Source organism: Hylobates moloch, unplaced genomic scaffold, assembly GCF_009828535.3.
Source record: "Hylobates moloch isolate HMO894 unplaced genomic scaffold, HMol_V3 SCAFFOLD_15, whole genome shotgun sequence".
NCBI lineage: Eukaryota > Metazoa > Chordata > Mammalia > Primates > Hylobatidae > Hylobates > Hylobates moloch.
In genome coordinates, this window is record NW_026652290.1 from 30091923 (window position 1) to 30154645 (window position 62723).

Here is a 62723-nt window from a genome sequence, read left to right on the forward strand (position 1 = left end):
ACCTGGAGGGAGGGATGTGCCTGTGCCACGCCCTGCTCCTCCCACCACCCCGCCTGCCTGTCACATCTGTGGCTCTGTTCCTTGGGAGCAGGGCTTTGACAGCCTCAGCATTGTCTCGGTGCATGTGGCTGGCTGCGCACACTAAGCACACACTGCCGGGAAATTGGAGAAGAAAGCCCCTGATAGGGAAAAAGCTCTAAATGGCACAGCTTGATCTACTGAAAAAAAAAAAAAAAATCTGACCAGGAAAGGAGGTAAGAGGCTGGAAGAGGAGTGTGGAGTTAGGGGAGTGAGCGAGTCCCCACTTTCCCAACAGGGCCACCCTCTTTTCCTAACTGTTCACAGGGCTCATGGGTGTAGCAGGGGGGCTGACTAGTAAAACAGGAACTCTTGGGGACAATGAACCAGCTTCCTTGAACTTGGGATGTTCTACACAATCTGGGGTAAAAGCCTCCGTTGAAAGGGGCATACACACCTCTAACACCACGGTCATGGGGGGAGCACGTGTGTACATCCCCCACAGATCAAATGCTCACAAAGGCTACGTGCAACCGGCAGGAGGATTTCCTCCTAGGTTTACCTAAGATATGACACGCATTGTGAACTCTTGTGGACACCTATTTGTCTGTTGCGCTGTCTGGGGACAGCATGTGTGAATGTTGAATGTGCACATGTGCATAAAGGTGTGTGTGTGTGTGTGTGTGAGCATGTGTGAGTGTGGCTCATGCACAGTGTGTGCAGGGCACTTGGACTCAAACTCAGATGATGAGAAGAAGAGCAACAGGGTTGGAGGGAGCGGGGAGGCTTGGGCAGAGGGGAGGCTGGAGGTGGGTGCGCTTTCACCTCTGGTAGTCCTGGTGTGAGCCTCGTGCCTGGCACACAGTAGGCAGTCCATGGGGTGTATATAAATGAATGAAAGGCAGACAGGCGGGGTGTTGGGGAGGAGGAAGAGGGCCTGGGACATGTGTGGAGTTGAGGGCTTCTGACATACCAGCTGGGCAGTAGGCATGTGCTGAGCAGAGCCTGGGTGTGCTGGTGCCAGGATGTGGGCAGTAAAAGCCTAGTGGACACGGCAGGCAGGCGTCCGAGCCCAGGGAGGGCTGGTAGTGCCCTCAGTGGCACAGGGCAGGCCAGGCAGTCCCTGGCTGGCAGAAGTGACCCTGAGCGTTGGACACAAAGTGGCATCTCTGAGGCCAAGGATGGATATGATCAGGGTGCCAGCCGCTGAGATGGTCAGTGCAGTGTCCTTCCTTCCTGCTGGTTCAGGCCTCAGGGAATGGAAGGGCAGGTGGCCTGGAGGCAGGGTGGGGCAGTGGGGAAAGGATGGGGAATGGGAGCATTGGAGTCCCTCCCTTGAGGCACTGAGGGCTGGCCTGATGCCCACAGTTGGGAAGCTGAGCTCCAGCCTCAAGTCTGTGGCTGGACTCCCAGCCTCTCAGGGCCCTGGGGACTGAGCTCCCTCCTGAAGCTCCCAGGAGGTACCTGAGGGCAGGGGAGAGCCATGGGGCTGTAGGCTCCGGGGTCCGAGGGGCAGTCAGAGTCAGTCTCGTGGGACCCAGTGGACGAGCTGAGGCCGGGCAGAAGGAGCCAGCAGGGCAGGGCTCACAGTTGCCCTGGGAGGTGCCGCCTGGATGGGGGTGGTGGCAGTTCATGGGCTCTGTGTCCCTCTGGAATTGCAACCCCAGAGGGACAGGCCCTTCTTCCCTGCTGGCTCACTGCTGTGCCCTGGAGCTAGAACAGTGGGCACTGCGGGTCCAGGGTGCAGGCTGTGGGCAGAGCAGTGGCCCTGTCCTGGGGGAGAGGTCTCCCGTTCACAGCTCAGCCTGAGTGTCCCCTGGGGAACGCAGCCACAGGGGCTTCTGGTTGCACTGTTTGTGTCTACGGGTCCAGTGGGGGACAAAGCTCTGAACATCACACTGGGGACACATGGCTGGGCAGGGAGGTTGGGCCCAGGACAGATGCTCGCCTGGGCTGCTCCTTGTCCCCACGGGGCATGGCACTGGGAACAGCGTCCCCTGTGGGCAGTAGTGGCCTCTGGGGCAAGGTCCGTTGAGAGAAAAGGCAAAGTTTCTCTGGGGCGTGGGGCTGGCAAAGCCCCCCTCACAGTAGTAACTGGCCGAGCAGGGCCCTTGGGTACAGAGGGGTGTGGGATTTCAGGATAGAAGTCTCCCCAGCTTGTATCTGAACCTACCTGACTGTGGGAGGCCCAGGTCTTGCCCCCGCAGTAAGTCCCTGCCTCTGGTTGCTGTCCCTAACCCTGGAGAGTCACTGAAATTAAAGAAGGAAGAAAGCAAAGGGGAAGCAAGGAAGTGCAGAGCAGCCTGGGTGTCCGGGGCCCACAGCCTGCAGCTGGCGGTGTCCACACAGCTCTGGCATCGGTGTTGGCAAGGACGCCAGCAGCGTGAGGAGTGACAACTGGGGATGACAGCGGTGGGCACTGTCCAAGCCAGACCGAGCTCCTGACAGCAATGACCTCACTCCACACAGTAGCTGCAGGAGGTGAGTGCTACTGTCAGCTCAGTTCATAGGCAGGAGACCCAGGCCCAAGAGGGCAAGGGCCTTGTCTGGCATCACATCAGCACTAAGCTCCAAGTGAGGCAGGCGTGGCTCAGTGGCCCTGCTCTTGGCCATGGGGCTGAGACCTCTTAGGGGAGGAGCAGGAAGTGGCATGAGGAGGTGGGTGGGAGCCACAGGCCTGTGCTGCAGCCCTGTGGAGGAGCTGGACATTCGGGACCCCGACACCCTGAAGCAAGGATTCAGGGCATTGGTTTTGAGCTCTGTGTGATGCTGCAAGCCTGCTCTGTGTCCCTGGCACCTCTCTCAGTCTTTGCAGCACCAAGCTGCCTCCCGTAGGAGTCCCAGTGGCCTCCTGTTCTCAGCCAGCAGGCTATGCCATGGGGCCAGTCCCCTGGCCACCCGGTCAGTTCCCAGGACACACTCTGTGTGGGCATGGGTACCTACCCTCAGGCTGCCCATTGCCCTCTCCTGGGCAGTACCTCCCTGCAGGGCAGGGCTGGCAGGCCCCAGGGGATACAGCACCCTCCCGCCGGCTCAGGGTTCCCTCTGGGCAGGGGCGGGCAGAGGACGTCCTGGCTGGGCAATAGTGACCTGCAGACAAGACCAGGGTGAGCGCCAGTGTCCCAATCCCATGACTGCCCCGCACTCCACAACCTCCCATCCTTTATGGAAGAGAAGTTAGGGCAGCCCCGAGGGTGCAGAGGCCACAGCCAGAGGGCTTGAAGGGGATGCTGGTCCAGAATCCAGGCCAGTGGGGTGGAGTCTGTGTCCGGGCAGCTGAGGTGTGGGTGTGACAGTGAGTGTGTGTGTGAGCAAATGTGAGTGGAATGTGAGCAAATGTGAGTGGAGTGTGTGTGCCAGTGAGTGTGAGTGTGACAGGGTATGAGTGTAACGGTGTGAGTGAAAATGGACGTTACAGTGAGTTTGAGAAATGTGAATGTGTGTGAGCATGGGTGTGTACATGAGTGTGTGCACATGAGCACATGTTTGTGTCTGTGTGTGCACGGGCTGTTCCTTAGGGAGAGGTGGGCCCAGGGCAGGTGTGGTCTGGCTCTGCAGGGCTGAGAGGGAAAGAGCTTCTTGTCCTGGAGAAAATGAGGCCATGTGTCCCTGTCACCCCTGCACTGCCCTGGAGCCCACAGGCACCACTAGATGCCCCAGAGGTGACCTAGAGTCTCAAACCAGACCCGCCACAGTCCCCTCTGGAGGTGTTCCTGCTGGGATGGGGCTCCCACAGGCACCAGGCACCACGGTCTCATTTGCAAATGGGTTTGGTCTGCCCAGGGGTGCAGTGCCTTTGAGTCAGGGCGGAGCCGACCCCAGCGTCCAGCCTCTCAGGACAGGAAAGTACAGTGCAGGAGGCCACCTGACCGTGTCCCGTGTGCTCCCTCCTTCCCCCTGCACAGCCACACGCTGGGGACAGCTGAGCAGTGCCCAACACAGACCGTGCAGGGCAGGGGCTGGCACAGTCCCCAGGTGTTGTGGCCCCCCCAACACCCTTCCCCCAATGGCCTCCCTCTGTCACATGATAAGCCCATTTCATAGGTGGATCACCGGTGGCAGCGCAGGGTTAGGTGACACTCAACACCCAGCATGGCGCTCTGGACAGACCTGAGCTCAGGGAGCCAGGGGTGCGAGATGCCAATGTTCTTTGCCTTGGAGGGCCAGGGCAAGGTGGCCTGAGGATGTTACCTTTGGGGCAGGTGGTGGGCTCCACGGTGGCAGCCTGGTGGCAGTAGGTGCCCTCCGGGCAGGGCAGGCAGGTAGCCCCAGGCAGAGGGCTGAAGGTGCCAGGCTCACAGGGCAGCTCCCTGTGGGCCCCTGGGGGACAATGGAAGCCAGGGGGATGTGTGTATCCATGGCTTCCATCGGAGGGTGAGGGGACAGCGCTGCCTTCCCGGCAGATGTACCTGGGGAGACAGAACTGTGGCTGAAACTCCCTTAGCTGCCGGCCGGGCTGTTTGGAGCCCTGGATATCAGGCTGTGCTGCAGGGACAGCCAGTGTGGCCAGAGCTGAGGGTCAGAGGCTGAGCTGGGCCATCCCTAGGACCAGAGGGAGTTGCAAATGCAGCAGGAGTTCTCTGATTCCTCAACCTTAAAACATGCTTCTGTCCCTACCATGAGAAACTAAGTAGTAGGGGCCTCAGGAAAACAGTCCTGGAAAATGTCTGGCACTTCCCAGAATAAGGACGGCTCCCATCTCCACACTGTCTCTGTTCTCAGGACCCCTGAGCAGGTGAGGCAGGTCGTCCTGCACACAGGATCTGGCTGGAGCCTCTGGTGGTCATGGCCAGTCTCCAGCCCTCTGGACAATGAGGGAAAATGCACTTACTGGGAGCCTTGGATGCACGTTGGCAGAGGATGTTGGCCAATGGGGTGAAGACCAAGGCCTAGCAGTGGCTGTGGAGGGAGTGGAGGTGCCCTGAGGAAGAGGGAGACCTTGGGGCTGGTCCGGCACACCCAGGGCTCCTTGGACTGCAGAAGGTCAGTGCTGAGCAGCCTGTGAGGGTGTGTCCTGTTCAGCCCTGTGTCCAGGGACGGAACGTCTGAGGCCTGCAGGCAGGGAGAGAGTCACCCTGGCCTGTGCTCCCCAGAGGGTCTGCGGAGAGACCACGAGAATTTAGGACCTTTTAGTTTGTGACCTGGAGGCCCTGGCAGGCTCTGGCTTGTGCTGGGGACCCTCCTCCCTCCTCTTTCTGAGGAGCTCAGGGCCAGCGCCCCCTTACCCTGCATCGCAAATCCCCGCCTCCAGGGCGCTGGTCAGCCCTGGTCGGCTGCAGTAGCGCCCTGAGGGACACGGCTGGCACTGGTCCTTGCCGCCCAGGCCTGGAACAGAGGAGTAAAACCCAGGAGGACAAGGCACTGGAGAGCTTGTTCCCTTAGGGCAGAAGCAGCCAGTGGGGCAGATGTCATTCCCAGAGAGTCCTGGGGCATCCACCTGTGCAGGAGAGAAGCAAGAAAGGACTTCAATCAGGGCCCCTGTCTGTGCTGCATATACCGGGGGTGGGACCTAAAGGAGAAGCCGGGACCAGCATCTATTTGAATGCTACATTGTAATTAAGATTACATATAGGCTGGGTGTGGTGGCTCACATCTGTAACCCCTGTACTTTGGGAGGCTGAGGCAGAAGAGTCTCCTGACCCAAGCGTTTTGAGAACAGCCTGGGCAACACTCTTATTTCCTGAAGAGATCTAGTCTCTTCAGGGAATAAAAAAGTTAGCTGGGTTTCAACCATTGTGGAAGACAGTGTGGTGATTCCTCAAGGATCTAGAACTAGAAATACCATTTGACCCAGCCGTCCCATTACTGGGTATATACCCTAAGGATGATAAATCATGCTACTATAAAGACACATGCACACGTATGTTTATTGCGGCACTGTTCACAATAGCAAAGACTTGGAACCAACCCAAATGTCCATCAATGATAGACTGGATTAAGAAAATGTGGCGCATATACACCATGGAATCCTATGCAGCCATAAAAAGGATGAGTTCATGTCCTTTGCAGGGACATGGATGAAGCTGGAAACCATCATTCTAAGCAAACTATCACAAGGACAGAAAACCAAACACCGCATGTCCTCACTCATAGGTGGGAGTCGAACAACGAGAACACATGGACACAGGGTGGGGAACATCACACACTGGGGCCTGTCAAGGGGTGGGGGCTGGGGGAGGGATAGCATTAGGAGAAATACCTAATGTAAATGACGAGTTGATGGGTGCAGCAAACCAACGTGGCACATGTATACACATGTAACAAACCTTCACGTTGTGCACACGTACCCTAGAACTTAAAGTATATAAAAAAAAAAGGCTGGGCGCGGTGGCTCACGCCTGTAATCCCAGCACTTCGGGAGGCCAAGGCGGGCGGATCATGAGGTCAGGAGATCAAGACCATCCTGGCTAACACGGTGAAACGCCGTCTTAACTAAAAATACAAAAAAAAAAAATAAAAATTAGCTGGGCCTGGTGGCAGGCACCTGTAGTCCCAGTGGGAGGCTGAGGCAGGAGAATGGCGTGAACCTGGGAGGCAGAGCTTGCAATGAGCCAAGATCGCGCCACTGCACTCCAGCCTGGGCAACAGAGTGACACTCCATCTCAAAAAAAAAAGTTACAAAAGTTAGCTGAGTGTGATGGTGCACACCTGTACTCTGTTACTTGGGAGGCTGAGACAGAAGGGTTGCTTGAGCCCAGGAGGTCGAGGCTTCAGTAAGCTGTGATTGTGCCACTGCACTTCAGCCTGGGCAACAGAGTGAGACCCTGTCTCTAAAAGAAAATATTACATGTAAAACCACCTCACTAATTTGTGTTTTGGCTGTGTCCATGAGGCCTGTGAAGGATGAGCTGGGAGGACCCCGTGGGAGGGTTTTGGCTTCTGAAATCCTAGTGTTGACTCAGCGGCCTCCTTTCCCTCCTTCTGTCATCTCTTGCCTTTTTCTCTCCTCTGTGGCATTGATATGGAATTCTCAGAAGAAAGAGCAGTCTCTGTTCTAAAAGGGAGGCCTGGGCCCAGAGAGGAAAGGGCCATGCCTGCCTCAGGTCACACAGCAAGTCAGTAACAAGATGAGAGTCAGTCAATCAACGAACACTGGCCGCTGTCTCTCCATCCATCTGCCCAGCCCTGTCTGTATGTTCATCCTCCCAGCTACTCTCCACGACTCTAGGATATGATGATTCAACACACAGACGCCTCTGGCATTTGCCGGAATAAGGATGGCTCCCGTCTCCAAACTGGCTCTGTTCTCAGGGCCCTGCAGCAGGTGGGGCAGGTCATCCTGCACACAAGACCCAGACTCCCAGGCTCTGAACCTTCAAGGTTCCAGCCTTCCCCTCCCTAACCGCCCCCCACAAGACAAGATGCCTTATTCTTTGTCTGATTTCTGGGCATGCCGACCATCTGCAGAGAAGGTGCATGACCCAGGAAAGCACCCCACATGGCCTTGAGCAAGCCAATTATCCCATGCTCCGGGTCTCTTCATATCTAAGATGGGGTGACTCTGCAGCCTTGTCCCAGCCATGAGGACTCCTGAATTCCCATGGACACTCAGAGTAAACAGTTCGCGCGTCAAACCCAAGATGACAATGGCTAGAAGGCAAGCTGTTATCTCACAGACCATTTAAAAGAAATACACCCCTGCTAGCCTTGGTGGTCAGACACCATCGATTATAAGATGCTGCTGATTTTAGGGTTAAGTGTGAACAAGATTCACATATTAGAATCAAAGAAATGTGCTATTCCTGGGCCCTGTGCCGGGCCCTGGAGACAAGAAGGTGAGGAGGGTCCTGCCCTCAGGGAGCTTCAGCCCTGCTGGGAGGAGCCCCTGGTCAGCCTCATGGTTCTGAGCCAATACATATCTGGGTGTTCCAGGGTGGTCCTGACACCCCTCTGGGGTGCCAGGGCCTAGCAATACCTACCTTGTGTTTGATGGGGGTGAGGGACACAGCCCCCCTGTGCAGTAGTGGGCAGAGTGGCAGAGCCCCGAGGGCTGGGGTGCCCTTCCGATGAACAGAACATCCCTGGAAATGGCAGATTCAAGGAGAAGCAGATGGCAGAGGGACCCTTGCTGCTTTGGCAGCCACCCTGCCTCTCTTGGGCCTTGCCCCACTGCCCCTCCCTTCCGGGGATCAGGCAAGCAGCAGGTGTTGGGGCTGACAGAGTGGACTTTTTCTTAGGTAACATACCAATGAGGTATTGCAATCAAACCCTGTGCTTTGATTCCATCACTGACATTCACAAATGTCACAAATCTCACAAAGGTCAAAAACAGTCCTAATCTGATTCTCATGATATAAACATTTGCCAATTCACCAGATCTTACAAAGGGCTCCCAAGTCAGAAGAAGCTTCCTTCCTTCCTTTATGAGGCCAGCAGATGCCAAAGATCACATGTGGATAGATCAGAATTCTGGACTAACTTGGCCGGGTGACAAAATTAAGTCCTATAACTGCCAAAACAAAACTAAAGGCCTTCTCTATCAGATTTAGCAACCCGTTCTGTTCCTATGGATTGACAGAGACGCGTGGAGGATAAAGATGCACAGATGCCACTATGACAGAAGACAAGGCACAGCAACAAACCCCAACCTGGGAATCACTAGTCCCACTCTGACCTTGTTTGTAAACAATTCTGGTCTTTTTATCTTTGGTGACAAGGTGTATAAAAGAGCCCCACCTAGATGATCGGAGCAATGTGGATGCAGATACCTAACACCTCTGTCACCAGGTACTCTAAATGCTGGAACAGTCACTGCACTCCAGCCTGGGCAACACAGCAAGAGCCCTGTTTCTTTCTTTTTTTTTTTTTTAAAAAAAAAAAGGTAAGAAAAAGAAAAGATGGAGAACATCTCCTTCCCCACAGGGATCCCTCATGCTGCCCTTTTTGGCCAAACCCACTTCTCTCCTTAACCCATGGCCCACTAATCTGTTTTTTATTTCTAAAATTTTGTCATTTCAAGAGTATTATTTAAATTGAATCGCACCATATATAACATTTTAGGACTAGATAAGAATCTCACTCTGTCGCCGAGTGACTGGTGCAAGCTCAGTCTGCAACTCCACCTCTCCGGTTCAACGATTTCCTGCCTCAGCCTCCCAAGGATTACAGGTACATTTTTTTTTTTTTTTTTTTTTGTATCTTTAGTAGAGACGGGGTTTCACAGTGTTAGCCAGGATGGTCTTGATCTCCTGACCTTGTGATCCACCTGTCTCGGCCTCCCAAAGTGCTGGGATTACAGGCGTGAGCCACTGCGCCTGGCCTAAGACTATTCTTTCTCCATTGGATTGTTCTTGCATCTGATATGGTCTGGCTGTGTCCCCACCCAAATTATATCTTGAATTGTAGCTTCTGTAATCTGCACATGTTGTGGGAGGGACCCGGTGGGAGATCACTGAATCATGGGGTGGTTTCCCCTATACTGTTCTCATGGTAGTGATGAGGTCTCACAAGAGCTGATGGTTTTATAAAGTGAAGGCCCTCTCGCTTGGCTGTCATTCTCTCTCTTGCCTGCCACCAATGTAAGATGTGCCTTTCACCTTCCGCCATGATTGTGAGGCCTCTGCAGCCACGTGAAGCTCTGAGTCAATTAAACCTCTTTTTCTTTATAATTTACCCAGTCTTGGGTATGTCTTTATCAGCAGTGTGAGGACAGACTAATAAAGCATCCTTGTCAAAAATCAATTGACTGTGAACGTGGCGGGTTGTTTCTGGACGCTTAATTATATTCTGTTGTTGTGATGTCTACAATTTTGCTAATATCACTTTTACTGTATTGATTACTGTAGCTTTGTACTAAGTTTTGAAAGTAGGAAATGTGAGCTGTCTACTTTTGTCCTTCTTTTTCAAGATCAAAATCATTTGGGCCATTCTGGGTCCTTTGCATTTCCACTTGAATTTTAGGGTCAGCTTGTCAATCTCTCCAAAATTGCCATTTCCCATTGGGGTTTGCTGGGGATTGCATTCCTCTGTAGATAAATTTGAGAAATGTAGCCTTCTTAATATTAGGTTTTCCAATCCATAACCATGGATTCCTTTCTATCTATTTAGGAGTTTTTAAATTTCTTTCAACAGTGTTTTGTAGTTTTCAGTGTACAAATCTTGCACTTTTTAATTGAATTTACTCCTATGTTTTTCTTTTTGATGCTATTTACATGAAATTGTTTTCTTAATTATACTTTTGGATTGTTTACTACTAATGTTTAGCCAGAAATCACTTTTAATAGGCCTTTGATGAAAATCATTTTTTTTTTTTTTTTTTTTTTTTTTCTGACAGAGTCTCACTGTCACCCAGGCTAGAGTGCAGTGGTATAGTCACAGCTTACTGCAGCCTTGACTTCCTGGGTTCAAGCAGTCCTCCCACCTCAGCTCCCAGAATAGATGGGAATATAGGCATGTGCCATGATACTCAGGTAATTTTTTTTTTTTTTTTGAGACGGAGTCTCGCTCTGTCACCCAGGCTGGAGTGCAGTGGCACGATCTTGGCTCACTGCAAGCTCCGCCACTCGGGTTCACGCCATTCTCCTGCCTCAGCCTCCCGAGTAGCTGGGACTACAGGCGCCCACCAACACGCCCGGCTAATTTTTTGTATTTTTAGTAGAGATGGGGTTTCACCGTGTTAGCCAGGATGGTCTCGATCTCCTGACCTCGTGATCCGCCCGCCTCGGCCTCCCAAAGTGCTGGGATTACAGGCTTGAGCCACGGCGCCCGGCCGCTCAGCTGATTTTTTAATTTTTTGTAGAGATGGGGGTTTCACTATATTGCCCAAGCTGGTCTCAAACTCCCGGCCTCAAGCAATCCTCCTGCATCGGCCTCTCAAAGTTTTGGGATTACAGGCTTGAACCACCTCACCTTGCCAACATTTGGTGCAATTGCAAATTTAATTAAGGAAATATCTTCCAACATTCTAAACTGCCTTTATAAGTTTAATATACTCATTTTCCTTTTTAATTATGTCAGTGATCTGAGAATAAATTGGTTTTCAGTGTCTTAAATGAGCCTTTGTATCAAGTAAGTTAAATTTGAAATATGATGAACTTTATATTCTCTTAAATGTTCCAACAGTTTGTTAACTTAGATTTCAACCTGAAACCACAAGTCTAAAGTAACTATGCAATTACACACCAGAGGCTAGGTCCCAAATCTCTAATGTATTATCTGCAGAAAATTCCAAATGTGCAGACTTCTTAACACTGAGACATTAACACCTAAACCTTCCTGAACTCATGCAAATCCTTCTGAGATGGGCATGTGTGTGCCTACTGGGAAGGGCAGTTGCTATCCCCATTGCCTGCAGAACTTGTTGGCAGTTTCGCTCACCTAAGGAATAATCTTAATCAGTAATTGTAGCTGGTTCAAGCAAATGGACTTACACGAAAAAGTATTTACGTAAATGCAAGCCCAAGTTTCGCATTACGTTTTTTAAAAAGCCTTTATTTTGATGTTTCGTATCAATTCCACCTTTAATGCCTCCCAATACCTTTAAAATTATTTTTATCATAGTTAAATGTATACAGAAAGGTAATGTGATGATTTTTTTCACTAAGTCCCTACTTTATTCCATTGTGCAAAAAAAAAAATTGTATTATTTTCTATGCATTCCATGATGTGTAAAAAGATTGGGAAGTAAAATACAAGAAGGTTCTACTGTGCCAGGCTCTTGATCCATATTTCCTTATTTAATTCTCACAACAGAAGGCAAAAAGGTGAGTGAATTGCCCAGGACAAGTCTCTCACTCCTAACCAGCTGGCTCTCAAGAGATACTTGCCAAAGGAAGAAATGGCTTATGTTTACCATTCACACTTTAGTATGAATTTATTTCTACAGTATTATTTCCACTCTGTGTCTGAAATGAAAGACAAGTGTTTCATGTAACCTGCACTAGTAAGAGATGCCTAAGAGGCTGGCTGGTTTTTGCTGTGCAGGTGGTTCAACTGTGCAAGTGGGGCTGCAGAATACTCTGACCTAATTCAGAGCTGAAAACGCAGACACCGTGGGCCCAGGAGTCCACCTGCCTTGGGTGTTGTGACTGCACTTGGGCAGGAGGGAAGCCAAAAAATAAAAACAGAAGAAGCTTTGGCACATAGTAGAACCTTCTTATATTTTATTTACTTCCCAACCTTTTACATGTCATGGAATGCATAGAATACGATACAATTTTTTTTTTTTTTTTTTTTTTTTTTGCAGAGAGTGGTTCCCAAAGGTGGAGGCTATTCGGGGGAACCTTGCTGATCTTGCCCTCTTCCTAAACGCATGGGAAATGTTACCCATTTGTCACACAAGCTGTCTGAGGACGCAGTAGCCTGTGAGGTCAGGGGAAGAGCCCCGGCTCCTCTGAACCTTCCTCTTGGTAGCACAGGCCATGGCTCTTCGGCATGTCAGATCTAAGCCAGAATGCAACCTCCTCAGTCACCCACCCTGTGAGCTGTGGGCTGGCAGCCTGACCTCTCTGAGCCCAGGTGGGTGAGGAACCCTGCCCAGGGCCGTGGTGGGGTGGAAGGACCAGATGTCATGTGCCTGGCACGTCCTGAGTCCCACCTCATGTCCTTTCCCTCACCCTCCATGTTCCCTCAGCTGAGCTGGACCCAAACCTTCATACCAAGGAAATGGGACCCAGTGACCAACTTGGCTGTGCTACCGCAGGCACCTTTGAAATGAGCCCAGGGGAAGCAGTAAGAAAGCAGCAGGCTATGCTTGGGGAAGCGCCCGTCCTGTCCACCATCCCTCCACCTTTCTCCATCACTCCTTACCTGACCCACCCCAACACCGGTGGCCAGAGGCAGGAGGGCTCCCCGACAGCTCCTACAGGGGTTCCCTGCAGCTTCCAGCCAATTCTCACACAGCGACAGCTGTTCTTCTGGCCTTCGCTTGGGCTCTGAGCCCAAGCACATGTATCCACATGTGCGAGTTCAGGCTGAGCTCCCACGGTGGGCGGCACCCTGTGTGTGTGCCTGTGCATGTGTGCACGCATATGTGTGAACTATGCAGGCTGTAATTTCCAAAACTAAATTTGGCTTTTTTTTATTTGTAAGTTATTTACATCAAAGAATTTTAAAGAAGCATAAAATGAAATGAAGTTAAAGTTTTAGTGGATCACCTCTGAAAAAGAAAAACTTTTATTCTGCGAAATTGGATTTCTAAAAAATTCCAGGATTCCCCACAGTTAAAGGCACAAGGCAGGGACAAATTCTGGCCATGATCACATGCAGGGGGCACGGGCAGTAAGAGTGGGAAATGGGGTTCGGGGCTCAGTTCCCCAGCACCTTGCTCTTCCTCTTTCTGACTCCCCTGGTTTGTCTTTTCCGGTGTCTGTGAGCCCCTCAAGGGCAGAGGCCCTTTCTCATTCATCCTAGCATCCAGTACCCAGGGCCCAGCCTGCCATGAGTAGGTGCCCAGCAATCTGTCAAAGAGTATTTAAGACTGGGTCCTGATTCTGTCTTTTGTCCCGTCCTTGGGTTCCCAAACTCTCTGTATTCTGCTCCTTCACATTTAAATTGACCCCCAAACAGGACCTCCCAGCCTCCTTGGAGATGTGGGCTCCATGCAGGGATGACAGGCTGGGGTCTGAAGCCTTCCCCCAGTGCCACCGAGCTGGAGCCTGCTGAGTTCGCAAGTCATCAAGGAGAATCCTCGGATCCTTCGGAGATACCACCCCTGGGCCTACTGGGTTCTGAGATGGCAGCCCTACGGCCAACCTCATCCACAAGTCATCACTCCCTGGGGGACTGTGAGGGTGTCATCGAATATCTGCCACATCTGCTGACAAGTAGACATCCCAATGGCCATGGAGAAAACATCCGTGCAAGGGCTTTGATCCTCCAAGGCTCCATGAGAACACTGCTATTATAACAGTTACTAAGCCTAATAAAAAGTATAATGATATAATATATATCATGATGCGGACCCAAAATGGCAATGTTTAGTTCTTAGCGAATTCAAAGTACACAGATTCTTGAGAAGGACACAGCTCTCAAAGAGACTCAGGTCACCTCCCTGCAGTGGTCACCCTCCCTGGTGGCCAGTGCAGGCACAAGGATCTGCCACTCCCTGCTTAAACCCCTACCCCCATCCAGAGCTCCCCATTCCCTGTGGGGAGTCACAGGAACACCCAATCCCTGTGAGCCAGACCTTGGCCCAGACTCTCGCTGGTCACCAGCCAGCTGGCTGCCGCTGTTCCGGTGCCCTTCCTCATGCCGTTCCCAGCGGACTCTCCCCACAGGCTGCCCTTCATCCTCCAGAGCTCCAGCAGGGTGATCCTAGACCAGAAGGGTCCATGTGCTTGACCAACAATCATTCTAGTAACTTTTGGGAGGTCACACTTTCTAGGAGGCCTCTAGTAAGTCCCTCCCCTCCACTTCCAGCAGGGGCTGGTGACCCCTCACCCTAAGATGTGAGTCCTCTAGATCTGCCTCATTCTGCTCCCAGCCTTCCAGGTTCTGGACAGCAGGAGGCCCTGGCCCAGGAACAGGCACCCAGCAGATGCTCAGCAGCCATGCTTGCAACAGAACTAAATCTTCCAGCTTTGGCTGAAAGCAAACATCATGGCTGCCTCAGCAGGCATGTGCTCCCAGAGTTGTGTCCTTCCTGGAAGATCTCAGCTTCTCCCACATCTGTGTTTCCTGAATCCACACCAAAGGAGCCTCCTTCAGAAGGGACCCCAGGACAGGGCACGGACACCTGTAATCCCAGCACTTTGAGTGGCCGAGGCAGGCAGATGGTTGAGCCTAGGAGTTTGAGACTAGCCTGGGCAACATGGCCAAATCTGTCTCCACAAAAAATGAAAAATTAGCAAGGTGGGTGGTGCACACCTGTAGTCCCAACTACTCGGGAGGCTGAGATGGGAGGATCGCTTGAGCCTCACAGGCCAAGGCTGCAGTGAGCTATGATCTAGCCACTGAACGCCAGCCTCTGCAACAGAGTGAGACCCTGGCTGAAAAAATAAATAAATAAAAAATAAAAGGAAGGGGCCCTGGGTTTGACTCGGGCCTCACGATGTGCCCTCTCACTGCACGAAAGTGGCCCAGGGGCACACTCTGCCCCTCTCTAGGAGGTGGTAGTGACCTGGGAGGGCCTTGGAGGGGATCTTTGTGTCCATCAGTACACGGAGAAGTAAACTGAGGCACAGAGAGAAGGGCATGTGTCCCAGATGGGGGGCGTCAGTGCTTGCTGGGGCAGCCCCTCCTGGGACCCAGGGGCAGAACTTCAGCAGCAGGTGGGGCCAAATAATAGGATCCAAGGTGCAAGAAACACCTGTGTAAATTCGTCTTATACGGCCCTGGAGAGGGAGGGTGGGAGCTGGGGCAGGTCAAGGTGCCCCTGGAAGCTTCTAGAGACCTGGATACACACCAGACAGCAGCGGCTGATAAAGGAAACAGGTGGGCTTTTAACAACGTGTGAACAGTTATGATTCTTCCCCTGTAGCCCTAAGACTCCAACGTCCTTAGCCACGATCCCTCAGCTGCCCCGGGAGCCGCCAGCGTGAGCCGGTGTCCCGTTTTAGCGCAGGCGTGCCCTGGGACACCGCAGGCGCTCAGTGACCTTACTGAGCAAAAAGGGGCTTCAAGTGGAAGCACCTTTTTCCAGGGACCTCCGTGTCACTCCTGCGCCTGCATGGGGTGCCTTCCCGGTAAGATCCTGAGACCGTGCCTGGGTCGGCCCGGGCTCCTGGCTCTGCCCACCTGATGTCACCCGAGGACTGCCCCTCCCAGCCTTCGCGCGGAGCCCAGGCGCCACCCAGTGGTGCATTCGAGTAACCGAACCCAGCTTTCAACCAGATCCCCGCCTCCAGCGGGCTCCCCAGTTATTTTCTCTTAAACAGGGCCTTAACTCTGCAGCGAGAAATAGCTCCATGATCTTAATGTAAAAGCGGCGGGATTGTTTCCTCTCATGGCTGAGGGAATGTCACCAGGTGGCACCTGGTAGCTGCCAGGTGTGATGATGCAAATCAGTAATGATTCTTCATAGGCTTTCAAACCTTCTTCAGGCATACTTGCACATGTACCTCTCACCTGCACCTTGGCATAGCCTCACTGTCTTTGTCAGCTTGGGCCATCATAACAAAACACCAGATGACTTAAACAACATTTTATTTCTCACAGTTCTGGAGGCTAGAAGTCCAGGATCAAAGTGCCAGGTGATTCCATTCCTGGTGAGGGCTCTCTTCCTGGCTTGCAGGTGGCAGCCTTGTCACTGTGTCCTCACATGGCAGAGAGTGTGAGCTCTCTTCCTTTTCTTATAAGGACACCGGCCCTATTGAATGAGGGTCCCATCATTATGACCTCAACTTAACCTTAATTATCTCCTAAGAACTCTGTCTCCAAATACAGTTACATTGGGGGTTAGGGCTTCAACATGTGAATTTGGGAGCTGGCGGGGGGGACACAATTCAGTCCATAACACCCACCTTGACGTAACTACAACTTAACATGATGGCACCTTGACATAACTACCTCTTGCCATATCTAAACCTTGAAGTAAATGCACCTTGACTTTGCTACACCTTGTTGTAATTACACCTAACCTAACTGCACCTTGACTTAACCTAACCTTGGAATAACCCCTTGACAGGATGGCATTAGCCACCTTGATGTAACTATACCTTGACATATGGTGTAGGAACCCCTATGCATTCCAATTTATGAACAAAAATTTGAATCTTTTAGCAGTGGCAGGAGTTTCCTTAGTTGGCAAGGCCAGAAAGAAGCAGAAGTGGCCTCCTTCATGTTCTTCCTGCTTCCCTGATCTCCAGATATGGACCCTGGGTCAGGTAGCTTGTGGGAGTTGACCCTGAGAGAGTCATTCCCCATGCTTCCTTCTTCCTAAAAGTGACAGTGTGTTTCTGAGATGTAAATCCTGTTTCCTTCCTACTGCTGCTCTCAATGCTTCACTTCTGATACCAGAAGTGTGGGCATTTTCCCCATACCAACCACTTCTCCAATTCTTGGAACACCAGTTGGGTGTCCTATAATTTAACTCAATTCTGATACTGTCTACCTGGAGTTAGTATCAGATCCCACACATTATGGGCTCAGTCCCACAAGACCACCTCCATTTCAGATGTCAAATGCTAGTCCAGTTTGGCACCTGTGCTTCTGACCAACTAAAAACTGGAGGTTTCCACAACCCCCTCCTCATACTGGATAGTTTGCTAGAATGGCTCAGAGACTTCAGGGGAACAGTTTAGTTATAAACGATACAACTCAGGGATGCAAAGGCATAAGAATGATATAATGGTCTCTGGGGAGTTGGGGGGAAGGCTGGGAAGGGGGTGAGGGATGAAAGACTACACAATGGGTACAGTGTACACTGCTCAGGTGATGGGTGCACCAAAATCTCAGAAATTACCACTATAGCACTTATCCATGTATCCAAACGCCATCTGTTTCCCCCAAACTATTGAAATAATAATAATAAAAAGGATAAAACTCAGGGACAGCCAGTGGAAGAGATGTACGGAACCAGGTATGGGGAAGGGGCATGGAGCTTGCATGCCCTCTGCAGACACACTACCTTCCCATCACCTCCATGTGTTCACCAACCCAGAAGCTCTCCCAACACCATCCTTTTGGAGGTGTTCATTATGTTGGCATTTTTCAATGGAGGCTTCATTTTGTAGGCATGATTGATTAAATCATTGGCCACTGGTGACTAACTCCATCCCCAGCTCTTCTCCCAAACCAGAAGTCGGCAGTCAGTAGGGCTGAGTATTTCAACCGTCTAATCACACGGTTGATTTCCCTCACAACCAGCACCATCCCGAGGCCACCCAGGAGCCCCCACCCTCCTAGTCATCTCATTAGTTACAAAAAGCCATATATCACTTTGGAGATCCCAAGGGTTTTAGGAGCTCCATTTCTTATTATAAGTCACAATGTCAGTCTTCACATAAGAAGCAAAGGCAGAGGAAGGAGATGCAGCAGAGCTGCTCCAGCCAGCTCCAGCTTCCTCCAGGGGGAAAGTGAAGACCCCTGCTCCATCTCACTCAAAGGCCACAATTGCTACTCCCGGCCCCCAAATCCTGCTGCTTCTCCAGTTCAGCTCTGGCATTTTTAAAGCCATTGTTCTAGCAGTTCCCTCAAAAGAGGTCCTCACACACAGGTCCTTGGGGTTCTGGTGGCACTTAACGCATTTTTATCAGCACTATGAAGAAAGAAAAGAACTTTTACCTGAGGTATGAGAGTCCTTTTAAATTGCCAGGCCCAGAGAGGCAATACAATGAGATAGTAATCAACCTTGAGCTATGTACTCTTGAAACTGCTTGCCAACGATAAGGAGCTACAAATTAACCTAATAAAGCCACACCAGGCACTAAACCACGCAGTATAGCCTCACAATGTAGAGCCAATCACGAATCAATGTTATTTCTTTTTTCTTTTTTTTTCGATGGAGTTTCACTCTTTCATCCAGGCTGGAGTGCAGTGGTGCAATCTTGGCTCACTGCAACATCTGCCTCCCTGGTTCAAGTGATTCGCCTGCCTCAGCCTCCTGAGTAGCTGGGAAAAGCACCCACCACCACACCCGGCTAATTTTTTTGTATTTTTAGTAGAGACAGGATTTCGGCATGTTGGCCAGGCTGGTCTCAAACTCCTGACCTCAAGTGATCCGCCCAACTCGGCCTCGCAAAGTGCTGGGATTATAGGTGTGAGCCACTGTACTCAGCCTCAAAGTTATTTCTATAAACCAGTGAGAATTCCTGATGGATTTATATCAGCCCACTTGTTGTCCCCCCTTTTTGCCTTTAAAAAACTTCTTATAACAAAGACCCAATGAAGCTTATTTCCAAGCTTACTTGGGTCTGAGTCTTCCAGGCAGCTGTCCTCACTTTGGCTCAAGTAAACTCTTTATATTTTATGCCTCAAACTCTTCCTTTTAAGTCAACAGCTACTAGTGCTGGGCCCAGAGCCAGGGGTGGCCTGGAATCAAGCTGGGCCCTTCCTCAGCTGGCCAGCCTTCCCTACAGCCAGGACATCCTTGGATGTGCATGGTGCATGGCCCTGTAGGGCCACCAAAGCTGGACTGGGTCCTGGCAGTGGCAGGCCAGTCTCTTCCTCTTTGTACAGATGGGAAGCTAAAGTGAAAGGACCTAATCCACCATAGTGCAGGCCAAGGAGAAAAGGAAAGAAGCAGAGAACACCGCTTTTCCCCTGAGATGTAGACTGCGGGTTGGGGGTGAGGACTGGGAGGGCTTAAGAGCCAGCCATGTCATCCATCCCTGTAGCCTGGCTGTGGCTTTTGCAAGTCCCCATTCCTGTCAACAGTGTGAGCAGAGCACTCAGAGCTGAGGTTGGTGGCATCAGGGGAGGGTGCTGGGCATAGGGAAGGGCAAAGATGATAAAAACATCCAAGAACCAAATTCCTGCTCATGGAATCTCATAGTCTTGTAGGGGAGACCAGCACTGCATGAGTGGGTAACGCAGCACAGCGCAGCACAGCACACCACAGCGTGCACCCCGGGTGCAGAGGCGTCCAAGGAGGCAATGATTAACTGCACGGAAGGGCTGGGGGGGTTGAGGAAGACTTTGAGATTAAAAGATAACAAGAGTTTTTCCTACAGACAAGAAGAGGGCTTCATGTTCCCAGGGAGAGGGAATAGAATGTCCACTGCGTGCACGGATGCAACAGCAGGGCTGAGCTGGCTGCAGCTGCCGTGCTGACACTGGACCATCAGGGCTGGGCGATGCAGGTAGCAGGAGCTGCAGCTGGACGTAAGGCAAGGTCATACCTGTAATTAAGGCCTGGGAGGTCACTTTCCAAAAGGTTCGAACTTTATCCTGAGGGCAGGGAAGAATTTGGGGTCAGAGATGGGCAGAATCTGACCATGGCTGAGAGACTGGCCCAAGTCTTTGGAGATGCTGCCTGACTCTGGGATGCAGGTTCTGCAGTACCCAATGGTGAGGGTGTGGGCAGGGCCTGGGAGGTAGGAGGAAGAAGACCAATTCCAGGTCCATTCTGGAGGTACAGTCTCTGGATCAGGCCTGAGGGAGGACCATGCTTTGGAGGGAAGGCCCTGGTGGGCCTTTGGAGGAAGTGGAAGGTGGGAAAGAATACTTTTACCAGGCTGCAGTGCATTCAGCTGTATGTGTCATGAGCTGACCACGGTGGGAAACGGATTTTGTCATCTTGGACTTCTTACAAAGTTCAAGCAAAGAGGTGGCTGGTGTTGGTCGAACAGCTGCCAGCATCTGGGCTTCTATTTTTGCCATCTCTTTGGCCATGAAGTCCTTGTCCAAGGCAGGAAGAGGAGGTGGCAGTGTAGTGGATGTGGTGGTATCCTTCCCAGGTCACCCGTTCAAGCTAAGGCATTCCCTACAGCTGCTGGGGAGAGCAGCTGCTACAGATGCCTTCACCCCTGCCTGGGAACTACCGGCTGATGTGAGAGACAAAGGCTCTGCCCACTTTACTCAAGGCAGGGCAGCTGCAGGGCCAACCAGCTCCAGAACTCCCTGCAGTGTCAGCCACAGCCTCAGTTGCAACCTCATTGCCAGCCAGCTTTTCCCACTGCCCCATCCTGCCTCCCTCATTTGTCCCAGGTGCATCTTCCAAAAGCCCCCGCAGTAAACCTCCTGCATGCACAGGGCTCTCCGTCTCAGACTTTCTGTCCCCAGAAAGTCAGTCTAAGCCATGTATCAGGAAAGCAGCCCCAGCCCTGGAGCAGCCCTTGGCTTCTCTCTCAGTGGCCAGAATTGAGCCCTGGCTGCCAGGGAGCCCAGGCACAGTACAATCTCAGGAGTGTGCTAGCAAAGGAGAAGGCAGGAATGGGTGTCCGTGGCACTGACTGTCACAGAAGTTTCAGACACTTAAAACCACACATTTAATTTATCGAATCACCTGAGAAGACAGAATGCCCCGGGACAGTTAATGTTCCTGGGATGATGTTTTGCATGTTCCGATAAGCTGGGTCTGTCCTTTGAAAACTTCTTATGGCTAAGGGCTGAGATGAGGAAGAAAAGGTGGAGAAATACACAGGTTGGCATTTAAGAAGCCTTAACCTAAGTGTTGACTGCCATGTGTTCTGGATGTGAAATCTGGACTGTTTCCTCGTCTATCAGATGAGGACATGATGCCTCTGAGGAGTGGCCATGACCCAGCAAGGGAGGCCCTTCAGGGGATGGAGATCCTAGATGTGGACTCAGAAACCAGTGTGTTTCCTGGACCCTCCTGGCAGGTAAGTTAGAATAGAAGAGGCATCTACGTGGTGCCTTGATTCACCCCAGGTATTTTGCCACTAATTCCAACATTCCTTCTCTGAGAACACAAACATACATAGGAGATAGAGGGGTTTACAATCCCATTTCATACCTATACACAGAGTCCTGGGCCACTGAATCAGTAAAAGTTCATGGAGATTAAGCCTCTGCATGGGGGTGGTCCAGCATCACCACGGAAACATCACACCCTTCTCCCAGCCCAGGGAGTGATGGAGGGTGATGGGTAGGCACAGTGTCAGGAATCAGGCTTGGACAGAGGCACGTGCAGCACTGGAGATGACTGATGGATGGAGAGAGGCTCTGGAGCAAGGGAGCTCATCACCTGCTGGTGTGCCAAGGAGGACTAGATCCAACTGAGTGAATCTAGCAGCACAAATTGGGATCTGAGCTCTGCAGATTTGGGGGAGGAACTGGTAATGCTCCCTCACAGTCCCTGCCTTTGAACAGGAGCTGGCCTTTGACTCTCAAGTCCAGCATCTAGTTATGATGTTAGCATCATAGTTAGCATGTAGATGCTAACAGCATCTAGTTAGCATGTCTAGAGACATGCTTCCCTGCAGATTCCTTCTGGGGAGGGAAGCAGGGCCACCAGTTTCCCTGGGGCCAACCCCAGAGATTAGGATGTGTTTGTTTTTCAAATTTTAACATTTTATTGTGCTTTTCCCTCTATCTTTTAAAGATCATGGCCCAGTTATTGGCCAAAGCAGAGGCTCTGGCTGTCCTGGGACAAAGCTGCCAGTCAGAGCTGCTTGCTCGGTGTGGGGCATCTGGTGTGGCTGGTGGGACCCTGTGTCTCAAGGTACTGCACCCCAGTGCCCAGCACATGCTGGGGCCTCAGGAGATGGTTGTGTCTGGGTCTAAGTTTCCCCATAGCCAGCCCTGAGACAAGATGGGTGCAGGATCCTTGGAAACCCAGGGGAAAAGACGAGTGAAGAACCTGGAAAGGAGAAAGCCTGTGAAGCTCATGCCAGAGCCCACTGTTATGGGAAGTCAGGGACCCCAAACGGAGGGACTGGCTGAAGCCAAGGCAGAACGTGGATTGTGAAGATTTCATGGACATTTATTAGTTCTCCAAGTTAATACTTTTATAATTTCTTATGCCTGTCTTTACTGCAGTCTCTAAACATAAATTATGAAGATTTCATGGACACTTACCACTTCCCCAATCAATACCCTTGTGATTTCCTATGCCTGTCTTTACTTTAATCTCTTAATCCTGTCATCTCATAAGCCGAGGAGGATGTATGTCGCCTCAGGACCATGTGATAATTGCGTTAACTGCACAAATTGTAGAGCATGTGTGTTTGAACAATATGAAATCTGGGCACCTTGAAAAAAGAACAGGGTAACAGCAATGTTTAGGGAACAAGAGAGATAACCTTAAACTCTGACCGCCAGTGAGCCGGGCAGAACAGAGCCATGTTTCTCTTCTTTCAAAAGCAAATGGGAGAAATATCGCTGAATTCTTTTTCTCAGCAAGGAACATCCCTGGGAAAGAGAATACGTGCCTGGGGGTAGGCCTATAGACGGCCCCCCTGGGCGTGGCTGTCTTCTATTGTGGAAGCTGTAGGGGTGAAATAGACCCCAGTCTCCCATAGCGCTCCCAGGCTTATTAGGAAGAGGACATTCCCACCTAATAAATTTTGGTCAGACTGGTTGCTCTCAAACCCTGTCTCCTGATAAAATGTTACCAATGACAATGGTGCCCGAAACTTCATTAGCAATTTTAATTTTGCCCCAGTCCTGTGGTCCTGTGATCTCGCCCTGCCTCCATTTGCCTTCTGATATTCTATTACCTTGTGAAGTACGTGATCTCTGTGACCCACACCTATTCGCACACTCCCTCCCCTTTTGAAAGTCCCTAATAAAAACTTGCTGGTTTTACAGCTTGTGGGGCATCACAGAACCTACCGATATGTGATGTCTCCCCCGGACGCCCAGCTTTAAAATTTCTCTTTTGTACTCTGTCCCTTTATTTCTCAAGCTGGCCGACACTTAGGGAAAATAGAAAAGAACCTACGTGACTATCGGGGCAGGTTCTCCGATAGCCCACTCCTGCTGGGGCCTGAGAAGCCTGCCAAGAGCCTCGGGGTGTTCCCTCCAGAAGACAAGAGCCTGGAGAGACTCCTACACTGAGAAGAGGGCTGCCCCTCAAGGCAGAAAGCAGCACTGCAACAGCTGCGGGTGAATGGACTCTGGGGGCCCAGGCTGAGCCTCTAGTGTCTGCACATGGGATGGGAGGCTGGTGTTTGTTGAGACTTGGACAAGTCTTGCAGTGTGGCAGGAGATGATGGCCAATGTGCAGCAGAGAGCCATGGAGGGGGGGTCAGCTCTCCTCCTGCTGAGCCCTGCTCACCTCTCCCAGCCCCTACTGGTGCACTCCCAATTTTGCCTAGGCTGTGTGAGTTTGGTTTCTGGAACTTGCACCCAAACTGTCCTTACTAAAGTACAAATGACATTATAAACCCAAAGCCCTGGAGTCAAACGTGACCTCCGTTCGCTCTTGCTCTAGAAGCAAGGCCAGGTGGGCTGGGATCCCACCCTCAGAGAACTTAGGTTGTGAAATGCTCCAAGGGGTGCTTTTCTTGAAATCACTGACAGCACCTAGAGCCTGATGGCCAGTTCCAGATGCTAACAAGATGAAGTCGACCAACTGCTCCTTTTTACCATACAAACAACTTTTATTTGCATGTGGCTACTTAGTAAATATTAAACAGTGATCATCCTAGACAGCTGCCAGGCAACAAAAGGAGAGACACATGGAGGCTTTTCAAGGTATCAGGTTGCAAAAAAAAAAGAAAAGTATCACAGTGATCAGAAAGTGAGCAATGAGCAGTAGTGAAGCCAGAATTTTCTTTCCCATGACTCCTGTAGTTCTGTCCCTGCCCGGGCAAACCTCAGGAGGGGAAAAAGGTTGATACAAAACTGTAAGGTCTCAAACCAGTTAGGACAAGTCCCTTTCTCGTAATAATTTATTTCGTTCCCAATGACAGAAGGCACGTGCAGTTACAGGGCTGTGCTCTACTCGTCTGGGTCAGCAGAAGAGCACAGCTTTCTTTAGAAAAACATTTACTTTAAAACCAAGCACCTTGATTTGATATTTTAGTGTGCACAACTTTGCCCATTGAGGTCCTGGTGAGCCCTTGCCCAACCCCGTGGGCACCACCATTCCGCCAGGCTTCGGAGGGCCACTGGGTGCTTAAGAGAATGTGAGGGAGGTGAGTGCAGGTGAAGGAGCGTGGTCCCTGGGACATGGGTCCTTCACTCCTCGCTGAGATGATGCGGCAGCATTTTCTTCCAATGTGGTTGTGGCAGGACAATCCATGGATGTAATGTTTTCACCTTTTTCCCTGAGGGTCTTTTCTGAGGAACCAGTCCTTAAGAGGTGGGGTCTTGGAGTCCTGACCCAGGCGTCCGGCAGCTGCTCAGTTTCTGAGATGTCAGACTCATGGAGGAGCAGGCTGTGCCCTTCCCTCCCCATTCCCCACCCCTCAAGCCCCAGGTCTTACTGTATAATAATTTATTTTCCCCACACATCTACCCTCAAAATTGGCTTCATGCAGATTTTCCTTGGATCCCAATGCTGGAGAGGAAAGGGGAGGGGAAGTGGGAGGCTGGTGGGCAGGGTGGCTTGACCCTGTCAGCCTCCCTGGGAACTCGGGACCACGGCTCCCTAGCGCAGGCTGAACAAGGACCAGGAACAAGGTCTGTGCATCTGCATTAGATCTGAAGGCCTTGGCGGCACCTCTTCAATTTTAAGAGAATCAGGCTGGGCGCAGTGGCTCACACCTGTAATCCCAGCACTTTGGGAGGCCGAGGTGGGAGGATCACGAGGTCAGGAGATCAAGACCATCCTGGCTAATACGGTGAAACCCCGTCTCTACTAAAAATACAACAAAATTAGCCAGGCGTGGTGGTGGGCGCCTGTAGTCCCAGCTACTCGGGAGGCTGAGGCAGGAAAATGGCAGGAACTCGGGAGGCGGAGCTTGCAGTGAGTGGAGATCATGCCACTGCACTCCAGCCTGGGTGACAGAGTGAGACTCCGTCTCAAAAAGAAAAAAAAAAAAGAGAGAGAGAGAGAGAGAATCAGACTGAGTATACCCCTGCATCTACTCTAGGGAAACCCACAGCTGAGGCAAAATTCCCAAACAGACTTGGCATTAGTGGAGCTGGGATTCTCCATTAGTGGAGTGAGGGCTTTGATGTAAGTTGTCTAGAAGAGCAAGTTCATGGTTAGATAATTCCAAGAGACAGTTGTTTTCCCAGGAAAAAGAAAACCTTCCTCCTATGCAGCAGAGTGAATTTAAATGTCCAAACAAAATGTGGTGTCATTGCTCAGTCTGCAAGGACGCTGTTAATCCCGTGGACGTTTTAGTGGATCTTCTGTTTATCATCCAGATGGCAAACGTTGGAAGCTGCTTTTGGGGACCAATAATCGGGGTTTTCAAAGAGCATTTCCCCTTTGGCCTGGTGCCTGTGCATCAGCGGTAATAGATGCTGAAGGCATGGAGAATGTAGAGCAGCGTGGTGATGAAGGCAAAGAACTGGAAGGAGGTGGAGAGTGACCGTTAGAGACAGCAGCGCCAGCTCCTCCCCCCGCTCAGGGACCCTCAGCCCCACTGCCCAGGAGGCCACGAATGACCCTGTCTCCTCGCCTCCTGCCTGGCCTGAGGGCAGCAACCCCTGGCCAACAACTCCTTCTTTTGGAAACTTTCCATCAGGGCCTCCCGGGGCCATCCTGGTGTCCTTTCCAGACTGCAGTCTCTCTCATCTGCACCTGGCTGTGAAGCAGGCTCACCTCCACCCTAGCCCTGGGCCCATATCCCACGCTGACCTCCTGCCTGAGGCCCGCTCTCCTCTGCCCACCTCCAGCAAACCTGTGTTCTGAACATTCCTACAGCTCCCCTCGCTGGTCCAGAACTCTGTCCTGAGCGGCTGCTTATCAGCTCCTTGTGAATGTTCAGGCCTCCTCCAGCTCTTCCTGGCTCACACTGAGCCCCTGACGTTTCCTCACAAGCCTTACAAGCCCAGTGGGCCCCAGGGTCCTCCTCTCGCCCCACTGCCTGAGCCTGACGCCTGTGGCCCCTGGCTCCTCCTGCCTCCCTTGCCAGCCATATGCAAAGCCACCCCAAAGGCTACAGATTTCCCTGCCTAGCTCTTGGGACATTCATTTCTCCCTTGTCTCAGCCACCGGCATCCCTCGGCAGGACTCCTCATGGTGTCACTTGTCCACTTCTGCCTGCCCTGCCTCTCGAATCTGCTCCACCATTTGGGCAGGGCAGGCAGAAGTGGACAAGTGAGGACATTTCTCACTCATGGGGAGAACACAATCATGTTGCCCCACGTTGAAGCTGTATGATGGCTCTGCTCTTTTCTCAGGGTAGGGCCGTCACCTTCAATACTTTTCGGGCCCTGCCAAACATCCCAGCCCCACTCTGCCCCACTGTCCACTCACACGCTCCTCATTCAGTCAGTCAGTCAACAAATATCTTTTAAGCACCTGCTTTCCTTCAAGAACAACTGTGGGTATAACAGTGAAGAAAATATTCAAAAATTCCTGCCCTCATGGAGCTTACATTTGAGAGATAAGAAGCAGATAGCAGCAAGATAGACGAGTAGCACATACATGGGTTAGATGGAGGTAAATGCCACCCACTGTGGAGTGCACTGTGACCCTCTGGGGTGGCCACAAAATATTTCAGCTGCCTTCCAGCCTGTCTGCCCCCCTTCCCTCCTCATCAGGTGAGTTTAACTTCCTAAACTTGCAAGACCAGCAATGGCCCCTGCAGCCCTCCATGGCCAGCTGTCCCAGCTACACCACCCTCCTGGCTGCCCTTGGGCACACAGGGGACCTTAGCAGGGGTAACTGCCTGGTGGCCCCTGCCTCCTTCTGTCCTCTTGACAGGGCCTTCCCTGATGCCCTCTCCCCTGAGACCTTGGCATTCCACTTTCCGCTTCCCTGCTTCATCTCTCAATAGTTCAGCCATGCCGAGGGATGCGGGCCCCATTCCAAAGGCAGTGGGTGCCACCGAAGGATTTTCAGTAGGAGAGAGACACCTGTTCCAATTTGTGTTTTGGAAAAAGAAAATTCTGCAGACAGTGTGGGGGGGGTCTAAGAGAGAGGAAAGCTAGAGTGGGAACAATAGAAGGTAAAAGAGGACCCCTGAACGTGGGTGCACAGGTTTACAGGGACACATATCCCTCTCCCCTGCCCCCATGGCTCCTTCTACTTGAGGGCTCAGGGTCTATACAGCACAAGCAAAGTTAGGCCTCCTGCACAAAACATCCTCCAGCCAAGACTGCTGTCCTTGGCCAGCCCACTCACCGAGGCTGCCGAATTAATGTAGTAAATTCTCGGGTCCAGTTCCTCAGAAACGATCGTGGCATGTACTTGCAGGACGGCAGCGCTCATATACAGGATGCCAGTGGTCCCGTGGTACAGGCTGTCCTGGAAATGCAGAGCAGAGCCACGCATGGCCACGTCAATCAGGTGAGCATTTTCCTCTCTGGCTACACAGCTGTAAAGAATGAGCAAATGAGGCAGGCCAGCCCCCTAGACTCCTGCTTTTTTTTTTTGCAGTGTGATTTGATTTGGCTCTGTGTCCCCCCCAAATCTCCTCTCGAATTGTAATCCCCACATGTTGGGGGAGGGACCTGGTGGGAGATGATCGGATTATGGGGTCAGTTTCCCCATGCTGTTCTTGTGATAGTGAGGGAGTCCTCATAAGATCTGATGGTTTAAAAGTGTGACACTTCCCTCTCTCACTCTCTTCTGCTGCCATGTAAGGTGTGCTTTGCTTCCCCTTCGCCTTCCACCATGATTGTAAGGTTCCTGAGGCCTCCCTAGCCATGCAGAACTGTGAGCCAATTAAACCTCTTTTCCTTATAAGTTACCCAGTCTCAGGTAGTTCTTTATAGCAGTGTAAGAACAGACTAATACAGAAAATTGGTACCTGGAGTCAGGCACTGCTATAAAAAAATTCCAAAGCAACTTTGGAACTGGATAATGGGCAGAGGTTGGAACAGTTTGGGGTACTCAGAAGAAGACAGGAAGATGTAGGAGAGTTTGGAACTTTCTAGAGACTTGTTGAATGATTCTGACCAAAATGCTGATAGTGATATGGACAATGAAATCCAGGCTGAGGTGGTCTCAGATGGAGATGAGGAACTTATTGGGAACTGGAATGAAGGTCACTCTTGCTGTGCTTTAGCAAAGAGACTAGTGGCGTTTTACCCCTGCCCTAGAGATCTGTGGCACTCTGAACTCAAAAGAGATGATTTGGGATAACTGGCAGAAGAAATTTCTAAGCATTGAAGCATTCAAGATGTGACCTGACTTTTCCTGAAAGTGTACAGTCATATGCATTCACAAAGGGATGGTCCAAAATTGGAACTTATGTTTAAAAGGGAAGCAGAACATAAAAGTTTGGAAAATTTGCAGCCTGACCATGTGGTAGAAAAGAAAAACATACTTTCTGGGGATAAATTCAGGCTGTCAGCTGCAGAGATTTTCATAAGTAACGAGGGTCCCCAAGACAAAGGGGAAGATATCTCCAGGGCATTTCAGAGATCTTCACAGCAGCCCCTCCCATCACAGGCTCAGAGACCTAGGAGGGAAAAATGGTTTTGTGGACCAGGCTCAGGGTCCTGTTGCTGTGCACAGTTCTGGAACACAGCACTCTGCAACCCGGCTGCCCCAGCTCCAGCAGTTGGGGGCCAAGGTACAGCTCAGGCCATTGCTTCAGAGGGTGTAAGCCCCAAGCCTTGGCAGCTGACACATGGTGTTGGACCTACAGGCATGCAGAAGGCAAGAATTGAGGTTTAGGAACCTCTGCCATGATTTCAGAGGAGGTATGGAAATGCCTGGATGTACAGGCAGAGTCTGCTGCAGGAGTGGAGCCCTTATGAAGAACCTCCACTAGGGCAGTGCAGAAGGGAAATGTGGGGTCAGACCCCCCACACAGAATCCCCACTGTGGCACTGGCTAGTAGAGCTGTGAGAAGAGCTGTCCTTCAGACCCCAGAATGGTAGGTCCACTGACAGTTTGCATTGGTCACCTTGAAAAACCACAGACACTCAATGCCAGTTTGTGAAAGCAGCTGCAGGGGCTGTACTGTGATGAGCCACAGGGGTGGAGCTGCCCAAGGTCTTGGGTGCCCACCCTTTGCAACAGCGTGACTTGAACGTGAGACATAAAGTCAAAGGAGATTTTGGAATGTTGACATTTAATGGCTGCCCAGCTGGGCTTAGGACTTGCATGGGGCCTGTAGCCCCTTTGTTTTGACCAATTTCTCCCATTTGGAATGGGAGCATTTACCCAATGCCTGTACCCTTATTGTGTCTTGGTAGTAACTAACTTGCTTTTTGATTTTACAGGCTCGTAGGCAGAAGAGACTTCTCTTGTCTTAGATGAGACTTTGGACTTAGACTTTTGGGTTAATGCTGGAATAAGTTGAAATTTTGGGGGACTGTTGAGAAGGCATGATTGCATTTTTAAATGTGAGAAGGACGAGATTTGGGAGGGGCCAGTGGTATAATGATATGGTTTGGCTCTTTGTCCCCACCCAAATCTCATCTCCAATTGTAATCCATATGTATCAAGGGAGGGACCTGGTGGGAGGTGATTGGATCATGGGGGCAGTTTCCCCTATGCTGTTCTCATGATAGTGAATGTGTTCTCATGGGATCTGATGGTTTAAAAGTATGACACTTCCCCTCCCCCATCTCTCCTGCTGCCATGCAAGGCATGCCTTGCTTACCCTTCACCTTCCACCGTGATTGTAAGTTTCCTGAGGCCTCCCTAACCATGAGGAACTATGAGTCAATTAAACCTCTTTTCTTTCTAATTTACCCAGTCTCTGGTTGTTTATAGCAATGTGAGAATAGACTAATACACAGTGTTTTTAATGTAATATCTATGTCGTAAGCAATGGCAGATTAATAAAGATCAGTATATTTCAGTTACCCAAAGTCAATCTTGGTCTGAAATATTAAATGAAAAATTCCAGAAATTAATGATTAAATGTGTGCCTTTCTGAGTACAATGATGAAATCTTGCACTGTCCCACCCTGTTCCACCTGAAATGTGAATCAGACCTTTGTCTAGCATGTCTACACTATCTATGCCACCCATATTAGACACTTTGTACTCATCTGGGCTATCAGATCGACTGTTGTGGCATTGCAGTGCTTGCATTCAAAGAATCCTTATTTTACTTCATAACGGCCCCAAACTGCAAGAGTAGTGATGCTGGCAATTTGGATATGCCAAAAAGAAGTCATAGAGTGCTTTCTTTAAGTTAAACAGTATAAGTTTTCAACTTAATAAGAAAAGAAAAAAATATGCTGAGGTTGTTAAGATCTATAGTAAGAATGAATTGTCTATCTGTGAAATTGTAGAGAAGGAAAAAGAAATGCATGCATAGCAAATTTGGGGTTCAGTACTCTCTGAGGATTCAGGCATCCCCTGGGGGGGGTCTTGGGACTTATCCTCCAGAGATAGGGGGACCACTGTATACTGTCTTAGTATGCTGAGGAATTGTTTACTTTGTATACATGTGATAATGTGAGAAAGTTTGCAGGGTTTTTTTGGAAACATACTGAAGTGTGTGGAATAGAATGGCATGATGTTTGGGGTTTGCTTTAAAATTCCTTAGTGGGGACAAAGGCTAGATGAAACAAATGTGTTAAGGTCTTCATAATGCTGGAATCTGGGTTATGGCTACATGAGGGCCTATAATACAATATTCTGTACTTTTAAATATGTCTTCAATTGTTCAGTGTGGAACAATTTTAAATGGTTTTTTGCGATGATGCAATAAATAAAAACTAACGATGTAATATTAAATGAAAGTATCTACATCCAAAATTATTTGTAGAGTACAATTAAAGTATATATATATACTTTGCATATAATTCATTTGGGATATGGAAGAAATAACCTGTCACAGGGATTGTGATAGGGCCTTGAGAATGAAGTGATTTTTTTCCTACTAGCTTTTTCTTCAGCGTTGCTCCAAGGATTTTATCAGGAAGAAAATTTAGGGGGAACACATTGGAATATGCTTGATCACAGGTCATTGTGTATTCTCCTAACAGGGAAGACAGTGAAGGGGAATACAAGGAATTATTTACTCTTGTGGATAAATGTCTTCATTTTGGCGTGTTAGTAAAAATGGTAAGATAAAAAATCTTGGTTCCATAGGAGCCTAGCCCAGGATCCCTCCCTGCCCAGAAAGGCCAATCGTCCTCACCCAACCCAGAACGTCCACCCAGGAAGAGCCATGCTGCTGGTCCTTACCAGAACTCTCCAGGATTCAAATCTTTTGTAAAATCCAAACAAGTAAGACAACAGGAACATCAAGGAGATGAGAAACGAGGTGAGCGAGACATACATCACCCATCCTTGCAGCAATGGGTATACTATGTGGGTGGCGGCTACCAGGGTCCAGACCAGGAACCCAAATATCTGGAAGATAAAAGCATAAAAGAAGGGGCTTCATTAGCTAGTGTGGAGTATGTTTCCCTTTGCAGGGTGTCTCTTTTCTGTCTCTAGTTACAAGTTCAGGTGAAGTTAGGAGGGAACCAAGAGGGAAATGGGGAAGGAAGGCTGGCCCCTCTGAGTCACGGTAAAGTCAGGTCCGATTGTTAGAAAATTCAAGGGGTTAATGCAGAGGTCACGAACAGAGGGACTCTCGGCCAAGTCGAGCTTGTGAATGTGTCTTTTGGCTCAAGCAGTATTGGCATATACACTTTTAAACAATTCTGAATAAGTTCCCAATATTCAAAACAGGATGTTTCACATGGAAAATCCAGATTTGGGACATTTCTTTAGAAATCCATGGTTCTGGCCACAGTGTACCCGTTTCTCAGGCCAGAGTAGGCTGAAATGAGTTGTGACTGTCTCTTTAAAAAGGACCTGGAGTCCTCAGTGGACCACATCCCCTCACCCCACTAACCTCACACCATGCTGTGGGACACTCCCTGTTGCTCACTGACACTGTGTAATTGTTTACTAATGAGATAGAGCTTATTTTTATATATTTGTTAGCCATTAATATTTCCTCCTCTGTAAAGTTTTGTATTTTTTTAATCAGTTAAATATTTTTAAATACATTTTTCTTTTTCTTATGGATTCATAGGAATTATTGCTAATGGTGTGGATTTCATGGACTGTCATAAACATTGCAAATATATTCTGCTAGCATTCACATATTTTATGGTTTCCTCTGATTAACTAAGCCCGTAATTTTAATGCAGTTGAATATGTCAATCTTTTCCTTTATTGACTATGTTTTTATCAAGTTTAAGAAATTCTTCTCTATTTTGAGTCATGAAGATATTCTTGCATTCCAGATTTTCTTCCTGAGATAATTTTCCTTCTTCCTGGAGTGCAACCTTTAGTAGTCTCTTTAGTGAAGGTCAGAGGGTAGTAGTCTGTTTGATTTATTAGAAAACGTCCTTAAATTTCCCCTGACAATTATTTTCTCTCCGCACTTCCAAGATATATTTCCACTGTGTTGTATATTTTTCCATATTATTCTGTTGATTCTGGCTTCCATTGTTGCCATTGAAAAGTCAGCTGTCAGGTGAACTCTTGCTTTGTAGGGATCTGTCTTCCTTATTTGGCTATATTTAGTCTTCACTGTGTCTTTGGCATTCTGCAGTTTGTGAAACAGTGATACCATGTGTTGAGATGTGGATATCTTTTTATTACTCCTGCTGAGTATTCATTCTGCATTTAATATCTGAAAATTCCATTCACTTGGCCTTAATAGCTTGATTCTGCAGTTTGTGGCTTCCATTAACTTCTATTCTTGTTCACTTGTTTCCTCTTATATTTAGTGAATTTTTATTGGGAGCTCATGTCCGTGGAGGTAGCTCAGTTCTGAATGATGTATTAGAAACTTTCTAGACCAAACAACTTCACTCACTTTTTTTTCTTGAGAGAGTCTCTCTCTGTCACTCAGGCTGGAGTGCAGAGGTGCAATCATGGCTCACCGCAGCCTCCAACTCCTGAGAGCAAATGATCCTCCCACCTCAGCCTCCTAAGTAGCTAGGACTACAGGTACATACTACCAATCCTGGCCAATTTTTATTTTATTTTTTGTAGAGACAGGGTCTTGCTGTGTTGCCCAGGCTGGTCTTAAACCCTTGGCCTCAAGCAATCCTCCTGGCTTGGCCTCCCAATGTGCTGAGATTACAGGCATGAGCCACTGTGCCCCACCTTCACGCCCTTCTGTATAGCTCAGCCAAAAGATATACAACTTCAGTTCTGCTTTCCAAACTATATCCTTAGCTTTCTGGGACCAGCAGTTCGTATCTTACAACTGGCCAATACGTAGACATAGATATGTCACCCTTTCCCTTCTGAGGCTTCCACATGCTGTTGTCTGGCAGTTGTCTTTGGATTTATGGAATATTCACGGTCTTTTAAGGAGAAAAATGAAAAGGGAGATGAGAAGCCAGAAGAAAACAGGAAGTTGACCACAAGGCAGAGACTCCTTAGCAAGGAGGACAATCATAGCTTTATGGGGCCGGAAAACAACTCCAGCAGCATGGCCACCTCTTAAAGCACCAGTTCTGGTAGCAAATTCCTCCTTAACAATCAATATCCAAGTGAATTTTGGAAGTCCTAGGCTGGTCTGAGACTGCCGGAGAATGAGTCAAGGCTGGCTTGTCCTAGGGAGAGGGTGGTGAGGAACGGAAGCCGCTGTCCTCTGGCTCCCCCTTAACTGTGCTGTTGCATGTCAATCCCAGTGACAAGGGCTGCTGATGCTTCAGAAACGTACCAGGGCTCAGCTTTAAGGCACTTGCCAAGAAGCCATGAGAAGCGCATTAAGATGCTGGCACATGAACAGCACCCAAACAATGCTGGTTATTAGTGGTTCACCAGGTACTTTAGGGTTGATAAAATGCATTCACTCAGACTGCCTCATTTAGTCCACACAACAATTCTAACTCCCTTGGAAAGACCAGAGAACTAGCATTCGATATTTTCCACTGCTTACTGCCAGCTCACCTGTGCCAGGCATGGGGACAGCAAGGGAACCTCAGTCCCATCTTGCCAGTCAGTGCCTGCAGAGGGGTCCCGGTCCCCCTCTTGCCATCTGAAGCTTGCCTGGGCAGACACAGCCATATGCATGTTACTTACATTTGCGCATTTAATCTTTGCCACAGTCCATGAGGTAATACTGTACCGGAGGGGACTGGGGCCTGAGGTCACACAGGCAGTGCATGGTGGGACTTGGACATGGTGTAGGACACTTGTGGTTCTTGCCCTAAAAACCAGGTTTCAAGGCCAAAGGCAGGGCCAGGTAGAGGCTCCTAGAATGTGCCAGAGGGTGGCCTGTTAGAGACTCAGCCAAGGTCTGCCTGGGGCATTAGAGGCCTTGATGGGGACATCATACCTGGAGTCTCAGGGAGCCCATCAGTGGCCTCCTCTCTCTGGGTTCCAGCTATGGCTTAGGGATCCTTGTCCTACCTTTCACAACAGGCCAGGGGCCTCTGAGCATTTGGGAATCTGCTCAAACATCATGGGAACCTTCCTGCAATGGCTTCAGTGTTGCAGAATCAATGTTCTGCAGAAGAAAGTCACTCACTTCTTATTTCCACACCCCTCTACCTCCTAAACAGGAGGAGAGACCAGAGCCAAGGGCTGCAGGTGGATTGAAACCCAGTAGAGTTCGTGATCTCATTTCTGTCTCAAGTAGTCTAGGTTGGATTCCTTATAGTTGTGAAAACTTTGAGTATTTGTTTTTACTTTTTCTTAAAGCTCATATTTGGCTTTCCAAATTTCCTGGTGGCCTAAACTGCTTTCCCATTTTAATGCTTATTTTTGTATTTCCTCAGAGCAGGAGATATTTTTCAGTAGTTGGGGCTGGCCCTCAAAGTGGAGAAATATTTGATTACAGCGAGCCATTTAGAGCAAGTAGATTTCAAGCACAACTTTGGCAGATCCTTTTCTTATAAGCAAACACACACAGTCATATACGAATTTTCCAAGAGGCTGAACTGAAACTTGAAAGGACTTCTTAAGGAAAGATGGAGCTTAACAATAGGTTTTTAAAACCTATTCTTCTCTAGAACATGAAGAGCTCCTTCATATTTAGAAAGTTGGTTAAGAGCTAGAATGTAAGAACTGGGGTAACAACACCCAGACTGGAGTCCAGGAAGAAAGGGCTGATGCCAGGTTTGGAGAGGGAGGTTGAGCCTTGATGTTACCACACCAGACAGTGAGAAAATTTCCAAAGGCTCCTGAGGTCCAGTCAAAAGGACTCAGCAGGCTCCTGCTGCCCAAAGATGGGACGGCTTGAGCTTCTTACAGCTATGATGGATTGGAATGCATCAACTAAGGTAAAATCCATGAGTTCAAAATGATACTTAAAACAAAAACTTCTTTGGTCACTTTTGGAGGATGCTTATTATTTTGAAAACTGCTTTAAAAGAAAAAGAAGCTGGCAAAAAATGTGTTGTGGGGGCAAAGAGCTTCTCAAACACACGCATACCTGAGCACTACCCTCCAGGCAGCACTCCAAGTCCTGCTACTGCCAGAACACTTTGAGGACTTCAAGAAAGCCCCAGGGTCTGGGTCCTGCCCCAGAGAGTCTGCTTGAACAGGTAAGGGAGGCTGCGTTGTTGAGAGTTCCCTAGCGGGGTGGCCAGGGCTGAGAAAGCCTGAGGCCAGCTCTCTGCTTCTACTCTCACCTCCAGTCCATGCACCATGCAGCGCCATTCCTCCTGGGTTTGAATCCCAGCTCTGCCTGGTGGGTAGGTCATTTAGCTTGTCTGTGCCTCTGTGTCCCTGTCTATCAAATAGAGGAGGTGGGGGTCTCAATGGCCCCTCTATCATCTGGCCCTTGTGAGGGTTTGGTGAGTCTGTCTGGCACATGGTGAATGTTGGCTGTAGTAGCCATAACCATTTGGAATGGCACAGAAGGCAGGAAGGGATGTTCCATGAGAAAGAAACAGAGGAGGGCATGTCCAAGAGACGCTTCTCTAAAGGATGGGAAATTCACTTTTGGAAAGGAGAGATGGGAGATCACTCAGCTGGGTGGGTGAGATAACATTTAGATAGCACAGACCCTTCTTATGAGTTGATGATAGCTTTTGTTGCCAAGAAAAATGTACCTACACACCACACATACACACACACACACACACACAATTTTTGCCTACAAATCTGGGGACTCGCAGACCCCCAGTGTCCGTCTGCAACCTCCCAGTTGAAGTCCATTGCCACCTCCAGGTTAAATAACTGTGCCATCAACGACTCTATTATTTTGGCAATATTGATCAAAACATTAAATGCACATACTGTTCAACTCAGTAATTTCACCTGATGGAATTTGTCCTACAAATGATGCACGTGAGCAAAATGACAAATATAAAAGTTGTTTATTGCAGCCTGTTGATTACAGAAAAGCTAGGAAATGACCCCTTTATCCGGAGGCGACCAGTTAAATCAATTATGTCTGCAAAGTGAAACACTCTGCAATCTTCAAAAACAAAACAAAACAAAAAAAAAAGAGAGAGAGAGAAAATTCTATAACCCAAAATGGAACAAGCTCCAAGAATTTGTAAAGGCACAGACCAGTGTGCCCAGTGTGCTATGATTTGTGCAGAAAAATAAGAAAATGCACGTGTGAGTGTCTGCACGTGCGTTTGTTGCAGGTGAACAGAATATTTCCAGAATGAGACCCAATCAGCCAGTCAGTGCCTTGGACTCGGGAAGCAGAACCTCTTGGCTTGGAGACAGTTTTGAATATAGGACCATGTTCACGTTTAAACTAACCCCAAACAAATAATATGTAAATTTAAAAAGAAAAGAAAGCTGCGTGGGCGTTGGAGGCTCGTGGAGAATTCTGAATGGGAAAGAGATAAGGAGGATGGCCTTTGGAGAGAGTGGATCTGCTCACCTGCACAGAGCAGCTGGAAGCCCCTCATGGGCGGGAGAGGGGCTGCTGCAGGGGCTGGGATCACACACTGAGGTTCTGAGACAGACTCTGCCTGAGTATTGACGCCCTGGGAACCGTGAAGGATATGTCAAAAAGATGAACGGTCTCAGGTCTGTGTGGCCAGGGCTCTGGGCTGTGGCTGGGAGGTGTGGGTTTGGGGTGGGGCAGACAAGGAGCTGAGAAGCAGGGAGGAGTGCCAGGGGTGGGTACCTGGTGGCAGGTTTTTCTGCATAGCTGAGCATTGCTTCAGCATGGCAGGTTTCATGTACTGCCAACCCCAAATTCCTTTTCTTACTGCGTCTCTTAATTTTTATGACAGCTTTGCCTCTCCTTCTCTTCCCTGGCACTCAGGTGACCACAGACTTCATAAAGCCTAAAAAACTTCAGGCTGAGAGGAAAAGACCCCAGTCAAGATGGGTGCGGCTCATGTCATCAGCACACAAGTGAGCCAGGGTCCCCTGGTCCCACCACGGGCCAGGCAGGAATGCGCTCTGTAAAGGACTCACGTGAGCGTTGCCCACAGCGGGAACCTTGATGTCCTGCAGGCTCCCTCTGCCACTGTGATGTTTCAGGATGAAGGAAACGACAGTCCCTCGCATTCACGTATGCAGAGTGCATGCTATTTAAGTCCAGGCTCTCTTGTCTACTAGATACCTCTCTCTCTTTTTAAAAATTGTGGTTAAATACATATAACAAAATCCACTATCTTAACCATTTTTAAGTGTACAGTTCAGTGGCATTCATGTTCATTCACACTGTCATGCACCCATCACCACCATCCATCTCCAGAGTGCTTTCCATCTTGCAGGTCTGAAACTCTGCACCCATTAAACAACAACTCCCCACTCTTCCCTCCCCACAGTCCCTGGCAACCACCATTCTACTTTCTGTCTACTCTGGGTACCTGATACGAATGGAATCATGCCGTATTTGTCCTTTTGTGACTGCCTTTTCTTGCTTAGCATAATGTCCTCACAGTTCATCTGTGTGGTAGCATGTGTAGAATTTCCTTCTTTTTCAGGGCCGAATAATATTCCATTGCATATGTGTGTCACAGTTGGTTTATCCACTCATCTGCTTATACACACTTGGGTTGCTTCCACCTTTTGGCTATTGTGAATAATGCTGCTATGAACACGGGTGTCCAAATAGCTCTTCGATGCACACCCTTCAAAGGAAAAAACAGCTGGGTGCAGTGGCTCACACCTGTAATCCCAGCACTTTGGGAGGCCAAGGTGGGGATCACTTGAGCCCAAGTGTTCAAAAGCAGCCTGGGCAACATGGCAAAACCCTGTCTCTAAAAAAATACAAACATGAGCCAGACATGGTGGCACATGCCTGTAGTCCCAGCTACTCAGGGGGCTGAGATGGCAGGATCACTTGAGCCCGGGAGGCAGACAGCCTTGATTGTGCCACTGCACTTCAGCATAGGTGACAGAGAAAGACCCTGTCTCAAAAAAAAAGGAAAAACAAGACAAGGCCTACCCCGGGGCTGTGCTTCAGACCCCATCAGGCAGTTGCCATGCAAAATGCCTCAAGAGTCACAGCTCTGTCAAACAGATGTGCACGTGTTCCTGCCACTTTAGCATCCCTTGGGAGTTTGGTTCTGTTCACACAAAATGAGTGGGAGTTTGAACACGCAGCACTAAGGGGACCTCGAAAAGGACACCTTATAGCACAAGAACTCAAACAGGAAGGCAGAGTGTCACCTTGCTTGACCTCAGCTGGGAACGTGTGTGCGTGTCTGGCAACTCAAGTTTTTCGCTGCTGGAGCATGTCAATGACTGTGAAAGCGCCAAGTGTATTAATTTGGGGGTTACAAACACATCTTAGCAAGTGGGTGAATGTGCAAATACAGAATCCAGGAGTTATGAGGGTCCACTGTATTTTCAGTGTCAAAATCATCTTCCATCAAGTTGATAAAACCTCATTTACTCAATTAGGCCCTAGTCAGGGTATGTGGAGTGTTCTAGCTTTTTCCTGTCACAGATGACGCTGCAGCAAATGCCTTGTTGCAGAGCGAGTTCTCTCATTATAAACTGTTTTTGTGGAGTGAGTTCCCCAGCTGGGCTCTCACCAGTAAGGGGATGTCGGTGCCCACGCCATTAGGCTCATCACATTCCCTACTAGCGACACATACTTGACTTAGTCCTGGTCAACGAGACAGCGGGAAAGTCTACCCGGTGTGTAAGAAGGGGGCACAGGGCACAATGGTCCCTTTCTTGCTCTGGCCATTACTGTGCAGTGGTGAACCTGGAGCTATGAAATGGAGGAGGAGAAAGCTGAAAGGAGCTACATCCCAGATGACATGACCGAGCTGCTGACCCAGTTCGCAGGACACGAGATGGTGCATTTCCCTTCTGTTAAGGCCAGTCCCAGCCGGCAACAACCCTTTCACAGCACTGCTGAGGAGTCCCTGGGGTTCAAGTCTGTGCAGGTCACCCATACCCCTCACCCTCTCTTCAAACACTCCACTGCCTCCCCTGACTCCAAGGCCACACTCAGGACACCCACCCTCTGCCTTTATGCTGGGCTCCCCAAGCCTCCATCACTTCCCCCAGCCCTGGGACTGGCAAACTGTGAGTGAGACTCATTCATGGATCGTGACTCCATTTAGAGGATTATCAACCAGCATTAAGAACTGAAGCCAACTGGGCATAATGGGTCACACTTGTCATCCCAGCACTTTGGGAAGCTGAGGTGGGAGGATTGCTTGAGGCTAGGCATTTGAGGCCAGCCTAGGCAACAAAATGAGATCCTGTCTCTAGAAAACATTTCAAAAAATTAACTGAGCACACCTGTAGTCCTAGCTACTTGGAAGGCAGAGTGCGGGGAGGATCCTTTGGGCTCAGGAGTTCGAGGCTGCAGTGAACTATACTTGTACCACTGTACTCCAGCCTGGGTGACAGAGCAAGACTCTGCACCCCCCCCCCAAAAAAAAAGAACTTAAGCAGACTAGGATATAAAGTATAGGAGCGTATTGTGTACAGGAAAGGGAAATACTGTTTCCTGGATCTTTTGTTTCACTTACACACACACCCGCACCCGCCTATAGTGTACCAGGTTGCGATGGAAATCTCTCTCTTTCTGTGGGTGAGTTTGTGGAAACCCTTGCTCCAGCGTGCCTTCCTTCCTGCCCGCCCCTGGACCACTCCTCCCCTTCACAGCACTGTCCCATGGGTAGGCCACAGCCCAGCACAGGCCCCAGCCTGGCAGCTGCAGCAGGAGCCCCATCCCAGGGCCTGAGGGGCCATGCGGGGGTCTGGGTGGGAGTGGGAGCTGCTGAGGAAGGCGAAGGGAAATGTGGTGAGATGACAGGCCCGTTGTCAGGGAGAGTGGGAGGAGCCCTGGAGTGCCCTACCTCTGTGCGGCTGGAACTCCCCGTACCAAAGCTAGGGTCTTCCACACTCATGTACCCCAAGTGCCACAGCTGGAGGTCAGGGACCCAGCCAGGCTGTGCTGGGTGCTCCTGGGCAGGGTTCACCTGACTGCAAGTCTCCCTGTGGGTGGCTCAGAGACCCAGAGCCCACCTGAGTGCTGCTTACAGCCCATGAGGCAGCTCCCACCCCCATGTCACTGGCCCTGCAGCCTCATGAAGCCTGAGCAGCCGTCCTTATCTCCTTTGTGCTTTGAATACAGGAGGATGCTGGCTTTAAAAGGCAGAGGGGCATCCTCAGTTACCCAGTAGGGGCGTGGCAGGTCTGTCTCCAGCACCCCAAGAGCACCCTGAAAACAAGTAGCATTGCACGAAAGTTCCACACTCTGCAGTTCAACCTAGCACACTTCCAAACCCTGAGTCACTGCATCCTCACTCATGGAGGGAGAATTTTCTTTTTCTGTGGCTTTAAGGCTAGCAGGAAATTGCCAGCCCAGGCTCCTAAGGCCTCCAGTGAGGGCCGGGTCTCATCTCCCACTGGATAACAGTGTTGGCAGGAACTTCCATCCAGCACTGGTGGGAACTCGTGTCCGCAGCTGCTCCTGGCTGAGCGAGTCATGTAAGGGCGTCCTTGGTACTCATAAGCACTCACAGAATGGGGCTGGCAGTGCGCCCGGCCTCTCTGGGATGGGCACACCAGAGTCGCAGGAAGTGCAGTCTGGGAGGGGCCCTGAGTCAGGGCCAGGCATCCCCAGTCCTGCTTCCTCCTCGCCCAGCACCACTTCCGCCCATTCAGACTGACTGCCTTCACTTTTTACTGACCAAACAGCACAGATTTACAATGTCACATAAAATTGACTAATTAGAACATTCTTTTCCATCCAAAGTCTAAAGCCCTTTTTCTTCTTGTCTCTTAAAAACAAGGAAGAGGACAAAATTAAACACAGCATTTGGGGGGGCATATTTTCCCTTTTGTCTACCTGTGTACCTTAGAAAAGCACAGAAATGCTGTAAAGCAGCAAGGGGAAGGCATCCTGCTCCCGCCGTGGCCCTGTGGCTGGGCTTCCCCACTCTCCCTGGCCCTCTGCCCCAGTGTCCTCTTTCTCACTCTCCCTGTTTGGTCCCCATACATTGATTAACTTCATGTTCCTGCCCATGTGCCCCCCAAGAAGTTGCCTGATGATCCCTGGACTCAGGCTCAGGGGAAGTCCCCATACCCTCCTTTCTCCTCAGGAGCCCACAGACTTTTTGTGACTAATAACCTGCCCTTCCTTAGGCACCGGGTCACTTAGTACTGGTTGATGGATTGCCTGCTTGGTTCTCCCCAGCTGATCCCCAGTCTATCTATGACCAGACCCTGAAAGGCAGGGACCAGACCATGTCACCTCCTCCAGGAAGCCACCCTTGACTACCAAGCCCCCCAGCATACCTCCTCTAGGGTCACTCTCCACTTTCATTGTCTCTTTTTGTCTCTTCCCTGCCTCCTGTTGGAACTCTGAGCTCCTGCAGGCAGGACTGTGTGCCCTGAGGTCTCTGTCCCTGGAGTAAAGCACGGAGCCTGGCATAAAGCAAGTGCTTGGTACATGTCACTGACTCACTTGAGAAAGGAGGAGGGGGCTGCTCTACACACCACTCACTAGCTGCTCACAGCCTCAGCTTCCTGGGACAGATGCCCATGAAGGTGGCACCGCCTGCTACCTTCTGGGCCTTCCATTGTGGCCCAGCCACAGACTGGCATTCCTGCCAGGAGCCTGAATCAAATGGTGACAGACGTGTATTTGTTTCATCCTCACCTATTTCCTGCTCCATCACCTCCCAGGCCCCAGAAATTCTCCCAGTAGGGTAGGGAGCAACCTGCCCTCAGGATTCCCCGGGAAGGCTTTTCCCACTACCCTGCCTCCTCCCTGACCCCACCGGCACCCCTTGTCATCCTGAGATGCCCCACTGCCCTGGTACATAGGACAGACTACTAAGATATGTGCTGTCAGAGAGGACGGTGCTCAAATTAATTCACATCCCCCTCCATGCCTCCCCCAACATCACTGGGGCAGAAAGAGTCCAGATGCGCAGTGTTGGAGGGAGGCTGGTGGGGGGAATCTGTGAATAGTGCCGAGGTGAAAAAGCAAAGCTCAAAGAATCCAGCCTTCTTTGAAAGAGGTCTGAAGACTGGAGTCCCAGACCCATGATATTTGGCCCCTCTGGTTGGGGATCCCACTGAGGCTGTACTCTGGGACCCCGCTGGTATCTTCTAGGGACAGTTTGTGGCCAGGGGACAGGAAGTGATGCCACAGGGAGCTAGTGCTGTGGAATGTGGTATAAGGGCTGGCCCTGTCCAATGGGGTGGGGCCTGTGTGGGGCCTGAGCAGCCATCCATTCTGGCTGAGATGGGGGACCCTGACCAGGTGGTGACTGAGGGAGAGGCTGGTCTCTTCAGGAGGCAAAGAGGGCCCGAGGCTAGGAGCTGGCTGGCAGGGATGGACAAGGCAGGGGAGGGGCTGGAAAGAGATGAGGCGGCAAAGGCCAGGGTCCTGGAGCTCCTCCGCACTAGGGCCCTTTGCCCTGAGTGTTGCCAATCTGGACAACACTCTAGGAGCCTCTCCTGACTCCCACAGATCTGCCCTGCCCAGGGGAAGGTTCTCTGGGGAGAAAGCTCCTGGGAATGGCGGAGAGAGCCAGCACTTCTACTGGCAAGGCTCCTTGTCTGGGGCTCGCCCTGGGTCCAGTGGGTCAGACTGCCCGGGGCCTCTCTGTTAGGCTCCATGCCAGCAGCCGGTGGCTCCTTCAGGGCAGCCGTCAATGCTGTGGACCCCTCCGGGTGGGCTGGCCTTCTGACAGTGTGCTTGGTTGTTTGTCTTGGCCGAGTTGAGAGAGGTCACTGGTTCAGGGACGGCTGCTCATGGTCCTGCTGGACGGCCAGGGAAAGACCAGGGCTGGAAGTTCAGACAGGGGCCGGAGTGGCCAGGGATGCGGGGCCAGGCCAGGTGGTTCCCAGCGTCTCTTTGCTGTGTGGTGTGGGCTCCCTCGGTGGCTGATTCCTTACTAGGTTCTGGCAGGGGAGGACTTGGAGGGAGGCTGGGATGTTAGGAGAGAAGTGGGGGCTTCCTGCTTTCTTTTCCAAGTCTTGCCATTGTCTCCCCAGAATCAGCAGCAGCAGCTGGAGATGAGGGTCCCAGTGCCCTTTCTTTGGGGTGACCACTGTCTCCCAGCACCCCCACACTGTTCTGAGCGCTGGCAAGGCAGAGACAGCTTCATCTATAGGTTTGAGCATCAGCCTCGCTGCCCCTCTGTCCCTGATTCTGGGGGTGGGCGGCAGGCACTGTGAGCACTTGTTATTCTCTGGATTGTTCAGTGGCCCCTTTCTGTTCATCCAGCCTTCCAACAACTGTGTCAACAAGTCCTTGTATTGAATGCCCTCCACATGAAGCACCTATCATGGTTTCTGTTTCTTACTGGACCGTGACAGGCACGGCGCCTTTACAGATTTCCTTGGCTCTTCTCCACCGCCCTCATGACGCATCAGGCTCCATAGGCAGGGGCCATGTCTGTCTTGTTTATTTTTGTATTGCCAGTGCTTGGCAGAGAGAGAGTAGGTGCTCAGCTTGAATGAATACTTGGGATTTAAGTGGGGGATTTAAGTCTTTCTTGTACCCTGACTTTATATATTTGTTAATTTCCTGGTCCTAGGCAGTCCTAATCTGAACAAGAAAATGCGTCACCCATCAATCCAAGCCCTTCAAGAATGTCAAGCTCCTCCTTGAATCATCTTGTCCCGACACCAACTGGCTCTCAGGGCCTCTGGGCAGCTGTGGCTGTGCAGCCCCTGCCTTTCACCTGTCTCCTGTCCTGGAGTGCTCGTTGCATCTTCAGTGTGTTAGTTGCACCACTCCTTTAAGAGAGGCTCATGCCTTACCTTATCCCCTCAATGACTGTCTTATTTTTGTATGCCCCTAAGAGCAGAGCATGGGGCTAGAGTGGCAGTAGTGTTTCAATAAACACTTGTTGACTTACAATTGTTACTTGTCTTACAATGCACTTTCTAGTAAGAGGTCCAATGACCGCCAACGCTAAAGTAGTATGGGCTGGCATTATGGAGCACTCACTCACCATGTCCTGACATTTCCTATGAAGTCCACATTCAAACCCCACAGCTGTCTTATAGGATCCTTGTTTCTATTTATTGTTTCTCTTTCCATTGTTGACGAAACTGCAGCTCAGAGTGATTAAGTAACCTGCCCAGGGTCTCACAGCAATGAAGAAGCAGAGCCAAACTTTAGGCCCCATCCTGACTGACTCTATTTTACTGAACCTGAATACACAGTGGCCTCCCAGAGTAGGGGCTGGGCCTGGCCAAGGGGCAGGAAGGCCAAGGTGGCCACAGGCAGTGTGGGGAGGTTCGCATCCAACTCCTGTCCCATGGCCCTTTTCATCTTCTCTCCTGGGAGGCCTTGCTCTTCCCCAGCCCAAGGCCTTCCCTTTCCTCATGTTCTCCCGTCCTTGTCTTCCAGGGGACATCCTCGGCCATTATTCCAATGGGACCCCATGGTCCCATGGGCACAGAGGTTGGTGGCTCCCATGTCCTGCAGGAGAACAGAAGACAAGGGTGCTTCCCTGTGGGAGCCGGACCAAGGACAGGAAGAGGCCACATGGCAGTGAGGGGAGTGAAGAGAGGGACAGAGACAGAAAGGCTGAAGCATGAAAAGAAAATTATAAAATAAACTGGGGTAAATTGAGTTAACTTTGCTGCTCCTGGAAGTATGGAGAACTGATGGGGGAGCAGAAGAAAGCAAGGGAGATGATTTCTCCTACTGGAAAACTCAACTTCTAAGGCACAGTTAGAAGGAAGAGGAAGATGCCTGCCCCAAGGTCCGGCCTAAGAGGAGCCCTAATTTCTTCTCCCAGCCCCATCCAGTCACTTTCAGTCCACATAGAGTTGGCCCTAGGGGGCTCCCGGGAGGCCCCTGGCTTCAGTGAGTTTCAGACAGGCTCTTCCATATAAACAGAGTAGAAGCAGCAGCAGGTTGGAATGAAGGTGGTACTGGCCATTTGGGTAAGACATACAACGAACTCGCCAAACTGGAAGAGCTCGGGATGAACCTCTAAGGGCTCAGAGGATTTCTCTCTGACTAATGTGCTGGCGAGTTAAGCAGCTGAAAGGAAAACATCTAACATCAAACAAAGAGTTTGCATGGTCTCCCCTTTTAACTTTCTGAACCTCTAGAAATCTTAGCTGTTTGTTTTAAACTAGTCAAAAATCTCATAAGTCAACTAGTGACAAGGTTGACAGTTAAAATAATTTATTGGAGTCATATTCATAAAGCATTTCCTTGTTCACAGTCACCTGGGTGAGCTTGCAGCTTCCACCCTTCAGCTTATAAAAAAGCTGATGAATCACCTCGCATTGTACAGGTATGGCATGGTTGGCCCCCAGCACCTGCAGACAGCTGGCTCCAGAGCAGGGCAGGGGTGTGAGCCGCACCCACCCCAGGCTCCCCAGAGGCACACACACTTGCTACATGAAGGAGAGAGAAAGTAAATGGATGTCTGTTCTCATCTTAAAATTCACCCATTCAAACCTTTTTTGCATTTGGAGATTGTTTCAAAATTAATATTGTCTTTAAATAAGAAATCTAAATTCACCAGTAAACTACATAAAACATGAACTTTACTGATAAAGTTTCATCAGTCTCTAGTGGGGATGTAAAACGCAGAAGTTATTCTCCAGCCACTCTGGAAAATAGTTTGTCAGTTTCTTAATAAAGTGTACACTTACTACACCACCCAGCAATCATACAGGGGCATTTTCCCTGGAGAACTGAGCATTACCCCCCCACAAAAGCCTGCACACAAGTTTTCACAGCAGCTTTATTTGGAACAGCCAAGAACTGGAAACAGGCAAACTGTTTCTCAATAGGCGAATGGTTAAACAAATGACGGCAAAGCCAGACCACGGAATGCTACTTAGCAGTAAGAGGGAAGGAGCTATTGACAGAGGCCGCAGCTTGGATGGTGCTCAAGAGCACTAGGCTGAGCGGAAGAAGCCAACCTCAAACACCCATATACTGTGTGATTTCATTTATTTATATAACTTTCTGGAAATAACAAAATTGTAGGAATGAAATTTGTGGTTTTCAGGGGTTTGTTCAGGAGGGGGCAAGGGAGGGCAGGGTAGGGGGTGCACACTGAAAGGGTAGCACGAGGGAGCTCTTTGTGGTGAGTGGCAGCCCTGTGCCTTGATGCAGTGGTGATTCCCTGAATCTACACATGTGAGAAAAGTGGAGCCCCCAAGTACCAAGGGCAGCTTCTGGGCTCTGATACTGTACTACTGTTAGGAAACATGCAGCCACCAGGGGAAGCTGGGGACGGGGACAGGAGGCCTCTCTGAACTATCGTTGCAACTTCCTATGAATCTATAATTACTACAAAATAAGTTTAAAAATGTGAACTTTACTGGCAAAGACTTGAAAATAAACCATTTTAGGCAACGATCCATGAGAGCAAGCTCAGGGGAGCAGAGGTGGTAGAGAAACTGCAGACTCCCCAGGGCCTGGCCCATCCCTGCCTGTCATCACCAAGAAACAGGGGATCCGGCCTGGCTAGCAGGGTGGCTTGGGGCCTAGGGAAGCTGGGGGAGGAGGCGGGGCCTTGTGTGAGCCCATCTGACTATGCTTTCCTGGCACATCTGGCCTCTTGTTCATATGGAAAGTCTGTCCCACGGGCCTGCTCTCAAGTCCTTGGGGTATCTCGTCAGCAGCAGCTGGAGGGAAAGGTCCTCCCTGGGCTGCCCCCACCGTGGATAGCATCAGAATCCCATTACTGGATTTCGAGTTCTTTGTCCCTTTGCTGGCCTGGTTTTACAACCCACTCTCTGTACTCACATCCTTAGAAAAACAGGCCTGTCCGTGAGATTTTAGGCCCTGAGACAGAATCTGCTGGGCCCCCAAGGCCTGGTGCTCTGGGGTCAGCCCCAGTGGGCAGCAGCAGCTGCACCCCCAGGAGACCAAGGCAGAAGAGGGGCCTGTGCTAAGCTGATTCTGTACTCGCCTCTCCAGCCAGTATGTCTTCTGGTCAATGGGATCAGAATCACCCACCCACCTCAACATTCTCCCTCTCTCCCATTTACCTCCCATTCCTCACCCCAGGTATAAGGCACACGTGATTCTAGTTCCATGCTAAGAATGCTTATTTAAGGGAAAACCAGGTACAGAACAGCAGGTACAGAATAACCCCATTAAATAGGTGTGTACACGTATATGAGTATGTGCACACATATGGATCATATTTATTTCTGAACTTTCTCAGTTTTCGATAATGAATAGGATTACTCCTGAATTAAAAATAAATGAAGTTATAATGAGTAAACATCAGAGAAGATCAAATTAAAAGACATTGTACAAAAATAACTAATCAGAAGGCAGAGGGGATCCTGGCGGATGGGAGGCAGGATTAGACTACAGCTCCGGACAGAACAGCATGCAAAGGCTTGCACTGTGAATTTTAGCTACAGATCGACTGCAAAAACAGACCAGCAATCCTGAGAGGACCCACAGACCCTCTGAAGGAAGCAGTCTGTTCCTGCAGGACCCGGGAGACACCCCAAATACTGTGAGTGCCCCAAATGAGGAAGTAGGAAAGGGAGAGCCTCCTCTTCCAAACACACACCCCCACTGGAGAAGCTGAAGGTCTGTTTGCAAGAGATGTTTCCAACTTTACCTGGAGCTGAGTTAAGTTGGAGAGCCAAGCAAAATATAGGGGTAGAGGAAGCAGCAGAAAGGCCCTGGGAGCTCATTGGGTCCCCAAGCAGCCCATTCCTGCCTGGCGCCACAGGGATTCATCGGGAGGGTGGCCAGAGGAGCAGGGGGAAGGACTTCTCTAGCTGAGCTTTGTAACAATTTGAATGGGGAGAGATGCCTCCTGGCCAGAACTCAGGGGACCTGGCCAGAACTCAGGGGAGGTCACGAATCGAGTGTGCAGACTTTACAGGCGGGGGAAGAACTAAAGCCCTTTTCTCTTGCTTTGGGAGGAGGATATCCTTGGGCAAGTTTTCAAACCCATCTTGCCCTCTGCCTAGAAACAGACTTGGGGCTGCTGGGGGGTACACAGGGCGTGAGACCAGCCATTTGGTTTGTGTGGGAGCTGGGTGAGGCCTGTGACTGCCAACTTTCCCCCACTTCCCTGGCAACCTGCATGACTCAGCAGAGGCAGCCATAATCTTCCTAAGTGCACAACTCCAGTAACTTGGGAATCTCACCTGCACCCCTCACAGCAGCAACAGCAAGACCCACCCAAGGAGAGTCTGAGCTCAGACATGCCTAGCCCTGCCCCCATCTGATGGTCCTTCCCTATTCACTCTGGTGGAAGACAAAGGGCATATAATCTTGGGAGTTCTAGGGCTCCACCCCCCACTGGTCCCTCTCCATACTACTATAGCTGTTGCTTTTTGGAAAGTGTCACCTCCTGGCAGGGGGCCAACCAGCACAAAAATAGACCATTAAACCACCAAAGCTAAGGACCCTCACAGAGTCCACTGCACCCTCTGCCACCTCCACCAGAACAGGCACTGGTATCCGGGGCTGAGAGACCCATAGACAGTCCACATCACAGTACTCTGTGCAGACAATCCGGAGCACCAGCCCGGAGCCAGGTAAATTCGCTGGGTGGCTAGATCCAGAAGAGAGACAACAATCACTGCAGTTTGGCTCACAGGAAGCCACATCCATAGGAAAAGGGGAAGAATACTACATCAAGGGAACACCTTGTAGGACAAAAGAATCTGAACAGCCTTCAGCCCTAGACCTTCACTCTGACAGAGCCTACGCAAATGAGAAGGGACCAGAAAACCAGCCCTGGTAATATGACAAAACAAGGCTCTTCAATACCCCCAAAATCACACTAGTTCACCAGTAATGGATCCAAGCCAAGAAGAAATCCCTGATTCACCTGAAAAAGAATTCAAGAGATTAGTTATTAAGCTAATCAGGGAGGGACCAGAAAAAGGTGAAGCCCAATGCAAAGGAAGTCCAAAAAATGATACAAGAAGTGAAGGGAGAAATATTCATGGAAATGGATAGCTTAAAGAAAAAACAGTCAAAATTCAGGAAACTTTGGACACACTTTTAGAAATGTGAAATACTCCGGGAAGTCTCAGCAATAGAATTTAACAAGTGGAAGAAAGAAATTCAGAGCTCAAAGACAAGGTCTTTGTTATTGTTAACCCAATCCAACAAAGACAAAGAAAAAAAAAGAAAATACGAGCAAAGCCTCCAAGAAGTCTGGGTTTATGTTAAACAACCAAGCCTAAGAATAATTGGTGTACCTGAGGAAGAAGAGAATTCTAAAAGCCTGGAATACATATTTGGAGGAATGATCAAGGAAAACTTTCCCGACCTTGTGAGAGACCTAGACAGCCAAATACAAGAAGCACAAAGAACACCTGGGAAATTCATCACAAAAAGATCTTTGCCTAGGCACATTGTCATCAGGTTATCCAAAGTTAAGATGAAGAAAAGGCTCTTAACAGCTGTGAGACAAAAGCACCAGGTAATCTATAGAGGAAAAGCTATCAGATTAGCAGCAGATTTCTCAGCAGAAATCCTACAACTTAGAAGAGACTGGCGACCTATCTTCAGCCTCCTCAAACAAAACAATTATCAGCTGAGAATTTTATATTTAGCAAAACTAAGCATTATATATGGAGGAAAGATATAGTCATTTTCAGACAAACAAATGCTGAGAGAATTAGCCATTACCAAACCACCACTACGACAACTGCTAAAAGAAGCTCTAAATCTTGAAACAAATCCTAGAAACACATCAAAACAGAACCTCTTGAAAGCATAAATCACAAAGGACCTATAGAACAAAAATACAAGTTAAAAAACAAAAACAAAACCAAAGTAGACAGGCAACAAAGAGCATGATGAATGCAATGGTACCTCACATTCCAATACTAACATTGAATGTAAATGGCCTAAATGATCCACTGAAAAGATACAAAACTGCAGAATGGATAAGAACTCACCAGCCAACTATCTGCTGCCTTCAGGAGACTCACCTAACACATAAGGACTCAAATAAACTTAAAGTAAAAGGGTAGAAAAAGGCATTTCATGCAAATGGACACCAAAAGCGAGCAAGGGTAGCTATTCTTATATCAGATAAAACAAACTTTAAAGCATTATCAGTTAAAAGAGACAAAGAGGGGACAGTATATAATGGTAAAAGGCCTTGTCCAACAGAAAAATTTCACAATCCTAAACATATATGCTCCTAACATTGGAGCTCCCAAATTTATAAAACAATTACTAATAGACCTAAGAAATGAGATAGACAGCAACACAATAATAGTGGGGGACTTCCATACTCCACTGACAGCACTAGACAGGCAATGATGACAGAAAGTCAATGAAGAAACAATGGATTTAAACTACCTTGGAACAAATGGACTTAACAGAAATGAAACAGGAGATATTACAACTGACAGAACATTTCATCCAACAACTGCAGAATACACATTCTGTATAACAGCACGTGGAACTTTCTCCAGGATAGACCATATGATAGACCATGAAACGAGACTTGATAAATTTAAGAAAATTGAAATTATGTCAAGCACTCTGTCAGACCACAGTAGAATAAAACCGGAAATCAACTCCAAAAGGAACCTTCAAAACCATTCAAATACATGGAAATTAAATAACCTGCTTCTGAAAGCATTGAGTCAAAAACAAAATCAAGATGGAAATTTAAAAATTCTTCAAACTGAATGACAATAATGACACAACTTATCAAAACCTCTGGTATATAGCAAAGACAGTGTTAAGAGGAAAGTTCATAGCCCTAAACACCTACATCAAAAAGTCTGAAAGAGCACAAACAGACAATCTAAGGTCACACCTCAAGGAACTAGAGAAACAAGAACAAACCAAACCCAAACCCGGCAGAAGAAAGGAAATAACCAAGATCAGAGCAGAACTAAATGAAATTGAAACAAAAAAAAACCCATAAAAGATAAATGAAATAAAAAGCTGGTTCTTTGAAAAGATAAATAAAATTAATAGACCATTAGCAAGATTAACCAAGGAAAGAAGAGAGAAAATCCAAATAACCTCACTAAGAAATGAAACAGGAGATATTACAACTGACATCACCAAAATACAGAAGATCATTCAAGGCTACTAGGAACACCTTTACACACATAAACTAGAAAACCTAGAGGAGATGGATAAATTCCTAGAAAAATACAACCCTCCTAGCTTAAATCAGGAAGAACTAGATACGCTAAACAGATCAATAACAAGCTGCAAGATTGAAACGGTAATTTAAAAATTACCAACGAAAAAAGTCCAAGAACAGATGGATTCGCACCAAAATTCTACCAGACATTCAAAGAAGAATTGGTACCAATCCTTTTGATATTATTCCACAAGATAGAGAATGAAGGAACCCTCCCTAATTCATTCTATGAAGCCAGCATCACCCTAATATCAAAACCAGGAAAGGACATAACCAAAAAAGAAAACTACAGACTGATATCTTTGATGAACATAGATGCTAAAATCCTTAACAAAATACTAGCTAACTGAATCCAACAACGTATCAAAAAGATAATCTACCATGATCAAGTGAGTTTCATACCAGAGATACAAGGATGGTTTAACATACGCAAGTCAATAAATGTGATACACCACATAAACAATTTAAAACAAAAATCACATGATCATTTCAATAGATGCAGAAAAAGCATTTGACAAAATCCAGCATCGCTTTATTGTCAAAACTCTCAGCAAAATTGGCATATGAGGGACATACCTTAATGTAATAAAAGCCATCTATGACAAACCCACAGCCAACGTAATACTGAATGGTGAAAAGTTGAAAGCATTCCCTCTGAGAACTGGAATGAGACAAGGATGCCCACTCTCGCCACTCCTCTTCAACGTAGTACTGGAAGTCCTAGCCAGAGTAATCAGACAAGAGAAAGAAATAAAGGGCATCCAAATCAGTAAAGAGGAAGTCAAACGGTCACTGTTTGCTGATAATATGATCGTTTAACTTGAAAACTCTAAGGACTCTTCCAGAAAGCTCCTAGAACTGATAAAAGAATTCAGCAAAAGTTTCTGGATACAAGATTAATGTACACAAATCAGTAGCTTTTCTATACACCAACAGCGACCAAGCACAGAATCAAATCAAGAGCTCAACCCCTTTCATGATAGCTGCAAAAAATAATAATAGTAATAATAAAATACTTAGGAATATACCTAACAAATAAGTTGAAAGACCTCTACAAGGAACACTATAAAACAATGCTGAAGGAAATCACAGACAACACAAACAAATGGAAACACATCTCATGCTCATGGATGGGTAGAATCAATATTGTGAAAATTACCATACTGCCAAAAGCAATCTACAAATTCAATGCAATCCCCATCAGAATACCACCATCATTCTTCACAGAATTAGAAAAAAAAATTCTAAAATTCATATGGAAGGAAAAAGAGCCCACATAGCCAAAGCAAGACTAAGCAAAAAGAACAAATCGGGAGGCATCGCACTACCTGATTTCAAACTATACTATAAGGCCATAGTCACCAAAACAGCATGATACTGGTATAAAAGTAAGCACATAGACCAATGGAACAGAATAGAGAACCCAGAAATAAACCCAAATACTTACAGCCAACTGATCTTTGACAAAGCAAACAAAAACATAATGTGGGGAAAGGACATCCTTTTCAATAAATGGTGCTGGGATAATTGGCTACCCACATGTAGGGGATTGAAACTGGATCCTCATCTCTCACCTTATACAAAAATCAACTCAAGATGGATTAAGCACTTAAACTTAAGACCTGAAATTACGAAAATTCTAGAAGATAACGTTGGCAAAACCCTTCTAGACATTGGCTTAGGCAAGGATTTCATGACCAAGAACCCAAGAGCAAATGCAATAAAAACAAAGATAAATAGCTGGGACCTAATCAAACTACAGAGCTTTTGCACAGCAAAAGGAACAGACAGCAGAGTAAACAGATAACCCACAGAGTGGGAGAAAATCTTCACAATCTATACATCTGACAAAGGGCTAATATTTGGAATCTACAAGGAAGTCAAACAAATCAGTAAGAAAAAAAAAATCCCATCAAAAAGTGGGCCAAGGACATGAATAGACAATTCTCAAAAGAAGATATACAAATGGCCAACAAACATATGAAAAAATGCTCAACATCACTAATGATCAGGGAAATGGAAATTAAAACCACATTGTGATGCTACCTTACTCCTGCAAGAATGGCCATAATGAAAAAATCAAAGAACAATAGATGTTGGTGTGGATGTGGTGAACAGGAAACACTTCTACCCTTCTGGTGGGAATGTAAACTAGTACATCCACTATGGAAAACAGTGTGGAGTTTCCTTAAAGAACTAAAAGTAGAACTACCATTTGATCCAGCAATCACACTACTCTGTATCAATCCAGAGGAAAAGAAGTCATTATTCAAAAAAGATACTTGCACACACGTTTATAGCAGCACAATTCACAATTGGGAAATTGTGTAACCAACCCAAATGCCCATCAATCAATGGGTAGATAAAGAAACTGTGAGATATATATATATATATATATATATATATATATATATGATGGAATACTATACAGCCACAAAAAGGAATGAATTAACAGCATTCACAGTGACCTGGATGAGCTTGGAGACTATTATTCTAAGTGATGTAACTCAGGAATGGAAAACCAAACATCATATGTTCTCACTGATATGTAGGAGCTAAGCTATAAGGACACAAAGGCATAAGAATGATACAATGGACTTTGGGGACTTGGGGGGAAGAGTGGGAGAGGGGTGAGGGATAAAAGACTACAAATATGGGCCGGGCGTGGTGGCTCACGCCTGTAATCTCAGCACTTTGGGAGGCTGAGGCAGGCGGATCACGAGGTCAGGAGATGAGGCAGAGAATGGATGAACCTGGAGGTGGGGTTGCAGTGACCAAAGTCGGCCATGATCCAGCCTGGGCAGGGAATCGTCTCAGACTACAAATATAGTGCAGTGTATACATGGATGATGAGTGCACCAAAATCTTACGAATCACCACTAAAGAACTTACTCATGTAACCAAATACCACCTGTACTCCAATAATTTATGGAAAAATAAATTTTTCAAAAGCAGAAAAAAAGAAAAAAAACTAATCAGTACTCTTCAGAAGTGTCAAAATAAGGACCCAGATTTTCCCAGATTAAAGGAGATGAAGGAGATATGACAACTAAGTGCCATGTGGGATCCTGGACCAGAAAAAGGACATTAGTGAGGAAATTAGCAAAACTGGAGTAAGGTTTACGGAGTACTTGATAGCACAGTATCAGTGTTAGTTTCCCGATTTCAAGAGTTGTACCATGGAAGATGCAGGCAGTACCGGCAGCTGAGGGAAGAGTACACAGAACTTTCTCTACTATTATTGCAGCTTTACTGTAAATCTCACGTTACTTAACAATACAAATAAATGAAGAAAATTGGGCCAATGTCAATTTTCATTGTCATTGAGCCCCTCACCTGCCACAACACGTAAGGCCCCAGAGCCCAACACAAGCGTGCACTTTGCTCTTCCAGGAGTTTCACTGGCAGGAGCAGGACAGGTGGGGCCACCATGACCTCTCACGGTTCTCACCCTGGGTGCTGTCCTGATTCCAGAAACTCCGTGCCTCTAGCCTCCTTCCAGGACTTCTCCCCTGGCCTCTAGGCCTTTCCCTCTCTTTCCCCCCAGCCTGTAAATGCCTGTTCTTTGAGGTCCAACTCTTAGTGGCAGGCCTGGACCCCTCCTTGGCCTGGAGAGTTCAGATGGTCCCTCCTTGCTGAGGCCACCATCCAATTATTGGGAGGAAATGCTCAGGAGTCTCTCCCCGGCAGACAGGAAACCACCAGGAGGCAGTGCCCTGTCACCAGGGGCTTGCAGGACTGACATGAACCACAGGCTCAATAAAAAGAGGCAGAGTCAACCAGTACTCCGGTCACCCATGCAGCTGCTCCAAGGTGAGGGGCACACCCAGGGCCTGGCACGTAGGACTCATCAGAGCACGGTTATGTCATCAGTCTGGCAGGATGCCCACGCTGTGCTGGGGATGGTAGCCTTGGCAGAAACCTGCCTCTTAGGTGGGGTTTCAGCTGGAGCCACTCAGATCCTAGGCCCACACTGCCTGGTTCTCTTTCTGGTTGCCATCAATGGCCACCCGTTAGCCAGTTTGCCTAAAAGTGGCTTGATCGGGCCCAACTTTGCAGGCAGATGATGAGAATGAGAAGGGTTGGTTACGTCCGATTTAAAAGTAGATCCACTTTCTATCTTTTCCCCCCTGCTCAGGGACAGCACTGCCAAATTCAGGGCAGGTAAGAAAATATCACCCACAAGCTAGATATTTCAGAAGGTGCTGGAAAAAGAAAACACTTCTTTGCCTTGATTGGACCCCAGACTTGAGTGTGCTCCTCCGTGAAGAGGATGTGGGGCCAGCCAGTTCAGAGGGGACTTGTGCAGTGTGGAACACTGCATACCCACAGCTCTGCAGATGGGAGCAGGCAGGATCCCCAGGGCTCGGGCCACGACTCAGTCGTAGGGCACCCCAGAGAGTAACACAGCGACAGGTTCTCATTTGCAACCAGGGTGCCTCAAACGACTGTTTTATGGCAGATGTTGCCATAGCTACCTTGTGTGGGAGACCCCACAAAAGTCAAATTTCAAAGTCAGCAGACATGACAATTAAGAAAACACTGGAAGACCTGCTCTCAGAGAGAAACACAGTCTCCTCACTTCAAACCTGAAAGGCACAAATAGTTGGACAAAAGAAGCCATGTAATTAAAATTCATTTCCAACATCTTCCCGGGAATCCTGGATATTTTAGCAACGTCCCCCCAGGCCTCCACACTCAAGTGGGTTTTGTTTTGGAAGGAGGAAGCCCCTTGGCGGCATAAGACGGGGCACAGAGTGGAATCTGCCTCTTGAGTACAGCTGCACCCCGCTGTGCGCCCGGTGGGAGACTGGCAGCCACCGCAGCCCCTGTGCTTGCTCCCCCGTCTCTCGGCGCGGTCCGGTCTGGGTCCGAGGCCGGTTTCCCCCTCCCTCTCTGCAGGTGGCCGGGGGGTGCCGCACTCACCAGCTCGGGCAGGAAGAAGGCGAAAGGGATGGTGAGGAGCAGAGCGACCCCCGAGGGCACGTCGGACGGGGCGTAGCTGGTGACGGGAGGGTCGCGCGAGGCCATGCTGTCAGCCCCTGCTGGGCGCTCCGCGGCAGCTCTCCCGCGCGCAGCCTGTCAAATATCACCTCCTGCCCGACACACCCATCGGACGTCGCCTGGGAGGGGAAAAAAAACAAAAACAAAAAACGTTCCAGCCGAGCAGGTCCTTCCACTCGCTGCAGCCAACAGATCCTCAGTGAGCGGCCCAGCGGCATCGAATGGCTCTGCCTGGCCAGCGGCGGGGCACAGCGCTGGTGCAGGAGGGAGCAGAGCGGGAGTCTCTTTCTAGACCTTTCCAACTAAGGAATCTTTGACTCCTGGAGCATGTTATTCCAGGGGATGCCAGCGACAGCCACTCCCCTGGGCCCAGAGTGTAGGCTCGAGCTGCTTGGCTACGAGGGCTGTGTACTGAGGACCAACAATGAGCCAAGCTATCTGCAGACAGCCCAGGTGCCCACCACGGCCTGCACGTGGCTGTTTTGCCCTTTTCCGAGTGAGGAGACTGAGAATCAGTGAGGTCAAGTCAAGGCCACAGAGCTGGTTACTAACAATGCTGGGTCTTGCCCAGCTCCCTCCATTTCCACTCTTGGGGGCAGCTCTCAGTCCCCAGCCTCCCCTGGGAGGAGCAGCCCTCCCTTCCAGCTCATGCTCCTGGGACTTGGTGTTTCCTTCTCTTTCTGGATTCCTTTCCATGGTCTTCCACTCTTCTTTTCCTCATGGGGCAGATGAAGGCCCCCCACTCTCTGAGAGAGGACCACACCAGCAGGCACCAGAGAAGGGCTGGGCTGGCTGGCTGCTGCCTCTAGCGGACAACCTCCTTCCTTCCCTGGCCTTCCTTCCAGCCAGTGCCTTGCCCCTAACTGGGCTTGAGGCCAAGAAGTTTCTTCCTGACTCCCAGGCAAGTAGGGGAGCTGAATGCAGGGCTGTGACCCAGAGGCAAGCAACTCCTTTCACACCAAATGCAAGTCCCAAAGGCTGAACCATTTTCCCCTCCACCTTTGAATTGGCGAACCTTCATTTTCCCGACCCACCCTGAGTCTGCTCAGGATGCTCGGGGTTGGGGTCCCTTCTTCCTGCCCCCTGCTGCTCCCTGGTGTGGAGAGCATGTGGGGAAGATTGCGTGAGGGCTGGAGTAATTAGAAGAGGCCATGTGCTGATCTCATTAGCAGAAATGGTGAATTCCAGGTCCTGCCCTCAGGGCCACAGTTGGGGAGACCAGCCAGCTTGGCCTTTGCCTGGTCTGGGGAGAGCCAAGGGAGAGAGGAGTTTGGACAAATGAAGCTAAGAGTAAAGGCATTGCAAAGAAAGGCAATGAACCCCCCAGTGGATCTCAAACCAGACTGATCATCCCTTTTTCCCAGGCTATGGAAACTAGGAAGTAAGGGAGACCCTAATCCCACCTGCCAACCCCAGTCTTACCTACACCACCTTGTTTACAGGATTAATCCAAGCAAAGGAGGGATTTCTCCATGAATCCCACATCTTGCCACCTCTCTTAAAGGTTGCAAGTAAGCACTGTGCCACTCTTACAGGCTGTAGGATACCTTTGACTTGCCCATGGACAACACGGCATAGTAGGAAAAGCTTAAGTAAGAAGAAAAACAACCTTCTTAGGCTCATATTTATGAAATGGAGAAAATAATACAACCCATAACCCCTTAGTCTCTTAAGCTGAGAGGCCCTGAGCCACTTCCACCTTCTGAAACAATTAGTATGTTAAGAAATGAAGCTATGCCTTGGTCCTCTGGCTAAAGACCAGGGTTTTCATTTTCCTTCTCTGCTGTGCACTTCTTGTAACTGGGTCTGTCTTCAGGACCAAAGCAGTGTGTGTGTGTGTGTGTGTGTGTGTGTGTGTGTGTGTGTGTGTATGTGTGTGTGTGTGTGTGTGTGAGTGAGAGAGAGAGAGAGAGAGAGAGAGAGAGAGAGAGAAACACAAAGGTGAAAATTATTCCCCCCCATGCTTTTAGGATCATGGTTCCTCTGGTCAGAGACAAAGGTTCCCCTTTCCCAGAGTTCCAGGTACCTGCCTGGCTGCTACTTCCATTGCCACCACCACTGTCACGAGATTGCCCAGGGCTAAGGAAGGAAAGAATAAACAAACAAACAAAAAACAGAGATTTTCTACACTCTGTCTGACTCTTTGGGGCTCTCTTTCCCATTCCTCAGACCAGAAACATGGATTCTTTTGGAGATGTCTTTGTCTGCATCCTGTGTACAGTTCTGGGTTTCAGGTGGTCTCTGACACCGGCTGAGAGGTACCAGAGGAAAGAAAATGGGAAACTTACCAACAGCTTAGTAGTGTTTTGAATTCTGGTTTCCTTCCCAAATATTCCTGCTTCTTTTTTTTTCCTAGAATCCTCAGTTACCTTCTCCATGCATTCTGTCTAGGGCTGTTAATTGCATTTCGTGAAAGGAAGAGGAGGAGTATCCTTCTCTGCTTGACCAGAGCCCAAATAGCAACATCCTGCTTAACTCTGCAAGCACTTTTCACTACCCAAGATTTCCCCGATGTATTAATTTGCCTATTGTTTGTCTCCCTGCCCCTGTCCCTCTCTCTAGGATGTGGGCTTAAGGAGAGCCAAAACTTTGTTCATGTGGTGAACCGCAGCCATGTCCACCATCTTGAATACTGTCTGATACACAAAAGGTACTCAATAAATGTTTTTGAATGATTGAAACAGTCATGAAAACAGTCGTAAAGACTTTGGAGACAACTGCTTATCTCTTTTTTTGACTCCTCTTTATTAAACTCTTTTCCCACTAAGAAATTGCTTTGTCTATATTTCAGAAACCATTTACTAGTTGCATGAAAAAGAAGAGACAGGCCAGAAGAAATCCAGAGATACCTGGGGGAAAGAATAGACAGTTGTATCCATTGGGATTCTTTCAATAACAAAAGTTAGAAAAACCCATTCCAGCTGGCTTTAGTGATGAAAGGAACTTATTACCTTAGGAAGTGAGAAGCTGAGAGGTAATAATGGCTTCGGGTGAGACTTCATCCAGTGACTTGAACAATGCCACTCAAGGTGGAGGTGATGTTACCAAGAGAGAAGTACATGGAGGCTGGGCAGCAGAAACACCAGGTATCCACTACAGTAGCCTCCCACTGTAGAAATAGGAGCAGAGCTCTCCCCTTTCCTGCTGCAAGAACACACATGTCCCATTGGCTCTCGCCTGGAAGACACAACGAGATTGCAACTATTATTTCTACAAATCAAGGTCTCTTTAACTCTCAAATGGGGTAGATAGAATGCACACACTGATAGACTCGGGAAGACTCTGTGATTAATGTTCGTAGCCATGAGGCAGAATTGAGTCTGGCTTCTTGTGTCTCTGGAGTTGGGCAAGTACAGAACAGTTGCCAGGAAAGAGGAAGGACTCAGTGGGATAATGTCTGGGTCATCCAGAGATGCCTACCTGGAGAAGAGCTCAGAAAGCACGGAGACCTTTTTATTCCCCAAAATGACCTCTTTGAAAGGGCAAAGTTCTGCAAAGTTAATCTTTGCTGGCAAAGTCAGATGCAAATGAGCAGGTTAAGGTCCAGTCTGTCTTACAGAGTATCAGAAAAGGGCTAAATGACAGGCACACTATCAAAGTCCCAAATGTGAGCTGTATTCCATTAATGATTTCTGTTTTATATTGCTGCACACAGACCTGCATGCCTCATTCAGTATCAGTCATCACTGAGCAGAACATACTCAACCTCCATTTTCCTGCCTATGAGACAGTATAGCCTATAGCCTTTCACTTGCCATTCACTTACTATTTTTTTGAGACAGGGTTTCCCTGTTGCCCAGGCTGGAGTGCAGTGGTGTGATCACAGCTCACTGCAGGCTCAACCTCCTGGGCTCAAGTAATCCTCCAACTCAGCCTCCTGAGTAGCTGGAACTACAGACCTGCACCACCATACCTGGCTAATTTTTGTATAGATGGGGTCTTATCATGTTGCCTAGGCTAGTCTTGCATGCCAGGGCTCAAGCACCTTGCCTGCCTTGGCCTCCCAAAGGTGTGAGCAACTGTGCCTGGCCCATTCACTTATCTTTATACCCATCCTTCTTTATCCAAATTGACTTGGTTACTGCATTCAAATATCAGAATTCAGAGAGCAAGTTTGAGTTTTGAGGGATACAGTATTACCAAATCCATGTGTCCTTGAGTTTCAGATAGTAAATATGGGAGCTCAAATAGTGAGGGATTCATCTGAAAATGTATTTGAATCTAACTGGTCCCCAACAACAGACAGTGGGGTTGGGAGAGGGAGAGAGTGAGGATAGGAAGGAACACCTGTACACTTACCATTGACTTCGTGCCTGCCACAGGGCCACTAACAGCCCCAACCGTAGTACCGTTGGAATTAATTTTTGTGTTTGGCTGATTACTGTCCACCTCATGCATTGTAAGGACAGAGATCTTGCCTGTCCTGTATTTTCAAAGCCCATTGCTGTGCCTGGAGCATGGCAGGTGCTCAACACTTGTTGATAAATGATGAATGGATAATTGTAACACTTAGATGCAAAGTGCCCTAAGTAAGGTTCTTTCTCTGCCTCTTTGTTTTGAGGAAACACATCACAGCAGCTAGGTGACAGCTGTCTTTGATCACCTCCACACCCCAAGAAAGCCTCCCAACTTAGAATGCTTCATGCAAGAGGAAGCTGAGGCAGTTCACAGCAAAGGATATCCTATAATGCTGTAAATTGACAAAGCCCTCAACTGGCAGAGGACACTGCTGGCTTCCTCTGTTAAACTGATAGTTTCCCAACTGCTACCAGGTTGGCAAGTCAAACTTGCTCCATTTGTACACAGGGTCATGTATGTCAACTGGTTTTATGTGAGTTGCTCTGGCCTTGCACATTAGATCATAAACATTGAAGGCAGAGACTATACCTGCTCTTTAATATCTGCCTCTGCCCCTTGACTTTCATTCCAAGCACCCAGGCACGCGAGTTGCAACATTTTTCACCTCTGCAGACCTGATGGATATGACACTCAACCAATTAAGAGGTTGGGAGGGTGGAGAGGAGTGGGCCACGTAGTTCACCGTTCAGACTCCCTGCCCTGCCCGCCCTCCCATGGTTCAGGTGTGGTGAGTCCCCCTGGCCTTGCAGGTAGGCACCACATGTGTGGTCACTCAGCAAAGCCCTGCTGTTCACCCTGCTGCTGCCCGCCCCCCACCACCATGACTCTTAACAATTAGTTCAGTGAGTTGCTAAAGTCACACTCCTTGAGACAGACCCAGGAGGACTCATTTCCAGGATGTTTTTGGCTCCTTGACAACCTTTTCCGTTTTGGAAGCCAGTAAGTGGCATTTAAAGTCAGAAATTTTGTTGTTTGGGAAAAAAAAAAAAGATTCCACTGACTGAAGAGAAGGTGGAGTCTCTTAATGGCAGAAATGCCCACACCCCTGGGTCTCTCCCTTCCGTATGTACCTCACTTTCTGGCCTAAGCTTCACTTAAGCTTTTTCTCTGGTGTCCCTATACTTTCCTAATGTGTCAGAAACTATGAAGTTGTCCATATTTGTCAGCTCATGACACATTCTCAAATGAACATGGAAGACAGTCTTCGAAAATGCATTCTAATAAAAAGCCTTCTCTTCCATGGAGTACATGCACTGAAAGAAATTCGCTAGCATTTTCTTTCACTCAAAATGCCCCACCCCTGGCTTAACGCTAAGAATAAGCCAAATGGTTAAAAAAAAATAAATGAAAAGATGGCCAAGCATGGTGGCTCTGAAATCCCAGCACTTTGGGAGACTGAGGCAGGAGAATTGCTTGAGTCCAGGAGTTCAAGACCAGCCTGGGCAACATAGTGAGACCCTGTTTCTACAATAAAAAACACAAAAATTAGCCAAGCATGATGGCACGTGTGTGTGCTCCCAGCTACTCAGGAGGCTGAGGTAGGAGATCACCTGAGCCCGGGGAAGTTGAGGCTG

At 48.9% G+C, this 62723-nt stretch overlaps 1 protein-coding gene across 2 annotated transcripts; it reads right to left on the reverse strand.

The window, feature by feature from the left end:
• Positions 1 to 23882: 23882 nt before the first annotated feature.
• Positions 23883 to 59168, reverse strand: MALL (mal, T cell differentiation protein like). Of its 2 annotated transcripts, none has more exons than XM_058428675.1 (4): positions 59079 to 59168; positions 31523 to 31690; positions 27548 to 27670; positions 23883 to 25766 (listed from the first exon to the last, which is right to left on the reverse strand). In XM_058428675.1, the coding sequence occupies exons 1-4, from the start codon at positions 59166 to 59168 to the stop codon at positions 25704 to 25706; spliced, it is 444 nt and encodes a 147-aa protein (XP_058284658.1). In that variant the 3' UTR covers positions 23883 to 25703. The 2 variants fall into 2 exon arrangements, with proteins under 2 accessions (XP_058284658.1, XP_032033401.1); XM_032177510.2 differs by lacking the exon at positions 59079 to 59168 and adding an exon at positions 56713 to 56847.
• Between the last annotated feature and the right edge of the window lie 3555 nt (positions 59169 to 62723).

Coding starts and splice junctions, on each gene's coding strand:
- MALL (XM_032177510.2), bottom strand. CDS start 56,817: ATGGCCTCGCGCGACCCTCCCGTCACCAGCTACGCCCCGTCCGACGTG. Junction 31,691..56,712: donor CCTTCTTCCTGCCCGAGCTG/GTGAGTGCGGCA, acceptor TTTATCTTCCAG/ATATTTGGGTTCCTGGTCTG. Junction 27,671..31,522: donor TTGAATCCTGGAGAGTTCTG/GTAAGGACCAGC, acceptor CTGCATTTCCAG/GACAGCCTGTACCACGGGAC.